The 71728-nt window shown below is 38.3% G+C and overlaps 3 protein-coding genes and 1 long non-coding RNA gene across 5 annotated transcripts in view; all 4 read right to left on the bottom strand.

Annotated features, from left to right (window-relative positions):
* Positions 1 to 28226: 28226 nt before the first annotated feature.
* Positions 28227 to 28440, bottom strand: LOC140004588 (uncharacterized). Its single transcript, XR_011815001.1, has 2 exons — positions 28384 to 28440; positions 28227 to 28302 (listed from the first exon to the last, which is right to left on the bottom strand). It is a non-coding gene; the product is annotated as an uncharacterized lncRNA (long non-coding RNA).
* A 12-nt stretch (positions 28441 to 28452) lies between these two features.
* Positions 28453 to 33637, bottom strand: LOC113689187 (ATP-dependent zinc metalloprotease FTSH 12, chloroplastic-like). The gene is made up of 6 exons (XM_072049911.1): positions 33600 to 33637; positions 30747 to 30812; positions 29707 to 29923; positions 29329 to 29400; positions 28600 to 28727; positions 28453 to 28504 (listed from the first exon to the last, which is right to left on the bottom strand). The coding sequence occupies exons 1-6, from the start codon at positions 33635 to 33637 to the stop codon at positions 28453 to 28455; spliced, it is 573 nt and encodes a 190-aa protein (XP_071906012.1).
* Positions 33638 to 49470: 15833 nt separating this feature from the next.
* On the bottom strand, positions 49471 to 57391 carry LOC140004489 (ATP-dependent zinc metalloprotease FTSH 12, chloroplastic-like). 2 transcript variants are annotated; one of them, XM_072050599.1, is made up of 7 exons: positions 57322 to 57391; positions 56817 to 57040; positions 55823 to 56100; positions 55356 to 55433; positions 55025 to 55267; positions 54803 to 54943; positions 49471 to 49627 (listed from the first exon to the last, which is right to left on the bottom strand). In XM_072050599.1, the coding sequence occupies exons 1-7, from the start codon at positions 57363 to 57365 to the stop codon at positions 49577 to 49579; spliced, it is 1059 nt and encodes a 352-aa protein (XP_071906700.1). In that variant the 5' UTR covers positions 57366 to 57391; the 3' UTR covers positions 49471 to 49576. The 2 variants fall into 2 exon arrangements, with proteins under 2 accessions (XP_071906700.1, XP_071906701.1); XM_072050600.1 differs by lacking the exon at positions 49471 to 49627 and having other exon boundaries at positions 54853 to 54939.
* An 8140-nt stretch (positions 57392 to 65531) lies between these two features.
* The window catches only part of LOC113689191 (ATP-dependent zinc metalloprotease FTSH 12, chloroplastic-like), an 8451-nt gene continuing 2254 nt past the window's right edge, over positions 65532 to 71728 (bottom strand). The window contains exons 5-8 of the mRNA XM_072050597.1: positions 71616 to 71728; positions 71394 to 71534; positions 66051 to 66218; positions 65532 to 65583 (exon numbers count right to left, since the gene is read on the bottom strand). The exon at positions 71616 to 71728 is cut by the window's right edge and continues 130 nt beyond it. Of these exons, the coding sequence (XP_071906698.1) occupies positions 66168 to 66218; positions 71394 to 71534; positions 71616 to 71728 (305 nt within the window). The 3' untranslated portion in view covers positions 65532 to 65583; positions 66051 to 66167. The remainder of the gene's footprint in view (positions 65584 to 66050; positions 66219 to 71393; positions 71535 to 71615) is intronic.

Raw genomic sequence — 71728 nt, 5'->3', positions numbered from 1 at the left:
TTTTGAATAAATCGTCGATTCATTTGACCAATTTACCCTTTTAGGGCGATCTGGCCAATTTTGAAAAAATTCTCAATTTCATTCAATTCATTTGACCAAGTTCCTTTTTTTAGGACGATCCGGTCAATTTTGAATAAAATTCTCAATTTCATTCAATTCATCCGATCAAGTTCCTTTTTTAGGATGATTCGGTCAATTTTGAGTAAGTTTTAAATTTCACTCAATTCATTTGACCCGTTTCCCTTTTTAGGGTAATCCGGTCGATTTTTGAATAAATCATCAATTCATTTGACCAATTTACCCTTTTTAGGGTCATTAGGCCGATTTTTGGATAAATTATTAACTCCATTTCATTCCTTTGGCCAATTCACGCATTTTTAGGGTAACCGAGCCGATTTTGAATAAACCAAGTTTCGTTCAATCAATTTACCCTTTTTAGGGTGATCTGATTAATTTTGGATAAATTAAATTTCATTCAATTCATTTGACCTGTTTCCCTTTTTAGGGTAATCTGGTCGATTTTTAATTTCATTTGACCAATTAGGATTTCAATGTCGAATTTCAAAATGGAAAACCTGGTCGATTTTGAGAAAAACATCCATTGCATCCAGCCATTTGATCAGTTGGAGTTTTGACCCGTGCTTCACTAAGAAAAATTGTCAAAACAAATTCCGGTCTCTTCGATAGGAAGTTCGTCAAAGTCAAACCCGTACATTTTTGCAAATTCTTGTATCGATCAAAAGTGATCAATCCATTCGGATGTTTACCTCATTTTGACAAGTGTCTCTCGTCAATCCAATTGACCAAATTATTTTTCACTCAATGAGTTGATCAGATCCATCAGGTATGGTATAGTGCCTACCTCAGAGGATTGCATTTTCATTCTAGGCCTACCCTTGGTACAAGAAGGGTTCCCCCATAGGACATGCATCTGAATTACTTTAATTGTTGCTAACTCCTGTCTTTTCCTTTTTCCTTTTTCTTTTCTTTTTGACAGCAGTCAATCAAGAAGGGTATCTAATAAGGGTTTTCTTACACTCTCAGGTAGTATATAGCTACCCGAAAAAGCCCCATTATCACCCGATCGCATAACCGAGCTTCAAGAGATAGTGTAAATATGAGTACCCATCCAGAATCATCTGATAGGCCCGCAACTACATCACCGACTGACTTGACAAATCTGGGAGCTCAACTGCGTGAAGTTCTAAACCGATTTAATGAGCTGAGCGTTGGAATGATGGCCCAACGGCGAGTAATCGATCAATTGGTAGCTAGTGGTGCTAGCGGTGAACAACATGAGCCCCTACCTCCTAGCCACTCTGAACCTCAACCCATATTTTTACCTTATATTCAAACCTCTTTTACTTCACAAGTCATAAACCCACCTGAGGAAGTCTTTACTTATCCCACTCATGGCCCACAACCTGCTTATGCACCTTACATCCAAACTAACCCTCCTCATGTCCAAATTCCCCAAAATTATCCGTCAATTACTATGAGCATGCCATTCGAGCCACAGGGACCTTATTATTACTTTACCGCTGAGCCATTCACCCTAGATACCGCTGTTCAAGGGAAAGTTGAAGCCGGGGAGTCATCCGCACCAGTGGATAAGAATTTGGTAAAGCGATTGGATCGGTTTGAGGAGTTCATAAGGAAAAGCCAAGGCTTGAACAAACAAGGAGGGTTTGACTACAACGATCTGTGCCTATTTCCTGATATGCAATTGCCAATGGGTTTCAAAGCACCCAAATTTAGCAAGTACGATGGAACTGGCAATCCCAAAACACACCTTCGGATGTTCGCAAACAAACTTGGAAAACCGATAGATGATGAGAATTTACCTGTACGTTTATTTCCCGAGAGCCTAGAAGGCGACGCGTTGGATTGGTATTCCAATTTGAAGACTGAGGATATGAGATCTTGGATAGATTTGTCAACTGCTTTTATGAGGCAGTACGAATATAATTGCGAGCTTGCTCCAACGAGGGCCACACTTGAGGGGACTAAAAGAAAACCATCTGAGGACCACAAGACGTACGCGAAGAGATGGAGGAAATTGGCCGCCAAGGTGGAGCCTCCTATGATTGAAAACGAGATTGTTCGCACGTTCACCAAAGCTCATGACCCGCCTTACTTTGAGGAAATTTTTCGAATGACCGGGTGTTCCTTTGCTGAAATTGTCAATAAATTGGAAGAATTTGATGAGTTTGTGAAGGCCGGAAAAATTGTTAATGTGTCAACATTGAAGATGCAACTAGAGGCTCTGCAAGGCCAGAATAACAGTGGGAAGAAATCCCAATTTAAAGGAAAAGAAGAGGAAACTGCTTTTGTTGGGGATCAGGGCCCCTCGGCCAGACCTAGATTTCAAACCGCCTTGTTTATTCATCACCCTATCCATACTACCCAAACCCCCGTCCTATCCACCATACTACCATTAACCATTCTCGACTTCGACCAAATTTACTCACACCACCCTTTCAAAATCCTCAACCAAATCTCAAAACTAGACATCGCCCTCCTTTTAACCCAAGACCTATTCCACCCCCTAGCGCAAATTACTACTACCAACAAACCAGTGACACCCAAAATTCAACGTCACACCGAACCTTCACCAATCTAGGTCGGCCTGTTGACCAATTATATGAGCAATTGAAAGCTGCCGGGAAAATTGGCGTTATACCTCATAAGATCTATTCTAAGCGCTTTCCATCTGACTATGACCCTCAAACAGTCTGCACTTATCATTCTGGAGCTCCCGGGGCATTCCACCAACGATTGTCGGGCATTGAAACATAAAATCCAGGATATGATCGAAGTCGGAGAAATAGTGCTAAGGAAAAAGGGTAAACAAGGACCGAGCATAAATACAAATCCCTTTCCCGAACACAAGGACGTCTTTGAGGCATCCAACCTCAATGAAGAAATCTGAAAATCCTGGAAATGGCTGAATTAGTGAGGTTCCTTTTGAAGGGAAGTTTTGATAAATTTGGGGAGTTGTTTTTGTTAAAACAAATGAAAATCGTACATACATGTGTCTTTTGTTTAAATATGTTTTTTGTAAATAGTTTTCAATCAAGTGACTGCTAAAGACACGTTCCATGATATTAAGTCTGGTTTTTCAATAAAATGTACAGTCTTATATATTGTGACTTACACATTCTTTTCAGATGGCCCAGAATAAAACCGTCTGACCCTTTGGATATCACTGTTCAGAAATTTGATGGCAGTGATCTCATAAATACGAATGTGAATTTCAAAAATGAGATGAGTAGGGAAGAGGCATCCGAAAATGTTTCAAAGAAGCCCGAATGGAATAAAAGAAGTCCAAGCCGAATCGGGATCAAGATTAGGAATAAGAAGCAGTCGAACACAGTCCATCGTGGTCAGTATGATCAAGAGGATTGGTCTGTGGTTACCACTAAAGGGTCAAATCATGACCATTCAGACGAGAAGGCAAAGCATTAAGGTGATTTTTATCAGTACAAAATGAAGCCAAAAGGAGAGTTTGCCGCAAATTGTTGAGGTGCTCTTATCGTCAAAAAGGTATCGCCTGGTGGAGCACTTGTTCCCTCAGCCAATCAATTCGGAGATGTGTAAGAAATTTTCATCTGATAAACGAAAGTTTTCTTTTAGAGCTAATGCGAAGATCGGAATGAAAGTCAGGCCCTCTTCTTTTCCCATTAAGACATTATATCCTTAGTTATCCCTTTTGAGCCTTCAGAATAAAATACTTCATTTGGCAACCCCTGAGAATCGCAAACCCCACATCGGGGCAAAGTTGAGTTGAAAAAGAAAGAAAAGTCCCAAGAAATGAAAAGCAATACAGCAACAAAATCAAAAGAAGAAAAAGAACCTCAGTTGAGCATAAACTGGGGCAAATTTGGTGAAAAATTCAAAAGAAAGGCAAAAGGTCGAAAAATCAAAAGAAGAAAGAAAATGAAGGGGAAAAGCCTCCATTGAGCATAAACTGGGGCAAAATTTCAAAAGATGGATGAAAAAGGGAGAAAATGAAAGAACAAAGAATCTCAGTTGAAAATAGACTGGGACAAGTTTTGGTTTAACCCTAAAATAGGGTTAACATGAAAATGGATTCTCAGATCATTTGAACTACTTTTTGAAGTCTGCCTTCAAGCCTTAACCTTTCCTAGCACCTCACCAGACCCCATTACAAAAGCCAAAAAGTCCTGGCTTCCGTTCTTGGCATTACCTCTTTCAAGGAAATTTTCTAAGTCACATGGCAAATGATGTCAATACACCTTCACTCATTTTGTAAGGGAAGGGTTGTCGCACTGATGCCTTTATTTCTTAAAACACATTTTTTGAGTTGATAAAGGTTGTTTGCAAGATTTGTTCATCAGGTAAAAATCCGAAAGGGCACCTTTGAAAAGAAAAGGAAAAGAGAAGAAGAAGAAAAAAAAGAAAAGAAAGAAAAGCAAAAAGAATGAAAAATGAAAGAAAATAAGAAAAAAAGAAGGAAAAAGAAGTGGGAATAGCCTTAGTGAAAACCTAGAAGGGGCTAAGGTAGAGTTTCATGAGAAAAGTGAGATTGGAATTAGAAAGTTGGTGATTTGATTCATTTGGGATTCCTCCTCGCATTATGATTTTTCTATTGCCGATATTGAACTCAGGGCAGATGATATCTAAAGGGTCAAGCGTGGCATTTGTTTGAAGTCGGAGTACTTTGGTTTTTCAAGCGTAATTTGTCAAATTATAGATTCATTTCTTTAAAATTAATTTTCTTTCAATAAATGATTGTTACAAAAAATTTTTGTCACTTTGTTGTGTAAATAGACTATTCTTTCATCAGTTTCATGATCTTATTTATCTCTTTAGTCTCATCGGCTGACAATCCCCCTGATTTATCGAAAATCTCTGGATATCAAGGGCCTTATTAACATTGGAAGTCAATGGCATTTAATCAGATCACAGAGCAAAGTTGAGTTTTCGAAGTATCAAGGAGGAAAACATCAAAGTACTCATGTTTACACATTTCTTGAAGGAGGAATTGATCGAATGGTGGTGGCATTATTTGTTCTTTCTTTTGCAGATTCAACGCGTTTCAAAGGACGAAACTGGGGCAACCTTTTGAATTGAGAAATGTCGCCCAAGAATTTTTATATGACTGAGGGGTTCAGACCAAAGAAGAAGTGAATCAAAGTTTTAAGGAGGAGCAACCATGCCATAATGCAAGTCAAGTGATCAGTTGCACAATAATCGGTGGAGACTGGGGCAAAAATTATTTCTTGAAAAGTTTTCAAAAAAAAAAAAAAATTTTCAAAATCGATCAATCAAAATTTCTTGAAGAAATCAATTTCAAATCTCAAACTTTTAAATTCTTGTTGTCTTTTCTGGCGAAATTTCAGCGTCTGCCGCGCACCCTCCTATTCCCTACTTTCGTGACAATCACGCTCAATTTCTTGACCAATTGAATGGCAGGATTGGGTTTTAACATTCCAAACATCCTGTTGGGCCTGGATTTTGTGCCGCCAACGTTCCAAACATCAAGTTGGGCCTGGATTTCGTGCCGCCAACCTCACAAGGATCACATTGAGCCTGGATTTCGTGCCGCCAACATTCCAAAAATCACGTTGGGCTTGGATTTGGTGCCACCAACATTCCAAAAATCACGTTGGGCTTGGACTTGGTGCCACCAACATTCCAAACATCACATTGGGCCTGGATTTCGTGCCGCCAACATTCCAAATATCAAGTTGGGCCTGGACTTGGTGCCGCCAACATCTCAAACATCACGTTGGGCCTGGATTTTGTGCCGCCAACATTCACAATATCACGTTGGGCCTGGATTTTGTGCCGCCAACATCGCAAAGTTCACGTTGGGCCTGAATTTCGTGCCGCCAACTTCACAAGATCCCGTTGGGCCTGGATTTCGTGCCGCCAAATTCACAAGATCCCGTGGGTCTATCCCAATTTTACATTTCTGTCCGGATCTATCCCGTGGGTCTATCCCAATCTTACATTTCTGTCCGGGTCTATCCTAATTTTAAATTTCTGTCCGGGTCTATCCCAATTTTAAATTTCTGTCCGGATCTATCCCGTGGGTCTATCCCAATTTTAAATTTCTGTTCGGGTCTATCCCGTGGATCTATCCCAATTTTAAATTTCTGTTCGGGTCAGTCCCGATTTTAAATTTTCTGTTTGGGTCAATCCCATTTTAAATTTTGTCAAAGGGGTCAGTCCCCATTTCTAAAGCGTCCATCGTTCGAGACGCTCGTAGCCGAATAACACAGGTAAATATTTGGTGTCTACTTCTTTGTCTCAAGTTTTTTCAAAACTCAGACAAAGAGGGGCAAACTGTAGACACCAAATTTTTGGTGTAATTTCATTTACTGTTTATTTTTAGTTTTTTATTTGTCGTGTTAGTTTTATTCGACTTTTAGTTTTTAGTTTATAGTTTTTAGTTTATTTTTAAGTTATAGCATAGAAAATCACGAAAAAACGAAAAAGGAAAATCACGAAAATGAAAAAAAGGAAAATTATGAAAAATGAAAAATGAAAAAAAAGAAAGGAAAAATCATGAAAAAAGAGGAAAAAAGAAAAATCAAAAAAAAGAAAGAAGGAAAAAAAGGAAAAGGAAAAATAGCAATTTTTTTGTTTTATTTGGTTTTATTTATCTATTTTAGTCATTTCTACTTAATTTATCTTTTATTTTTGTTTGGTTCATTTAGAAAAAAAAAAGGAAAAGAGAAAAAATGATGAAAATGGAAAAAAAAAAAAACACTTTCCAGTCGCGGCAAGCTGCAAGCGCAGTTTGCACAGAAGGGCCTGAGGGGTTTCGGCTGCAAATGGTTGAAGAGGGTAGCTAGGTTCCTAGGTTTTCTAACCTATAAAAAGCCAAGGAAAAGGGCAGCCGCAGAGAGGAGAGAGAGTTAAGGGGGGATTGACGGGGAAAAGAGTAAGAGAACCAAAAAAAAGAAACAGCGAAAGAAAAAAAAGGGAATCATAGAATCAGAGGGAGAAGGAGCCGTGAGTTTACAAGGGAAACAACCAGAAAGTGAAAAGGGAAAGGAGTGGAAACAGAGGGGAAGGGGGGGATAGAAAGCTGAAGGATTGGAGCTGAGAGCAAAAAAGGCGGACGGAAGAATCGTTGGTGGCTGTCGGCTGTTTTCCTGAGAAGCGGCTGTTTTCCTGAGAAGCTGTCGGCGCTCCACCACGCTTTGGTAGCCCAGACCATCGACAAAAGAGCTGTCACTGTAAGCCATTCTCCCCTCTAAACTTTGATTTCAAGTGCTGATTTTTCAACCTTTCCAAGTTTCTGGTCATTTGATCGTGGTCATCATATAGTTTTGTTGCTTGGTAAAATTGGATTTTGAAATGAGGCATATCTAATTCAAGATTGTGTGTTTAAATCAAAAAAAATCTGGGTGGCCTAATGGAGATTAAAAATGCCGTGGCTGGGATTTGCTAAATGCATAAATTTCTTTGCAAACTTTTGCATAGGTTTTTTTTATGTTTGTCTTGTTAGATGTTGAAGTTCTATACTTGTTTGTTTGGTTCAGAATCTGCATGTTCGGTTAGGAAATTTCGATCAAAAATTTGATTGGAAACTTGAGTTAGGAAATAAAATGGCAGCAACAAATATAAGTTGGAGTGGATTTGGAACCTTTTTCTTTCCTCTTGCTCTGTTTCTCTCTTACATAGTATCTTGGCTGTGTATTTTTGGAGTCTAGTGTGAGCTCGGTATTTGAATCTTTCTCCGTGTTAAAGCTTTGTTATTCGCACAAGGTTGCTGGAATTCCTCATGTTCATTGGCTGTCGAGAATTTTTCTTTCTTCTTGTTGTAGGATTGTTTACTGAGTTTGCTCAGATTTTTGCTTGGTTTGTCCGACCATCTTGATGTTAGAATCCACAGGTGTCATGTTACAAGATAGAAAGATTGTATGATAATTGGTTGGTTTATGTTTGAAAAACTGGTTTGAAGTGCCGAAACGTTTGCCCAGAATTTTCCAGCCTTTGCGTGATTTTCTTCTAAGGTTTTTGGTTTGTTCGAATGTTGGAATGGTTGTCATGACGTCTAGATTGGTTTTGGACGTTTGGGTCTAAACATATTTGAGTTGGAACTGAATGTTTGTTGGTCACATAGAAATAGGTAGCTGGATTATTTTGCATGACAGTTTATCAAAAAATTTGCATCAGTTTTTGGTTATGCTTTTACTTGTTCGCTGTCAAATTTTCGGACCTTGTGGCTTAGTTCCGCATTATGATCTTGGTTAACTTTTTATGTTTTAAACAAAGCCTTGGGTCTGAAATTTGCGTTTTGGAAAGGAAAGTCACAACTAGATTTGTTGCCAAAAATCCCACCCTTTACAAAAGCTTCCAAATTGCAGCAATCTTCTTCTATCTTGCATAAAGGATTCATAAGTGTTTGTATAGTTTCCATCCATGTTTTGCTTGTTAGATGTGGAACTTGATTGTTTGGTTGTTTAATCCAAAGTTTGGATAAGTGAAAAGGTTAGCTAAAGTTGTTTAGAATTTGTGTATGAATTAGAAAGGCAGCCAGCAGTTGTTAATGCCAAGAATATGTTCATTGCAGAAAATCTTGTTTCGTACGTATGCATGCATGCCAAAGTTTTCTAACATTGCACTTTGACCCCCCAAGTCTCCCCTTGTTCCACTAGGACCCAATCAATTAAATAATTTCATCAATTTGGTCCTTGATAAATTTTAATTTGTGCAACTTCATTGTTGGCTGAATTAGTGAGGTTCCTTTTGAAGGGAAGTTTTGATAAATTTGGGGAGTTGTTTTTGTTAAAACAAATGAAAATCGTACATACATGTGTCTTTTGTTTAAATATGTTTTTTGTAAATAGTTTTCAATCAAGTGACTGCTAAAGACACGTTCCATTATATTAAGTCTGGTTTTTCAATAAAATGTACAGTCTTATATATTGTGACTTACACATTCTTTTCAGATGGCCCAGAATAAAACCGTCTGACCCTTTGGATATCACTGTTCAGAAATTTGATGGCAGTGATCTCATAAATACGAATGTGAATTTCAAAAATGAGATGAGTAGGGAAGAGGCATCCGAAAATGTTTCAAAGAAGCCCGAATGGAATAAAAGAAGTCCAAGCCGAATCGGGATCAAGATTAGGAATAAGAAGCAGTCGAACACAGTCCATCGTGGTCAGTATGATCAAGAGGATTGGTCTGTGGTTACCACTAAAGGGTCAAATCATGACCATTCAGACGAGAAGGCAAAGCATTAAGGTGATTTTTATCAGTACAAAATGAAGCCAAAAGGAGAGTTTGCCCAAATTGTTGAGGTGCTCTTATCGTCAAAAAGGTATCGCCTGGTGGAGCACTTGTTCCCTCAGCCAATCAATTCGGAGATGTGTAAGAAATTTTCATCTGATAAACGAAAGTTTTCTTTTAGAGTTAATGCGAAGATCGGAATGAAAGTCAGGCCCTCTTCTTTTCCCATTAAGACATTATATCCTTAGTTATCCCTTTTGAGCCTTCAGAATAAAATACTTCATTTGGCAACCCCTGAGAATCGCAAACCCCACATCGGGGCAAAGTTGAGTTGAAAAAGAAAGAAAAGTCCCAAGAAATGAAAAGCAATACAGCAACAAAATCAAAAGAAGAAAAAGAACCTCAGTTGAGCATAAACTGGGGCAAATTTGGTGAAAAATTCAAAAGAAAGGCAGAAGGTCGAAAAATCAAAAGAAGAAAGAAAATGAAGGGGAAAAGCCTCCATTGAGCATAAACTGGGGCAAATTTTCAAAAGATTGATGAAAAAGGGAGAAAATGAAAGAACAAAGAATCTCAGTTGAAAATAGACTGGGACAAGTTTTGGTTTAACCCTAAAATAGGGTTAACATGAAAATGCGATCTCAGATCATTTGAACTACTTTTTGAAGTCTGCCTTCAAGCCTTAACCTTTCCTAGCACCTCACCAGACCCCATTACAAAAGCCAAAAAGTCCTGGCTTCCGTTCTTGGCATTACCTCTTTCAAGGAAATTTTCTAAGTCACATGGCAAATGATGTCAATACACCTTCACTCATTTTGTAAGGGAAGGGTTGTCGCACTGATGCCTTTATTTCTTAAAACACATTTTTTGAGTTGATAAAGGTTGTTTGCAAGATTTGTTCATCAGGTAAAAATCCGAAAGGGCACCTTTGAAAAGAAAAGGAAAAGAGAAGAAGAAAAAAAAAGAAAAGAAAGAAAAGCAAAAAGAATGAAAAATGAAAGAAAATAAGAAAAAAAGAAGGAAAAAGAAGTGGGAATAGCCTTAGTGAAAACCTAGAAGGGCGCTAAGGTAGAGTTTCATGAGAAAAGTGAGATTGGAATTAGAAAGTTGGTGATTTGATTCATTTGGGATTCCTCCTCGCATTATGATTTTTCTATTGCCGATATTGAACTCAGGGCAGATGATATCTAAAGGGACAAGCGTGGCATTTGTTTGAAGTCGGAGTACTTTGGTTTTTCAAGCGTAATTTGTCAAATTATAGATTCATTTCTTTAAAATTAATTTTCTTTCAATAAATGATTGTTACAAAAAATTTTTGTCACTTTGTTGTGTAAATAGACTATTCTTTCATCAGTTTCATGATCTTATTTATCTCTTTAGTCTCATCGGCTGACAATCCCCCTGATTTATCGAAAATCTCTGGATATCAAGGGCCTTATTAACATTGGAAGTCAATGGCATTTAATCAGATCACAGAGCAAAGTTGAGTTTTCGAAGTATCAAGGAGGAAAACATCAAAGTACTCATGTTTACACATTTCTTGAAGGAGGAATTGATCGAATGGTGGTGGCATTATTTGTTCTTTCTTTTGCAGATTCAACGCGTTTCAAAGGACGAAACTGGGGCAACCTTTTGAATTGAGAAATGTCGCCCAAGAATTTTTATATGACTGAGGGGTTCAGACCAAAGAAGAAGTGAATCAAAGTTTTAAGGAGGAGCAACCATGCCATAATGCAAGTCAAGTGATCAGTTGCACAATAATCGGTGGAGACTGGGGCAAAAATTATTTCTTGAAAAGTTTTCAAAAAAAAAAAAAATTTCAAAATCGATCAATCAAAATTAAGTTTAACTTCCTATTTCTTGAAGAAATCAATTTCAAATCTCAAACTTTTAAATTCTTGTTGTCTTTTCTGGCGAAATTTCAGCGTCTGCCGCGCACTCTCCTATTCCCTACTTTCGTGACAATCACGCTCAATTTCTTGACCAATTGAATGGCAGGATTGGGTTTTAACATTCCAAACATCCTGTTGGGCCTGGATTTTGTGCCGCCAACGTTCCAAACATCAAGTTGGGCCTGGATTTCGTGCCGCCAACCTCACAAGGATCACATTGGGCCTGGATTTCGTGCCGCCAACATTCCAAAAATCACGTTGGGCTTGGACTTGGTGCCACCAACATTCCAAAAATCACATTGGGCCTGGATTTCATGCCGCCAACATTCCAAATATCAAGTTGGGCCTGGACTTGGTGCCGCCAACATCTCAAACATCACGTTGGGCCTGGATTTTGTGCCGCCAACATCGCAAAGTTCACGTTGGGCCTGGATTTCGTGTCGCCAACTTCACAAGATCCCGTTGGGCCTGGATTTCGTGCCGCCAACTTCACAAGATCCCGTGGGTCTATCCCAATTTTACATTTCTGTTCGGGTCTATCCCGTGGGTCTATCCCAATCTTACATTTCTGTCCGGGTCTATCCCAATTTTAAATTTCTGTCCGGATCTATCCCGTGGGTCTATCCCAATTTTAAATTTCTGTTCGGGTCTATCCCGTGGATCTATCCCAATTTTAAATTTCTGTTTGGGTCAGTCCCGATTTTAAATTTTCTATTTGGGTCAATCCCATTTTAAATTTTGTCAAAGGGGTCAGTCCCCATTTCTAAAGCGTCCATCGTTCGAGACGCTCGTAGCCGAATAACACAGGTAAATATTTGGTGTCTACTTCTTTGTCTCAAATTTTTTCAAAACTCAGACAAAGAGGGGCAAACTGTAGACACCAAATTTTTGGTGTAATTTCATTTACTGTTTATTTTTAGTTTTTTATTTGTCGTGTTAGTTTTATTCGACTTTTAGTTTTTAGTTTATAGTTTATAGTTTATTTTTAAGTTATAGCATAGAAAATCACGAAAAAACGAAAAAGGAAAATCACGAAAATGAAAAAAAGGAAAATTATGAAAAATGAAAAATGAAAAAAAAGAAAGGAAAAATCATGAAAAAAGAGGAAAAAAGAAAAATCAAAAAAAAGAAAGAAGGGAAAAAAAAGGAAAAGGAAAAATAGCAATTTTTTTGTTTTATTTGGTTTTATTTATCTATTTTAGTCATTTCTACTTAATTTATCTTTTATTTTTGTTTGGTTCATTTAGAAAAAAAAAAAGGAAAAGAGAAAAAATGATGAAAATGGAAAAAAAAAAAAAACACTTTCCAGTCGCGGCAAGCTGCAAGCGCAGTTTGCACAGAAGGGCCTGAGGGGTTTCGGCTGCAAATGGTTGAAGAGGGTAGCTAGGTTTCTAGGTTTTCTAACCTATAAAAAGCCAAGGAAAAGGGCAGCCGCAGAGAGGAGAGAGAGTTAAGGGGGGATTGACGGGGAAAAGAGTAAGAGAACCAAAAAAAAGAAACAGCGAAAGAAAAAAAAGGGAATCATAGAATCAGAGGGAGAAGGAGCCGTGAGTTTACAAGGGAAACAACCAGAAAGTGAAAAGGGAAAGGAGTGGAAACAGAGGGGAAGGGGGGGATAGAAAGCTGAAGGATTGGAGCTGAGAGCAAAAAAGGCGGACGGAAGAATCGTTGGTGGCTGTCGGCTGTTTTCCTGAGAAGCGGCTGTTTTCCTGAGAAGCTGTCGGCGCTCCACCACGCTTTGGTAGCCCAGACCATCGACAAAAGAGCTGTCACTGTAAGCCATTCTCCCCTCTAAACTTTGATTTCAAGTGCTGATTTTTCAACCTTTCCAAGTTTCTGGTCATTTGATCGTGGTCATCATATAGTTTTGTTGCTTGGTAAAATTGGATTTTGAAATGAGGCATATCTAATTCAAGATTGTGTGTTTAAATCAAAAAAAATCTGGGTGGCCTGATGGAGATTAAAAATGCCGTGGCTGGGATTTGCTAAATGCATAAATTTCTTTGCAAACTTTTGCATAGGTTTTTTTATGTTTGTCTTGTTAGATGGTGAAGTTCTATACTTGTTTGTTTGGTTTAGAATCTGCATGTTCGGTTAGGAAATTTCGATCAAAAATTTGATTGGAAACTTGAGTTAGGAAATAAAATGGCAGCAACAAATATAAGTTGGAGTGGATTTGGAACCTTTTTCTTTCCTCTTGCTCTGTTTCTCTCTTACATAGTATCTTGGCTGTGTATTTTTGGAGTCTAGTGTGAGCTCGGTATTTGAATCTTTCTCCGTGTTAAAGCTTTGTTATTCGCACAAGGTTGCTGGAATTCCTCATGTTCATTGGCTGTCGAGAATTTTTCTTTCTTCTTGTTGTAGGATTGTTTACTGAGTTTGCTCAGATTTTTGCTTGGTTTGTCCGACCATCTTGATGTTAGAATCCACAGGTGTCATGTTACAAGATAGAAAGATTGTATGATAATTGGTTGGTTTATGTTTGAAAAACTGGTTTGAAGTGCCGAAACGTTTGCCCAGAATTTTCCAGCCTTTGCGTGATTTTCTTCTAAGGTTTTTGGTTTGTTCGAATGTTGGAATGGTTGTCATGACGTCTAGATTGGTTTTGGACGTTTGGGTCTAAACATATTTGAGTTGGAACTGAATGTTTGTTGGTCACATAGAAATAGGTAGCTGGATTATTTTGCATGACAGTTTATCAAAAAATTTGCATCAGTTTTTGGTTATGCTTTTACTTGTTCGCTGTCAAATTTTCGGACCTTGTGGCTTAGTTCCGCATTATGATCTTGGTTAACTTTTTATGTTTTAAACAAAGCCTTGGGTCTGAAATTTGCGTTTTGGAAAGGAAAGTCACAACTAGATTTGTTGCCAAAAATCGCACCCTTTACAAAAGCTTCCAAATTGCAGCAATCTTCTTCTATCTTGCATAAAGGATTCATAAGTGTTTGTATAGTTTCCATCCATGTTTTGCTTGTTAGATGTGGAACTTGATTGTTTGGTTGTTTAATCCAAAGTTTGGATAAGTGAAAAGGTTAGCTAAAGTTGTTTAGAATTTGTGTATGAATTAGAAAGGCAGCCAACAGTTGTTAATGCCAAGAAGATGTTCATTGCAGAAAATCTTGTTTCGTACGTATGCATGCATGCCAAAGTTTTCTAACATTGCACTTTGACCACCCAAGTCTCCCCTTGGTCCACTAGGACCCAATCAATTAAATAATTTCATCAATTTGGTCCTTGATAAATTTTAATTTGTGCAACTTCATTGTTGGTTTGTTTCAATTAACTACCATGCTTTGTTTCAATTGCGCTTAAGTCATGACTTTAGGGGTTTTATGACCAAATGAGCTCGTGTTTGCCTATTTTCTTTAATTTCCCTAAATAAATTGGTTGTTTGACCTTTTCTTGGCTCTTGGGACCTTTGGAGTGCTTAAATGTTTCGATTGAATTCGAATGGTTGACTAAGGTTTGCAATTGGGTTTTTAGTTGGTAATTGGGTCCTTGGTGGGTCCTTTTCTTGAAACTTATGCATTATTTGATTTCATTTAAATTGCAATTAGGAGAGATTTGGTGACTTTGTTATACTTTACTATTTGAGGTACCTTGACCTTTTTATTATTTTGAAGCCATTTTTCTTTCATTAGGACACCATTCAAAGGGGCGGTATAATTTCTTTTATCCCTTTTGTTTCTCTCCTATGTGACCCAACGTGTTAAGTGAATTGCATGCTTATTTTGCTTTCCTAGCTTTTCCTTGCTTTTCCTTAATTCCTTTTACTTATGTCATTTACTTTTGTTTTCATTAAATTATTCTTTTAACGGGGTATGTGTACACCTCTTGGCTTGTAATAGATAGGGCTTGGAGAGCACTTGATGAAGACCTATTGAAGACGTGTGCCTAGCTAGCAAATGTAATAGTTAGGGCTTTAATTGTCTTATGTGTCTTGCATGCTTAGTTGCTACGTGTTAATTTGCTTTGTTAGGGCCTTGCATCTAGTCGAGCATGCTAAATGTTATGTGCTATGTGTTTATGAGTGTTTGACATGTCTACTCACTTTTCATAGCCATGAATGAATGTGATGGATGAATGTACGTTTCCGCTAGTCCAACGCTAGTCGGAATTCATAGAATGGGCTAGTCCAACGCTAGACCCTTAGGGATTTCCCCTCGTTAGTACATGTTTGCATGTTTCACTTCATTTCATGCATTTTTTAGTTTTATCATTTTGCATGCCCCTCGAACCCCTTTTCCCTCCATTTTAGGATTTTTGCATTTCATGCTAGTTATAGGGTTCATTTGCTTGAGAGTCCCCTTGAATATGGGATATAGACGAGTGTGGCTTTTCCTAAGCCTTAGCACGCTTGTATTCCCTCTATAAAATGGCAAATTGAGTCACGATTTAGGTCTCCCCGTGCCCAATATGCATGCATTCCCTAGGCTCATACACTTTAAATCCACTCTACCATTTTATACCCTCATCACACTTTCATTTTTCCTCCCATTTTACACACGTGCACCTTTATGTTTCTTCACTTGCACACGAACACTTTTATCATCACTTGCACACATGCACTTCATATTATCATTTCACATACCGTAACTTGCCCACTCACGTGCACATTTTCACTTACATATTATCGTCTTTTATTACTTTTTTTAAACTCATGTCCTCACATTGCATACATGCATTCCATTCATTTGCATCCCACTCGCATTATTCGTGACTTCTTCAAAGGATCGTTATTGGGCTTCACAATTAATGTGATTGGCACCACTCAACCTTTGAAGAGAAATTTCCCCCAATACCCCTAGGTCTAGGGTTTGCATTCATGTAGTACATCCAAATGTAATAAATTCTTTGGTTAAAACAAGAAAATCTTTGATTAAATCAACGCAACTAGCCTTGGCTAGGTCGAAGGGGTGCCTTGGATTTTTATCCTTGCCTTCCCCTTCGTCAAATGTGACTCCCGAACCTTTTTCATTGGTTTACGTGGACTAGGAGTCGTTTAAAAGGGGTTTCTTACAACTTTTTCCTAAAAAATTCATTTTTAGGTGACTTGGTACACCTTAACTCATTACCAAGTGGCGACTCCCATTTTTTCAAAAAACCCTTTTTAAACTATAATTTTGGGTCAAATCGTCGCATTTTCAAACCCCCATTTAGACCCATTTTTCTTTTAAATCACAATTCATTTTCCAATCACAAATTGAATCAAAAAACACATTTTTTAAACCATCTTATTTATTCATTTATTCAAAAAATGGGGCGCGACATGCCTCCCAGCAATAGCATCAATCTCATCAACACAAACAAAAGCAGGAGCCTGCATAAAGAAGGAAGATTAAATTTTGTTCTTCCTAGACATAGCACAAAGGCATCAAAGGTTTTTTGGGGGGAAAAATTTTAAACACAAAAAATCCTAAAACAAAACTAATGAAAATCAGAATGTGTTTTTCCAAAAGCTCCAAAGGCAGAGAATTCTTGCCTGATGATCTTTAGTAAATTTCATGTATAAGAACATGATCAACAGAAAAATAATGGGGAACTGTTAAACATAAAGCATGGAAACATCAAACACGCAAAAGGGAAATTTAGGAGACACGGTAGTCTTTGTATCAAGATGTTTCAGAAGCAGAGGGTGGGAGAAAGGAATGAAGAGGAGAGGAGAATGGAGATGGTCTGAATCAAACTTTTGTTCTAACACAAGGAAAAAATAAGCTTAACCACAAGCCTACATCACGATTTACATTATAAGATATCGAATGTGGTTTTCAAACTGGCCAGACTTACATTTCTCCTAGCAATAGAAAACATTTCATTTGTTCTTGCAGCACCACTTTTTTCACTATCTGTAAACTCTGCACCAGAAGCAAAAACGAAAGGCAACCCACTTTCCTTTGCAAGAGTTCAGGCAAAAAGTGTTTTGCCTGTTCCAGGAGGTCCAGAGAGAAGCACACCCTGTAACGCAAATAATATGACACGATGTAAACTAAGAAAAATGGAGAGAAAAAATACTTTTCTTCTATTTCACCTTGGACTACACAATATACAAATATATATATACACAAGTGGATACTATAATCATATGATACTATAATCATACTATTACCTAATTAATATATGATACTATAATCACATGATACCTAATTAATATATGATACTATAATCAAATCTTTCCTAATATTTATATTAGCAAATCTTTCCATAATATCAGATCACATATCTTCAACACTCCCCCTCAAGCTGGTGAATATAGATCTTCCATTCCCAGCTTGACAACACTTTCATGAAACATGTTGCTACACAGTCCCTTTGTCATCACATCTGCAAGTTGAAGTCCTGTCGGAACATATGGAGTACAAATCAGTCCACTTTCTAGCTTCTCTTTAATAAAGTGCCTGTCTATCTCTATGTGCTTCGTCCGATCATGTTGCACTGGGTTGTGAGCTATACTTATAGCAGATTTGTTATCACAATATAGCTTCATCGGTTTGCTCCATTGAATCCTCAAGTCTTCTAGGATAATTTTAACCCACAATAATTCACATACCCCTGCTGCCATAGCCCTGAACTCTGCTTCAGCACTTGACCTTGCTACCACACTTTGTTTCTTGCTTCTCCAGGATATTAAGTTTCCTCCAAGAAATGTACAATATCCTGAAGTTGATCGCCTGTCAACTGGAGACCCTGCAAAGTCTGCATCTGTGTAAACTGCCAGATCAATTTCAGGACCCTTTTTGAATAAAATTCCCTTCCCTGGATGTGCCTTTAAGTAATGAAGCACTCGATAAAACTGCTTGTAGATGAACTGCTCTAGGATCATGCATAAACTGACTAATAACATTGACTGAGTAAACTATATCTGGCCTAGTATGTGCGAGATAAATGAGTTTCCCAACAAGTCTTTGGTACATCTCTCTGTCCACTGCTGTATCTCCATGAGCCTCACTTAATTTGTGATTCTGCTCAATGGGAGTTCCAACTGGTTTGCTTGCTGTCATGCCTGTTTCCTTGAGCAGGTCCATAACATACTTCTGTTGAGAAATAAAAATTCCCTGCCTTGATCGAGCCACTTCAATTCCCAGAAAATACTTCAATTTTCCTAAATCCTTTATTTCAAATTCCTTGGCTAGGCACCACTTCAAAGTTTTCTTCTCTACTTCATCGTTTCCTGTCACTATGATGTCATCTACGTATACAATCAAAACAGTAACTCCCCCCAAGGCTGAATGCTTTATGAACAGGGTATGATCTCCTTGACTTTGCTTGTAACCATTAGCTATCATTACCTTGGCAAATCGTCCAAACCAAGCACGTGGGGATTGTTTCAGCCCATATAATGCCTTTTTTAACCGACAAACCTTGTTCTTGTCAACCCCACTGAATCCCGGTGGAATGCTCATATAAATCTTCTCTTCTAACTCTCCATGAAGAAAAGCATTCTTCACATCGTATTGCTGTAATTCCCAATCAAAATTAACAGCCAAGGATAGCAAAATTCTCACTGTATTCATCTTTGCTACTGGAGCAAATGTTTCCCGATAATCTACTCCATATGTCTGTGTGTATCCTTTCGCGACTAACCTTGTCTTGTAGCGTTCTAGGGACCCATCTGCTTTAAACTTTACTGCATACACCCATTTACAGCCCACTATTTTCTTGTTCTTTGGTAAATCAACTAATTCCCAGGTCCCATTCTTCTCTAATGCATCCATTTCTACTTCCATAGCAAGTCTCCATTCTTTCTTTGATAATGCTTCAGACAATGAGCTAGGAATAGAGACTGTATTTAAGGTGGAAAGGAAGCTTTGATGGCTCGGGGAAAACTTCTCAAAAGACACAAAGTGAGACAATGGATATAGGGGTCTTTTGGTGCATTCTCGGGGTTTTTTCCTTACAGCAATAGGTAGATGTAGGTCCTGGTCAAGGCTAAGAGGCTCAGGACAAGGTGATTTAGAGCTCGAAGAATGGTCGGTCGGTGGTGTAGAATTCAGATTTGATTCACTCATTGTTACCTCATTCCCGGAGCTTGGTTTAGAGGATTGTTCTTGCCTTGTAACCATGATGGGATCTCCTTTCCTTGTATACACTTGGTCAAACCGGAACCAGTCATAGATTTTACGGTCTTCCTTTTTTCCTTCTACCACATCAGATTGAAGAATTGACTCTTGGAATTCAGATTTGGATGACTCAGATGTGGTCAACTCTAAGGAGGAAAATTTTAACTCCTTATCTTCAAGTGTATCTAACTCCCCCTGAAGATAAGGAGTCATGAAATAGGGCTTATTTTCAACAAATATAACATCTGCCGAGACATAGAGTTTTCTAGTAGGTGGATGATAACATTTGTAACCCTTTTGAGTAGATGAGTACCCCACGAAGACACACTTAAGAGCACGAGGATCTAACTTCCCACGGTTATGAACAAAGGAAGTACATCCAAAAACTCGAGGAGTGAGATTAAAGGAAGATCGAATATCGGGGTAAAATTTGGATAGGTTCTCTAGTGGACTTTGAAACCCCAAGACCTTGGAAGGAATTCTATTTATGACATAAGCTGATGTGAGTACAGCTTCTCCCCAATATGTTTTTGGCACACTTTGTTCAAACAGTAAGGCTCTAGTGCACTAAAGAAGATGTCGATTTTTCCGTTCTGCCACTCCATTTTGTTGTGGAGTGGTAATACAGGATGATTCATGTATGATTCCTTCTTTTTGGAAAAACTGACTCAAGGTTTGATTGAAATAATCACGAGCATTATCTGAACGAAAGTGTTTTATCTTGGTGCCAAATTGATTTTGAATCATTGCATGAAAAACAGGGAAAATATAACTCAAATCAGACTTATTTTTGAGTAAATAGATCCAAGAGACTCTTGTGCAGTCATCGATAAATGTGACAAACCACTTAGACCCTAAGATGTTTGGAATAGTTGATGGCCCCCAAATATCACTATGGATTAAAAAGAAAGGAGAAGACGATCGTTTATTATTGATAGGAAATGATGCACGAGTGTGTTTAGCATACTCGCAAATATCACAATGAAAAGACTGAACATCAAATCCCTTGAACAAGGAAGGAAACATTATTTTTAATGCAGAAAAAGACACATGACCTAGACGTCTATGATGTAACCAGATGACATCTTTATTGGAGGGTGAAGACAATGTGGACAGGGCAGATTTACTAAATTCTGGTTGACTTGATGTATCCAAGTAATAGAGTCCATCATGCTCCTTAGCTAGTCCAATCCTCTTCCCCGAGCCCCGGTCCTGAAAGTCACAACAGGATTCATCAAATATAACAGAGCCAGCTAGATCCTTGGCAAGTTTTTTTACAGAAATCAAATTTGTAGATAATCGAGGAACATGAAGAACATTTTTAAGAATCAAATTTGGAGTAACTTGGACATCACCGATACCTGCCACAGTGGTTGTAGTACCATCTGCAACAACAATCTTTCTATTGCTAGGACAGGGATTATAGGTTTTGAATTTATTTGAAATATGAGTCATATGGTCCGTAGCACCAGAGTCAAGAATCCAGACATTCCTAAGCTCATTGCCTAAAACACTAAATGCAAAAGAGACTAGAGCCTTACCTGAAAGTGTCAATGAACACATACCCGGATTCCTTGATTGAGAATTGTTAGTTGCTGGTTTGTCAACTGTCTCCAACATACTTTTACGCTTTTCAATTTCCTCCATACTAAACCCTCCAATCACTTGAGTTGGATCTTGAACCGACATATGAGCCTGCCTTTGCTGGCCACCTTTTTGTCCCCATTCACGAGTGGGTGGTTTCCCATGTAGTTTCCAGCATTGATCTATGGTGTGTCATGGTTTCTTGCAGTATGTGCACCACAACTCCTCGCGATTCTTTTGCCCACTTGTTTGATTGGTCTTGTCCGCAGCAACCTTGTTCAGTACCAACCGCTGAGATTTGGAACTTAAAAGGGCTGAATTTTCTATTGAAGGTAGCTCTAACATAATACCCCTGCGACTTTCTTCTCGACGTACTTGGGATATTGCTTCTGTTAAAGAAGGAAACTCTGGCCTGCCCAGAATTTGAATTCGTACAAGATCGAATTCAGAGTTTAGGCCAGCCAAAAAATCATAAACTCGATCCCTTTCTATGAACTTCTTGATAAACACTGCACATTTGCTACAGTTCAAATCAAGTGCCCTGTAATAATCCAGTTCCTGCCACTGGTTTTGCAGAAAATTGGCATACTCCGTCACTATTTTTGTCCCTTGTTTTGCTCCGGTTGTCTTTGTCTTGATGTCATAGATAAGAGCTGCATCATTAACCTTGGAATATGTCTGATGAAGGGCATCCCAAATTGCCTTTGCTGTAGGAAGAAACATACATGTATCGCTGATTTCAGGAATCATGGAATTCCATAACCAAGACATGATCATTGAATCCTCTTGTTCCCATGCTTCAAACCCCGCCGTTTCACTATCCGGTGCAAGTTGCAAATCAGTCCCACATGTTCTTCCACATGTTACTAAAGCCCAACTATGTTTTAGTGGCTTGCAATTTGGTCCTAAAATAATTGTAATTTGAGCCGTTACTTGGCCCCTTCCTTGCTCCTGAGCCCGTGAATTTCCCAAAATGTGTTAATTAGACTTGAGTGGTCGTTGATATTTGTAATTGGGTGCCTAAATTAATTGCAAATAGGTCCCTGAACTTTATTTTTCTTTAATTTTGACCTCCAAATTTTGTTAATTTGTGCAATCAAGTCCTTTCTTCTCTTGACTTCTTAAATGTGGGTTGTTAACATGATTTAATTGATTCAAATTCATGTTTATTTTATCCTTTGTGATTATTTGTCAAATAAATTGGCGCCTTGACCCTTTTTATTGTTTTGAAGCTAATATCTCATTTACTCGATTTCCATTGCAAGGGAGGTAACTTCTATATTCTTGAGTTATTCTTCCTACGTGCTCCTACGTGTTATGTGAATATACATGCCTACTTTGCTTTCCTAGCCTTTCTTTAATTTCTTTTATTTATGTCATTTACTTTTTGCTTTTTATTTAAGTTATTCTTTATGGGGTATGTGTACACCTCTTGGCTTGTAATAGATAGGGCTGTGGCAAGCAATTTGGTCCATTTTCCCTTTCCCCTTTTGTTTTAGTTAGTGAATGTAATAGGTTCATTAGCTTGGTTGTATGCCTACGTGTTAAGTGTTAATCTGCTTTGTTAGGGCCTTGCATCTAGTCGAGCATGCTAAGTGTTATGTGCTATGTGTTTATAAGTGATTCGCATGTCTACTCGCTTTTTATAGTGTGGATGAATGGAATGGATGAATATGCGTCACCACACTAGTCCAACGCTAGTTGTGGCTTCTTTTATCGTTTCCACTAGTCCAACGCTAGTCGGAATTCATAGAATGGGCTAGTCCAACGCTAGACCCTTAGGGATTTCCCCTCGTTAGCACATATTTGCATGTTCATTACATGTCATGCATTCTTTTTAGTTTTATCATTTTGCATGCCCCTCGAACCCCTTTTCCCTCCATTTTAGGATTTTTGCATTTCATGCTAGCTATAGGGTTCATTTGATTGAGAGTCCCCTTAAATACGGGATATAGACGAGTGTGGCTTTTTCTAAGCCTTAGCACGCTTGTATTCCCTCTATAAAAAGGCAAATTGAGTCACGATCTAGGTCTCCCCGTACCCAATATGCATGAATTCCCTAGGCTCATGCATTTCTAAGTCCACTCTATCATTACACTTTCACTTTTCCTCCCATTTGCACACGTACACCTTTTATCCCTTCACTTGCACACTTTCACTTTTTTTTTGTCTCATTTGCACACATGCACCTTTTTATCCCTTCACTTGCACACAAACACTTGTAAATACATTTGCACACCTCCACTTACATCCTATTATTTTTATTATTTTTCTCACTTCACATATCCTCACATTGCATACATGCATTCCATTCATTTGCATCCCACTCGCATTATTCGTGACCTCTTCAAAAGATCGTTATTGGGCTTCACAATTGATGTGATTGGCACCATTCAACCTTTGAAGAGAAATCCCCCCAATACCCCTAGGTCTAGGGTTTGCATTCATGTAGTGCATCCAAATGTAATAAATTCTTTGGTTAAAACAAGAAAATTTTTGATTAAATCAACGCAACTAGCCTTGGCTAGGTCGAAGGGGTGCCTTGGATTTTTATCCTTGCCTTCCCCTTCGTCAAATGTGACTCCCGAACCTTTTTTCTTTGTTTGCGTGGACTAGGAGTCGTTCAAAAGGGTTTCTTACTTTTTTTTTTCCTTAAAAAAATTCACTTTTTGGGTGACTTGGTACACCCTAACTCTATACCAAGTGGCGACTCCATTTCTCATATAAAAAAACCCTTTTTGAACTATTTTTCTTGGGTCAAATCGTCGCATTTTCAAACCCCCATTTAGACCCATTTTTCTTTTAAATCACGATTCATTTTCCAATCACAAAATCCATTTTTCAAACCATTTTATTTATTTTATTCAAAAAATGGGGCGCGACACCATCAGCTCGAGGGAAAAGAAAAGAGGCAAAAAGCAAAGCAAGAAAAGTAAATGCAAGGAAAATGCAGAAAAATTCGACGCTGAAGTCCCTGGGGAATGACGAGAAAATCCAAACAAAGTCTGAAATCTTTTGAGTTCAAAATAGGGGCAATTTTGGGAAAATGCGATCTTCGGTGCTATGTCCTTAAAAGTTTTATTCTTTAGCTATCGTTTTCAAGCCACATTACAAGCTAATAAAGTCCATCGTTGACTTATTCCTTCATGACAATCCAAAGTGAGTATTATGCTCATAAGAAATCCGTCAATCATTTGTGATCATAAGGGTATAACCAGTTTTCGCGTGTTTAGCTATCGTTCTTACCCATTTGTTGCGAACTTAAAGCTTATATGTTGACTCAATTTTCTTAAGAAATGAAGGTGACAAACTATTTGCTTTCATTAAGATGTGACATTGAATGGGTTACATACAACTGGGGCACAAAAATGAGACAAATTCTGACCTCCCATTTCCTTAGCCAAATCAGAAATAAGATCACTGGATTGCTCCTGAAAAATGAGCCAATAAATTGTGATCCATTACCCAAAGCATTGATCTTTCATAATTTGGCATTATTTTGAGAAATTCATCATGAAATTTCCTGTATGAGTTAAGCAAGACATTCAATTTCCTTCACATTGTATAGGAAACACAGTTTCTTACTTGGAAGGGCATCCAAATCAATTTTTGCAATCAAATGGGCCCACACTGGAGCAAAATTTTTATTTGCAAGATTGCGTAAAATAAACCCACACTGGGGCAAATTTTTTCAGTCACACTACTCTTTCTATGAATAGTAGTTGCAATTTTTTGAAATTCAAGTGCATGTCATAGTGAGCCCCTGTGCAGGTATTTATAGTTGAAATCGACGAAAAAGCATCTGGTGATGTGGGAGGCCGATGCCGAAGAAAGAGAAGAAAGAAGGGAAAAGGGCCCTACACTGGGGGCAAATTATTTTGAAAAAGATTCTCTCGAAAAATCAGAAAAAATTCAAAAAAAATTCAAAAGTCAAAAATCAAGTTCAAATTCTTGTTTCTTGGAAAATCAAATTCAATTTCTTGACCGCTTTTTATCTTCGGCAGGACCGGGTTTTATCCCGCTGACCGTTTACTTTGGCAGGACCGGATTTTATCCCGCTGACCGCTCATTTCGGCAGGACCGAGTTTTATCCCGCTGACCGCTTACTTCGGCAGGACCGGGTTTTATCCCGCTGACCGCTCACTTCGGCAGGACCGGATTTTATCCCGCTGACCGCTTATTTCGGCAGGACCGGGTTTCTGACCGCTTATTTCGGCAGGACCGGGTTTTATCCCGCTGACCGCTTACCTCGGCAGGACCGGGTTTTATCCCGCTGACCGCTTACCTCGGCAGGACCGGGTTTTATCCCGCTAACCGCTTTTTATCTACGTTGGGACTGGGTTTTATCCCGCCAACCTCGGCAGGATCGGGTTCTATTCCGCTGACCGCTTTTATCACGTTGGGACCGGGTTTTATCCCGCCAACCTCGGCTGGATCGGGTTTTATCCCGCTGACCGTCCACACCCCGTCAGACTTAGATGTTATCCCACCGACCAATTCATCACACTGGGGCAAATTTTTAGATAATTTTTCAAACAAGTCTTATACAGTTCTTCATTTTACATTTTCTGTTCGGGTCTATCCCGTGGGTCTATCCCATTTTTCATTTTCTGTTCGAGTCTATCCCATTTTACATTTTCTGTTCGGGTCAGTCCCGTTTTTAATTTTATGTTTGGGTCAGCCCCATTTTAGAATTCTTGTTCGTTGGAATCATTTTTGCAGCCAAATAATGCAGGTAAGTATTTGGTGTCTACTTCTTTGTCTCAAGTTTTTTCAAAACTCAGACAAAGAGGGGCAAACTGTAGACACCAAATTTTAAATAATTTGTATGTTGCATCCATTTCATAATTTTTGTTTTAGATTGTTTGCATTTTTAGTTCATTATTGTGTGTTTTGCACTATTAGTTGTTATGATTCATTTTCGCCCTTTTAGTTGACCTATTTCATTTGCTATTTATTCTTATTTACTTTTAGTTTTAGTTTTTAGTTTTAGCTTTTAAGTTTAAGATTAGCATAGAGTTTTTAGAAAAAGAAAAGGAAAACATCAAAAATATGTTTTAGTCATTTTGTTTTTATTCAATGCTTTCTTGAAGGAAAAATGAAAATGAAAAATCATAAAAAAAAAAAGAGAAAAGAGAAAATTAAAGAAAAAGAGGAAAAAGAAGAAAAATTCAAAAAAAAAATAGGCTTTAGTTGGCTTGGAAAAATGGAAAGAAAGAAAAAGGAAAATTTGTTCACAAAAATATGTTTATTTCTTTTAAATTCAACTTTTTGGCATTTTATTTTATTAAGTTATTTTGAAAAAAGTGAAAAATGAGAAAAATGAAAAAAAATGGAAAATTGCATTTTTTGTTGTTTTTAGTTTATTTTTTATCTAATGTTAATTAAGTTGTTTTCATCATTAATTATTATTGTTTTATTATTATCATTTTTGTTGTTTAATTAATTAATTAGTCAAAAAAAAAAAATACCGCAGCATGCACGCTGCAATAAAATTGCAGCGTGCAAAGGACAGCCACGGAGCATCATCGGATGGCTGGATGGAAAGGGAAGGACAAGCCTTCATCCTCACCATTGGGGTGAGGGTTTAGGAACCTTGGAGTTCCATATAAAAGGGATAAGAAGCAGCAGCCGCAAGGTTTTTTGGGGGGGAGAGAGAAAAAAGAGTGAAACGGCAAAAGAGAAAGGAGAGGTTTTAGAGGAGGGGCGGCGCATAAAAAATCAGAAGGCTGGGTAGAATTGAGAGCAAGAGAGAAAAAGGGGCAGAGCTAGGAAGAAAGAGGGAGGGGTTTCAGGAACAACTAAGAACACTAGCATCGAGAGAGAGCTGAAGTGGGCGACGGCTAAAAAAACCGAGAAAAGAGGAGTAAAGTCTGGACGGCTAACGAAGAGAAGAAACCCCAGAGACCAGAATCTCTAGCTCGTGTTTTCTTCACCGAAGTCTGCAAATTTGTCTCCTTCGATCTCTGGTGGAGTGTGTCCAATATCTTGCGGGTGCCGGCTGCAGTTTCAAATCCAAGGGCAGTGAAGAGGTAATTTTCGTTTTTTTTTTCTCTTTTTCGCTTCAAGATTTGTTCGTGACTGAATGTTTATGGTTGCCTGTTCCCTATTGTTTCCCACACTTTTCCTTCCGTTCATTTTTTTTGGGCCAAAAAGCTGTTCCTTTTTCTATTAAATTTGGTAGTTTGGTTGAGTCTCTCTTCGGTTGCTATGCTGGGTTTGAAGATTGTATGAGACAGAATAATGGGTTTGGTTTGGGTGGCGGAAATTCACGGAAGAAACTCTGCTATAACTTTGCCCAATTCGGCCTCTAACTATGAGATATAAATTCGGGCAGAATGAAGAATCAAGAACCCTAATTTTTCAATTTTTGGTCCAAAACAGAAATTGATTGCAATTGTCCACTTTTTCCACCTCATAGAGTCCTTAAACATCATTTCCAATCATCATACATGACCACATAATCATACTCATATGAAAACAGAAAAATCCCCAAAAATTATAAAATTTCACCAATTCAACCAAAACCAAGAAATAATCCATAAAGTTGCACCTTATACCACCACTAATCATGATTTAAGCATCAATTAAAGAAGGAGGGTGATTCTTCACAACTTACCTTAAGAACAAGAGAGAGAGAGCTATTGGTCACCTTAACTTTCCAAGAAACTCCACCAAACAACTCACTATCACTCCCTTGAGTGTTTCTATGGAACAAAAACAAGTTTAGATGGTTGAATTCTTGGATTTGAGCAAGAGAGAATCAAGAAGTTGAAGAGGTTTTCTTTCTTCCTTTCCTAGAGAGAAATTCAGCCAAGCTTGAAGAAAAATGGAAGATATTTGGTCAATTTTTGGTTTTATTTAGTAATTGGTAAAAGGTTGAATAGTAAGTCAATTGTAGGATTTAATCTCCAAGTGACACATGTCAAGACACTTGTCCCTCTCATTAATGTCATGCCTAACCTTTTTGTCTTTCTCACACCTATGCACTTGGCACCTCTAAATATCTAATAACACCCGATAAATTAAACCCAGTATCCAAAACTTAACCGAACTGGCCGAATTTTTCCGAACTTTTCGCACTAGTGGGTCCCACGTCCGATATACACTTTTAATTTCTCAAAAAACTCACCAATGCTAGAAAAATCATCTAAAACTTATATTTACTCATAAAAATTATCTAGAAAATTTTCCGAATACAGAAAGTGCAGAAAACAAACCATTGAAAATAAGAAAACCTGGAAATATAATAAAACCTAGAAAATGGAAAGATTACGGGTTCTCACAAACTCCAACCCAGATACTTAAAAACTCGCCCATCAGTGAAGCAGCTTCTTATCTGCTTTCAGAAATAGATCTGAAACTATTTACTTACCTTTGTAATCTTCTCCAGATCATCTTGTCCACCATCAGTAATATCATCCCCAAATACAATACGTTCAGCACATCGCCCACCATGAGCAACTACCATTTACATTTTCATGTAGCCAAAGGTTGTATAACCTTGATCAACCATATCTTCTCGAGGATAAAACACAGATATAGCAGTTTCCTTTTCAATAGAACAAGGAACAGTGTTGGAGACAACTCGGGCAAGATTAAGCGCTATAAATGTTCACAACAGGAGCTGTACCTTGCCACCAGGTAGAAGTTGAGAAAATGCATGCCAATCAAAATGAGGGAACAAGTGCATGTGCCAAGACTATCTGTCCAGCTTCATGTACTGCCAGAAGTCTCTTCTTTTCAAAAGACACCTATTACGTGAACGCATTAAACATGTGATGAAAAGAACATCTAGAAGGATCTTAAAATGTTTGCAGCGATACTCTTATTAGTTTGCATGAAAAACATGCTTACATTTTGTTCACATTTCTGCTGCTCTTCCTCCGTGAGAAGCACACCCATACCCTCAAGCAGTTGCTTGTCCAATACATCTACAATGTCTTGTTGGTAGATCTTAGTATGCCCTTTTCTCACCTGTACAAGTAGTGAAAAAGCCTGTTAAGAGTATTTTGTTCATCATCTGTATGTATACAATACAAGTGAAATAGAAGACAACAATCATATCTAGAGCCAAAGGTCATGAAAAGTTCCAACTGTTGAGAAAGCCTCAACATCTTGAAGATCTTTCTGCATGGATTTAATACGTTGAGCTCACAAAAAAGGGAGGGAGGGTTGGGAAGTAAATATTATATCTGAGTTGCATCTTAAGTTCTCATGTTTAACCAAATATGTATCTTGAGATAGACTTTTAAACATCAGCTGCAGTTTAGGAAGGCTGTACATTTTGAAACTCAAGTTATTTAATTTATCCATTACACAAATAATATCAGAGGATTAAGCCTTAATCTCAATAATCAGGATTTAAGAATTCAAATGCAAAAGGATAAGAGATCTGCCAACAAGTAATCCACAAAACATGGTGATAAAAAATTTTTTAATTCTGAAAGCTTTCTCTTGAACAATAAAACATTTCCATGTTCATTATTCCATTCCATCCATTAAAACAGAGGTCACCAGAATATGTATACAGTAGATCAAAAATATAGCTTGTAAAGCACAGAGATGACTAACTTACCGACATTATTCCAGCTTCATTCACTAGGTTTCTAATATCCGCTCCTGAATATCCAACAGTACGAAATACAAGCTGTACAAGTAAAGAGACAAGATTGTCATAAGTAAACCATTCTCCAGACCTTTTAGTCAGAAGCCCCTTTACTCCAAAGCCCCATGGAGGTAAAATATTTAACAGAGAGAGAGGGCGGGAGAGTAAATTCTTAATTAAATAGTAGCAGACAAAAGAAAACAAGACTCTCCTCCCACTGATACATTAAATGGAAGGGGACCACGACCTGCATAGAAAGAGATTGAAAAAAACCCTCCATATGATACCTCGGAGGAGTTGTAAAATCAGTGGAGTGATACAAGAGTTCAGCAATTAGACACATTATACCTTCTCAAAATCAACATCCTCTGCAAGTCGTTTACCAGCACTATGCACACCAAAAATTTGTACACGTTGCTTTGCATCAGGTAATCCAATATATAAACGACGGTCAATACGTCCAGGCCGAACAAATTCTAGGTCCAATTCATCTGGCCTATTAGTAGCACAGATGAATTTGACAACTTGCCTCAATGAGAACCTGTCAACACCTGTTCTTTCTTTCCTGGGAACAACAGACTTCCCTTTGTAAGCGGTAATATTAAACTTGCAATTACTAAACAGCAGCTGCAAATTTCAATATGGACAATTATAAAATTGTGAAATTGACTCTATCCCTACATCCATCTCTCTCTTTCTACTCCCACCCCTTCCTTCTCCTTGCCAATCTTTATTCCATTACAACATGTTCCCATGATTGATAAACATCCAATCAGAAGTACAACAATATGCAATGTGGAAACACTAATTTTAGTGAAGTTATGACAACAATAGTCAGAAACTCTAACTTGAAACTACTAATAAATAGAGAAGCCATAACTAGCTCCACTATTTCTTCCCTAGTGCATGGCAACAATACATCAAAATGCATAAACTTTCACCATCTATTAATCACATGAAAGCAGCATAAATATTATTCAGTTTAGCAAGTCTGTCATTTTAAGTCTTACATCACATACAGTCTTGTAATATGATCTTTGTAACAAAAACAGGAACTCTCTCTTACAGTTGAATCCTGATTGAGCACACAACCCTATAGATTTAAAAAGTTTACCATGCTACTAAACATCCTTCACTAGGAGACCAAGATGGAACAACATGAAACACCACACATATCGAATCATCACTATGAATTTCCCTCACAATCACTTGTATGTGGACAATTCCTCCTGGATTCACAAAAACTGAATCTCAAGCAAACAAAGTGCTGTGGTCAAAATTTTGGGGATTCCAGGAAATAACATGCTAAATCTTAAAAAGATAAACCTGCCATATCAATACTTAGATACGCAGAAGCAATATAGTCGTGGCATAAGGAAGACACTAACTCTCCATCAAGCTGAGCAATAAGAGCTTCAAATGTTGCTCTTCTTCGTGGATCCTTTCGAGCATGCCTTGTCGCGCCCCATTTTTTGAATAAATGAATAAATAAGATGGTTTAAAAAATGTATTTTTTGATTCAATTTGTTCAAAAAATGGGGCGCGACAGTTGGCGACTCCACTGGGGAATTGAGAGTCCGAGCAATCGATTTAGTCAAATTCTTTTCTTCTTTTAAACCTTTTTATTTATCACATTGGATGTTTAGGGTTGCATTTTTCCCTTTTCTAGGATTTTTGCATTTCGTGTATCAACTCACTTCCTCACACGTTCGCCTACGATTGTTTTGATGAATGGATGTTTGTATGTGATTCTGCGCTTTGCATTGCATTTGGGAGGGGATTCTACCTTAGAGCCTTGCGTGGGTTCTCGATCCCTCCCCTCCAAAACGTGCACTATCATACGCGCATACGCTTTATTATTCATCCCTCTTTATTTTCTTTTTAGTGGCTTGTCACGCCACTCCACCCTAGTAGGATTAGGAGACCCACTTGGACGTGTGATCGTGGCACGACGTGTGCGTAGCACGATCCAATGGGTCACTCGATCTTCCGCTTTAAACTTTGGGTTAATAGCCTTCAGTTTTTAGTCGAAGGTTGAGGATTTTTATAGATTCACTCAAACATGCAGTCGTAACATGACGTGTGCGTAGCGGTGTTTGGGGAATCGCTCGAGCCACCGACAAAGGGCCTTGGGAGTGATGACCCTTGGCCACGAGTCTGAAGGCTTGGGGGCCTGAGCTTATTGAGTATAGATGCATTAGCGAACCCCAACCTCATGCATCCATATAGTTTCACCTAGGGTAGAGTCTGCCTTACCCTATTAGGGACACCTTTCACGAGGGGAGGGATCCCACCCTTTTTTTTATTTATGTTTCCTGCTTTTTATATCCTCTAATTGTCCAACGTGTTATGTGATTATGTGTTGAACTAACGTTTCCTTGTTTCTTATCTTTTGCATTCACAAACGTTAGGAAATAAGAGGTCTGGCAAGACCTCCTTTTAGGACCTACCCTTGTAGATAGGCTATTGCACGTTTGAAAATTGTGGTACATTTTGTTCATAAATTAATAATGCCATACCATTTTAGGCCTACCCTGGCAAATAAAGGGTTCCTTAGGTCACGTTTCATTTCGAATTGCATATTTACATCGCTTTAATAAATGGCATCATGCATAACCCTAAAAAGGGAATGCCACTTAGGGGATCCCGTGTTAGGAATAAACCACCTTGTGTCTCGGATACTTAATCCAGTGAGACTTGCACGCTTACATTTTGTACCATCCAAAGGGGTAGTGCACAAGGTAAGGTAGGATTCGATCATTTTCATAGAGTGATTTTTGGAATATGAACGTCTAATAATCACTTTTTGGCCATTTTATCAAACTTGGTAAAAATCCCTTGCGTAAAGGACATTAATTTGAAGAAATTCACAAATAATGCCTCCTATTGAGACAATAAATAAATTGAGGCCAAATCGTGATTTTAGAAGGCTCATAGACTAATTTTTTGAAGCCACCAATGGCCAGACGATTCAATCGATCCATTTTTGTCAATTCAAAATCAATTTTGAATAAACCATTCATTTGACCAATTTACCCTTTTTAGGGTCATCTGGTCAATTTTTGAAAAATCATCCATTCATTTGATCAATTTACCCTTTTTAGGGTCACCTGGTCGATTTGGAATAAATCGTCAATTCATTTGACCAATTTACCCTTTTTAGGGTCATTTGACCAATTTACCCTTTTTAGGGTCATCCGGTCGATTTTGAATAAATCGTCGATTCATTTGACCAATTTACCCTTTTAGGGCGATCTGGCCAATTTTGAAAAAATTCTCAATTTCATTCAATTCATTTGACCAAGTTCCTTTTTTTAGGACGATCCGGTCAATTTTGAATAAAATTCTCAATTTCATTCAATTCATCCGATCAAGTTCCTTTTTTAGGATGATTCGGTCAATTTTGAGTAAGTTTTAAATTTCACTCAATTCATTTGACCCGTTTCCCTTTTTAGGGTAATCCGGTCGATTTTTGAATAAATCATCAATTCATTTGACCAATTTACCCTTTTTAGGGTCATTAGGCCGATTTTTGGATAAATTATTAACTCCATTTCATTCCTTTGGCCAATTCACGCATTTTTAGGGTAACCGAGCCGATTTTGAATAAACCAAGTTTCGTTCAATCAATTTACCCTTTTTAGGGTGATCTGATTAATTTTGGATAAATTAAATTTCATTCAATTCATTTGACCTGTTTCCCTTTTTAGGGTAATCTGGTCGATTTTTAATTTCATTTGACCAATTAGGATTTCAATGTCGAATTTCAAAATGGAAAACCTGGTCGATTTTGAGAAAAACATCCATTGCATCCAGCCATTTGATCAGTTGGAGTTTTGACCCGTGCTTCACTAAGAAAAATTGTCAAAACAAATTCCGGTCTCTTCGATAGGAAGTTCGTCAAAGTCAAACCCGTACATTTTTGCAAATTCTTGTATCGATCAAAAGTGATCAATCCATTCGGATGTTTACCTCATTTTGACAAGTGTCTCTCGTCAATCCAATTGACCAAATTATTTTTCACTCAATGAGTTGATCAGATCCATCAGGTATGGTATAGTGCCTACCTCAGAGGATTGCATTTTCATTCTAGGCCTACCCTTGGTACAAGAAGGGTTCCCCCATAGGACATGCATCTGAATTACTTTAATTGTTGCTAACTCCTGTCTTTTCCTTTTTCCTTTTTCTTTTCTTTTTGACAGCAGTCAATCAAGAAGGGTATCTAATAAGGGTTTTCTTACACTCTCAGGTAGTATATAGCTACCCGAAAAAGCCCCATTATCACCCGATCGCATAACCGAGCTTCAAGAGATAGTGTAAATATGAGTACCCATCCAGAATCATCTGATAGGCCCGCAACTACATCACCGACTGACTTGACAAATCTGGGAGCTCAACTGCGTGAAGTTCTAAACCGATTTAATGAGCTGAGCGTTGGAATGATGGCCCAACGGCGAGTAATCGATCAATTGGTAGCTAGTGGTGCTAGCGGTGAACAACATGAGCCCCTACCTCCTAGCCACTCTGAACCTCAACCCATATTTTTACCTTATATTCAAACCTCTTTTACTTCACAAGTCATAAACCCACCTGAGGAAGTCTTTACTTATCCCACTCATGGCCCACAACCTGCTTATGCACCTTACATCCAAACTAACCCTCCTCATGTCCAAATTCCCCAAAATTATCCGTCAATTACTATGAGCATGCCATTCGAGCCACAGGGACCTTATTATTACTTTACCGCTGAGCCATTCACCCTAGATACCGCTGTTCAAGGGAAAGTTGAAGCCGGGGAGTCATCCGCACCAGTGGATAAGAATTTGGTAAAGCGATTGGATCGGTTTGAGGAGTTCATAAGGAAAAGCCAAGGCTTGAACAAACAAGGAGGGTTTGACTACAACGATCTGTGCCTATTTCCTGATATGCAATTGCCAATGGGTTTCAAAGCACCCAAATTTAGCAAGTACGATGGAACTGGCAATCCCAAAACACACCTTCGGATGTTCGCAAACAAACTTGGAAAACCGATAGATGATGAGAATTTACCTGTACGTTTATTTCCCGAGAGCCTAGAAGGCGACGCGTTGGATTGGTATTCCAATTTGAAGACTGAGGATATGAGATCTTGGATAGATTTGTCAACTGCTTTTATGAGGCAGTACGAATATAATTGCGAGCTTGCTCCAACGAGGGCCACACTTGAGGGGACTAAAAGAAAACCATCTGAGGACCACAAGACGTACGCGAAGAGATGGAGGAAATTGGCCGCCAAGGTGGAGCCTCCTATGATTGAAAACGAGATTGTTCGCACGTTCACCAAAGCTCATGACCCGCCTTACTTTGAGGAAATTTTTCGAATGACCGGGTGTTCCTTTGCTGAAATTGTCAATAAATTGGAAGAATTTGATGAGTTTGTGAAGGCCGGAAAAATTGTTAATGTGTCAACATTGAAGATGCAACTAGAGGCTCTGCAAGGCCAGAATAACAGTGGGAAGAAATCCCAATTTAAAGGAAAAGAAGAGGAAACTGCTTTTGTTGGGGATCAGGGCCCCTCGGCCAGACCTAGATTTCAAACCGCCTTGTTTATTCATCACCCTATCCATACTACCCAAACCCCCGTCCTATCCACCATACTACCATTAACCATTCTCGACTTCGACCAAATTTACTCACACCACCCTTTCAAAATCCTCAACCAAATCTCAAAACTAGACATCGCCCTCCTTTTAACCCAAGACCTATTCCACCCCCTAGCGCAAATTACTACTACCAACAAACCAGTGACACCCAAAATTCAACGTCACACCGAACCTTCACCAATCTAGGTCGGCCTGTTGACCAATTATATGAGCAATTGAAAGCTGCCGGGAAAATTGGCGTTATACCTCATAAGATCTATTCTAAGCGCTTTCCATCTGACTATGACCCTCAAACAGTCTGCACTTATCATTCTGGAGCTCCCGGGGCATTCCACCAACGATTGTCGGGCATTGAAACATAAAATCCAGGATATGATCGAAGTCGGAGAAATAGTGCTAAGGAAAAAGGGTAAACAAGGACCGAGCATAAATACAAATCCCTTTCCCGAACACAAGGACGTCTTTGAGGCATCCAACCTCAATGAAGAAATCTGAAAATCCTGGAAATGGCTGAATTAGTGAGGTTCCTTTTGAAGGGAAGTTTTGATAAATTTGGGGAGTTGTTTTTGTTAAAACAAATGAAAATCGTACATACATGTGTCTTTTGTTTAAATATGTTTTTTGTAAATAGTTTTCAATCAAGTGACTGCTAAAGACACGTTCCATGATATTAAGTCTGGTTTTTCAATAAAATGTACAGTCTTATATATTGTGACTTACACATTCTTTTCAGATGGCCCAGAATAAAACCGTCTGACCCTTTGGATATCACTGTTCAGAAATTTGATGGCAGTGATCTCATAAATACGAATGTGAATTTCAAAAATGAGATGAGTAGGGAAGAGGCATCCGAAAATGTTTCAAAGAAGCCCGAATGGAATAAAAGAAGTCCAAGCCGAATCGGGATCAAGATTAGGAATAAGAAGCAGTCGAACACAGTCCATCGTGGTCAGTATGATCAAGAGGATTGGTCTGTGGTTACCACTAAAGGGTCAAATCATGACCATTCAGACGAGAAGGCAAAGCATTAAGGTGATTTTTATCAGTACAAAATGAAGCCAAAAGGAGAGTTTGCCGCAAATTGTTGAGGTGCTCTTATCGTCAAAAAGGTATCGCCTGGTGGAGCACTTGTTCCCTCAGCCAATCAATTCGGAGATGTGTAAGAAATTTTCATCTGATAAACGAAAGTTTTCTTTTAGAGCTAATGCGAAGATCGGAATGAAAGTCAGGCCCTCTTCTTTTCCCATTAAGACATTATATCCTTAGTTATCCCTTTTGAGCCTTCAGAATAAAATACTTCATTTGGCAACCCCTGAGAATCGCAAACCCCACATCGGGGCAAAGTTGAGTTGAAAAAGAAAGAAAAGTCCCAAGAAATGAAAAGCAATACAGCAACAAAATCAAAAGAAGAAAAAGAACCTCAGTTGAGCATAAACTGGGGCAAATTTGGTGAAAAATTCAAAAGAAAGGCAAAAGGTCGAAAAATCAAAAGAAGAAAGAAAATGAAGGGGAAAAGCCTCCATTGAGCATAAACTGGGGCAAAATTTCAAAAGATGGATGAAAAAGGGAGAAAATGAAAGAACAAAGAATCTCAGTTGAAAATAGACTGGGACAAGTTTTGGTTTAACCCTAAAATAGGGTTAACATGAAAATGGATTCTCAGATCATTTGAACTACTTTTTGAAGTCTGCCTTCAAGCCTTAACCTTTCCTAGCACCTCACCAGACCCCATTACAAAAGCCAAAAAGTCCTGGCTTCCGTTCTTGGCATTACCTCTTTCAAGGAAATTTTCTAAGTCACATGGCAAATGATGTCAATACACCTTCACTCATTTTGTAAGGGAAGGGTTGTCGCACTGATGCCTTTATTTCTTAAAACACATTTTTTGAGTTGATAAAGGTTGTTTGCAAGATTTGTTCATCAGGTAAAAATCCGAAAGGGCACCTTTGAAAAGAAAAGGAAAAGAGAAGAAGAAGAAAAAAAAGAAAAGAAAGAAAAGCAAAAAGAATGAAAAATGAAAGAAAATAAGAAAAAAAGAAGGAAAAAGAAGTGGGAATAGCCTTAGTGAAAACCTAGAAGGGGCTAAGGTAGAGTTTCATGAGAAAAGTGAGATTGGAATTAGAAAGTTGGTGATTTGATTCATTTGGGATTCCTCCTCGCATTATGATTTTTCTATTGCCGATATTGAACTCAGGGCAGATGATATCTAAAGGGTCAAGCGTGGCATTTGTTTGAAGTCGGAGTACTTTGGTTTTTCAAGCGTAATTTGTCAAATTATAGATTCATTTCTTTAAAATTAATTTTCTTTCAATAAATGATTGTTACAAAAAATTTTTGTCACTTTGTTGTGTAAATAGACTATTCTTTCATCAGTTTCATGATCTTATTTATCTCTTTAGTCTCATCGGCTGACAATCCCCCTGATTTATCGAAAATCTCTGGATATCAAGGGCCTTATTAACATTGGAAGTCAATGGCATTTAATCAGATCACAGAGCAAAGTTGAGTTTTCGAAGTATCAAGGAGGAAAACATCAAAGTACTCATGTTTACACATTTCTTGAAGGAGGAATTGATCGAATGGTGGTGGCATTATTTGTTCTTTCTTTTGCAGATTCAACGCGTTTCAAAGGACGAAACTGGGGCAACCTTTTGAATTGAGAAATGTCGCCCAAGAATTTTTATATGACTGAGGGGTTCAGACCAAAGAAGAAGTGAATCAAAGTTTTAAGGAGGAGCAACCATGCCATAATGCAAGTCAAGTGATCAGTTGCACAATAATCGGTGGAGACTGGGGCAAAAATTATTTCTTGAAAAGTTTTCAAAAAAAAAAAAAAATTTTCAAAATCGATCAATCAAAATTTCTTGAAGAAATCAATTTCAAATCTCAAACTTTTAAATTCTTGTTGTCTTTTCTGGCGAAATTTCAGCGTCTGCCGCGCACCCTCCTATTCCCTACTTTCGTGACAATCACGCTCAATTTCTTGACCAATTGAATGGCAGGATTGGGTTTTAACATTCCAAACATCCTGTTGGGCCTGGATTTTGTGCCGCCAACGTTCCAAACATCAAGTTGGGCCTGGATTTCGTGCCGCCAACCTCACAAGGATCACATTGAGCCTGGATTTCGTGCCGCCAACATTCCAAAAATCACGTTGGGCTTGGATTTGGTGCCACCAACATTCCAAAAATCACGTTGGGCTTGGACTTGGTGCCACCAACATTCCAAACATCACATTGGGCCTGGATTTCGTGCCGCCAACATTCCAAATATCAAGTTGGGCCTGGACTTGGTGCCGCCAACATCTCAAACATCACGTTGGGCCTGGATTTTGTGCCGCCAACATTCACAATATCACGTTGGGCCTGGATTTTGTGCCGCCAACATCGCAAAGTTCACGTTGGGCCTGAATTTCGTGCCGCCAACTTCACAAGATCCCGTTGGGCCTGGATTTCGTGCCGCCAAATTCACAAGATCCCGTGGGTCTATCCCAATTTTACATTTCTGTCCGGATCTATCCCGTGGGTCTATCCCAATCTTACATTTCTGTCCGGGTCTATCCTAATTTTAAATTTCTGTCCGGGTCTATCCCAATTTTAAATTTCTGTCCGGATCTATCCCGTGGGTCTATCCCAATTTTAAATTTCTGTTCGGGTCTATCCCGTGGATCTATCCCAATTTTAAATTTCTGTTCGGGTCAGTCCCGATTTTAAATTTTCTGTTTGGGTCAATCCCATTTTAAATTTTGTCAAAGGGGTCAGTCCCCATTTCTAAAGCGTCCATCGTTCGAGACGCTCGTAGCCGAATAACACAGGTAAATATTTGGTGTCTACTTCTTTGTCTCAAGTTTTTTCAAAACTCAGACAAAGAGGGGCAAACTGTAGACACCAAATTTTTGGTGTAATTTCATTTACTGTTTATTTTTAGTTTTTTATTTGTCGTGTTAGTTTTATTCGACTTTTAGTTTTTAGTTTATAGTTTTTAGTTTATTTTTAAGTTATAGCATAGAAAATCACGAAAAAACGAAAAAGGAAAATCACGAAAATGAAAAAAAGGAAAATTATGAAAAATGAAAAATGAAAAAAAAGAAAGGAAAAATCATGAAAAAAGAGGAAAAAAGAAAAATCAAAAAAAAGAAAGAAGGAAAAAAAGGAAAAGGAAAAATAGCAATTTTTTTGTTTTATTTGGTTTTATTTATCTATTTTAGTCATTTCTACTTAATTTATCTTTTATTTTTGTTTGGTTCATTTAGAAAAAAAAAAGGAAAAGAGAAAAAATGATGAAAATGGAAAAAAAAAAAAACACTTTCCAGTCGCGGCAAGCTGCAAGCGCAGTTTGCACAGAAGGGCCTGAGGGGTTTCGGCTGCAAATGGTTGAAGAGGGTAGCTAGGTTCCTAGGTTTTCTAACCTATAAAAAGCCAAGGAAAAGGGCAGCCGCAGAGAGGAGAGAGAGTTAAGGGGGGATTGACGGGGAAAAGAGTAAGAGAACCAAAAAAAAGAAACAGCGAAAGAAAAAAAAGGGAATCATAGAATCAGAGGGAGAAGGAGCCGTGAGTTTACAAGGGAAACAACCAGAAAGTGAAAAGGGAAAGGAGTGGAAACAGAGGGGAAGGGGGGGATAGAAAGCTGAAGGATTGGAGCTGAGAGCAAAAAAGGCGGACGGAAGAATCGTTGGTGGCTGTCGGCTGTTTTCCTGAGAAGCGGCTGTTTTCCTGAGAAGCTGTCGGCGCTCCACCACGCTTTGGTAGCCCAGACCATCGACAAAAGAGCTGTCACTGTAAGCCATTCTCCCCTCTAAACTTTGATTTCAAGTGCTGATTTTTCAACCTTTCCAAGTTTCTGGTCATTTGATCGTGGTCATCATATAGTTTTGTTGCTTGGTAAAATTGGATTTTGAAATGAGGCATATCTAATTCAAGATTGTGTGTTTAAATCAAAAAAAATCTGGGTGGCCTAATGGAGATTAAAAATGCCGTGGCTGGGATTTGCTAAATGCATAAATTTCTTTGCAAACTTTTGCATAGGTTTTTTTTATGTTTGTCTTGTTAGATGTTGAAGTTCTATACTTGTTTGTTTGGTTCAGAATCTGCATGTTCGGTTAGGAAATTTCGATCAAAAATTTGATTGGAAACTTGAGTTAGGAAATAAAATGGCAGCAACAAATATAAGTTGGAGTGGATTTGGAACCTTTTTCTTTCCTCTTGCTCTGTTTCTCTCTTACATAGTATCTTGGCTGTGTATTTTTGGAGTCTAGTGTGAGCTCGGTATTTGAATCTTTCTCCGTGTTAAAGCTTTGTTATTCGCACAAGGTTGCTGGAATTCCTCATGTTCATTGGCTGTCGAGAATTTTTCTTTCTTCTTGTTGTAGGATTGTTTACTGAGTTTGCTCAGATTTTTGCTTGGTTTGTCCGACCATCTTGATGTTAGAATCCACAGGTGTCATGTTACAAGATAGAAAGATTGTATGATAATTGGTTGGTTTATGTTTGAAAAACTGGTTTGAAGTGCCGAAACGTTTGCCCAGAATTTTCCAGCCTTTGCGTGATTTTCTTCTAAGGTTTTTGGTTTGTTCGAATGTTGGAATGGTTGTCATGACGTCTAGATTGGTTTTGGACGTTTGGGTCTAAACATATTTGAGTTGGAACTGAATGTTTGTTGGTCACATAGAAATAGGTAGCTGGATTATTTTGCATGACAGTTTATCAAAAAATTTGCATCAGTTTTTGGTTATGCTTTTACTTGTTCGCTGTCAAATTTTCGGACCTTGTGGCTTAGTTCCGCATTATGATCTTGGTTAACTTTTTATGTTTTAAACAAAGCCTTGGGTCTGAAATTTGCGTTTTGGAAAGGAAAGTCACAACTAGATTTGTTGCCAAAAATCCCACCCTTTACAAAAGCTTCCAAATTGCAGCAATCTTCTTCTATCTTGCATAAAGGATTCATAAGTGTTTGTATAGTTTCCATCCATGTTTTGCTTGTTAGATGTGGAACTTGATTGTTTGGTTGTTTAATCCAAAGTTTGGATAAGTGAAAAGGTTAGCTAAAGTTGTTTAGAATTTGTGTATGAATTAGAAAGGCAGCCAGCAGTTGTTAATGCCAAGAATATGTTCATTGCAGAAAATCTTGTTTCGTACGTATGCATGCATGCCAAAGTTTTCTAACATTGCACTTTGACCCCCCAAGTCTCCCCTTGTTCCACTAGGACCCAATCAATTAAATAATTTCATCAATTTGGTCCTTGATAAATTTTAATTTGTGCAACTTCATTGTTGGCTGAATTAGTGAGGTTCCTTTTGAAGGGAAGTTTTGATAAATTTGGGGAGTTGTTTTTGTTAAAACAAATGAAAATCGTACATACATGTGTCTTTTGTTTAAATATGTTTTTTGTAAATAGTTTTCAATCAAGTGACTGCTAAAGACACGTTCCATTATATTAAGTCTGGTTTTTCAATAAAATGTACAGTCTTATATATTGTGACTTACACATTCTTTTCAGATGGCCCAGAATAAAACCGTCTGACCCTTTGGATATCACTGTTCAGAAATTTGATGGCAGTGATCTCATAAATACGAATGTGAATTTCAAAAATGAGATGAGTAGGGAAGAGGCATCCGAAAATGTTTCAAAGAAGCCCGAATGGAATAAAAGAAGTCCAAGCCGAATCGGGATCAAGATTAGGAATAAGAAGCAGTCGAACACAGTCCATCGTGGTCAGTATGATCAAGAGGATTGGTCTGTGGTTACCACTAAAGGGTCAAATCATGACCATTCAGACGAGAAGGCAAAGCATTAAGGTGATTTTTATCAGTACAAAATGAAGCCAAAAGGAGAGTTTGCCCAAATTGTTGAGGTGCTCTTATCGTCAAAAAGGTATCGCCTGGTGGAGCACTTGTTCCCTCAGCCAATCAATTCGGAGATGTGTAAGAAATTTTCATCTGATAAACGAAAGTTTTCTTTTAGAGTTAATGCGAAGATCGGAATGAAAGTCAGGCCCTCTTCTTTTCCCATTAAGACATTATATCCTTAGTTATCCCTTTTGAGCCTTCAGAATAAAATACTTCATTTGGCAACCCCTGAGAATCGCAAACCCCACATCGGGGCAAAGTTGAGTTGAAAAAGAAAGAAAAGTCCCAAGAAATGAAAAGCAATACAGCAACAAAATCAAAAGAAGAAAAAGAACCTCAGTTGAGCATAAACTGGGGCAAATTTGGTGAAAAATTCAAAAGAAAGGCAGAAGGTCGAAAAATCAAAAGAAGAAAGAAAATGAAGGGGAAAAGCCTCCATTGAGCATAAACTGGGGCAAATTTTCAAAAGATTGATGAAAAAGGGAGAAAATGAAAGAACAAAGAATCTCAGTTGAAAATAGACTGGGACAAGTTTTGGTTTAACCCTAAAATAGGGTTAACATGAAAATGCGATCTCAGATCATTTGAACTACTTTTTGAAGTCTGCCTTCAAGCCTTAACCTTTCCTAGCACCTCACCAGACCCCATTACAAAAGCCAAAAAGTCCTGGCTTCCGTTCTTGGCATTACCTCTTTCAAGGAAATTTTCTAAGTCACATGGCAAATGATGTCAATACACCTTCACTCATTTTGTAAGGGAAGGGTTGTCGCACTGATGCCTTTATTTCTTAAAACACATTTTTTGAGTTGATAAAGGTTGTTTGCAAGATTTGTTCATCAGGTAAAAATCCGAAAGGGCACCTTTGAAAAGAAAAGGAAAAGAGAAGAAGAAAAAAAAAGAAAAGAAAGAAAAGCAAAAAGAATGAAAAATGAAAGAAAATAAGAAAAAAAGAAGGAAAAAGAAGTGGGAATAGCCTTAGTGAAAACCTAGAAGGGCGCTAAGGTAGAGTTTCATGAGAAAAGTGAGATTGGAATTAGAAAGTTGGTGATTTGATTCATTTGGGATTCCTCCTCGCATTATGATTTTTCTATTGCCGATATTGAACTCAGGGCAGATGATATCTAAAGGGACAAGCGTGGCATTTGTTTGAAGTCGGAGTACTTTGGTTTTTCAAGCGTAATTTGTCAAATTATAGATTCATTTCTTTAAAATTAATTTTCTTTCAATAAATGATTGTTACAAAAAATTTTTGTCACTTTGTTGTGTAAATAGACTATTCTTTCATCAGTTTCATGATCTTATTTATCTCTTTAGTCTCATCGGCTGACAATCCCCCTGATTTATCGAAAATCTCTGGATATCAAGGGCCTTATTAACATTGGAAGTCAATGGCATTTAATCAGATCACAGAGCAAAGTTGAGTTTTCGAAGTATCAAGGAGGAAAACATCAAAGTACTCATGTTTACACATTTCTTGAAGGAGGAATTGATCGAATGGTGGTGGCATTATTTGTTCTTTCTTTTGCAGATTCAACGCGTTTCAAAGGACGAAACTGGGGCAACCTTTTGAATTGAGAAATGTCGCCCAAGAATTTTTATATGACTGAGGGGTTCAGACCAAAGAAGAAGTGAATCAAAGTTTTAAGGAGGAGCAACCATGCCATAATGCAAGTCAAGTGATCAGTTGCACAATAATCGGTGGAGACTGGGGCAAAAATTATTTCTTGAAAAGTTTTCAAAAAAAAAAAAAATTTCAAAATCGATCAATCAAAATTAAGTTTAACTTCCTATTTCTTGAAGAAATCAATTTCAAATCTCAAACTTTTAAATTCTTGTTGTCTTTTCTGGCGAAATTTCAGCGTCTGCCGCGCACTCTCCTATTCCCTACTTTCGTGACAATCACGCTCAATTTCTTGACCAATTGAATGGCAGGATTGGGTTTTAACATTCCAAACATCCTGTTGGGCCTGGATTTTGTGCCGCCAACGTTCCAAACATCAAGTTGGGCCTGGATTTCGTGCCGCCAACCTCACAAGGATCACATTGGGCCTGGATTTCGTGCCGCCAACATTCCAAAAATCACGTTGGGCTTGGACTTGGTGCCACCAACATTCCAAAAATCACATTGGGCCTGGATTTCATGCCGCCAACATTCCAAATATCAAGTTGGGCCTGGACTTGGTGCCGCCAACATCTCAAACATCACGTTGGGCCTGGATTTTGTGCCGCCAACATCGCAAAGTTCACGTTGGGCCTGGATTTCGTGTCGCCAACTTCACAAGATCCCGTTGGGCCTGGATTTCGTGCCGCCAACTTCACAAGATCCCGTGGGTCTATCCCAATTTTACATTTCTGTTCGGGTCTATCCCGTGGGTCTATCCCAATCTTACATTTCTGTCCGGGTCTATCCCAATTTTAAATTTCTGTCCGGATCTATCCCGTGGGTCTATCCCAATTTTAAATTTCTGTTCGGGTCTATCCCGTGGATCTATCCCAATTTTAAATTTCTGTTTGGGTCAGTCCCGATTTTAAATTTTCTATTTGGGTCAATCCCATTTTAAATTTTGTCAAAGGGGTCAGTCCCCATTTCTAAAGCGTCCATCGTTCGAGACGCTCGTAGCCGAATAACACAGGTAAATATTTGGTGTCTACTTCTTTGTCTCAAATTTTTTCAAAACTCAGACAAAGAGGGGCAAACTGTAGACACCAAATTTTTGGTGTAATTTCATTTACTGTTTATTTTTAGTTTTTTATTTGTCGTGTTAGTTTTATTCGACTTTTAGTTTTTAGTTTATAGTTTATAGTTTATTTTTAAGTTATAGCATAGAAAATCACGAAAAAACGAAAAAGGAAAATCACGAAAATGAAAAAAAGGAAAATTATGAAAAATGAAAAATGAAAAAAAAGAAAGGAAAAATCATGAAAAAAGAGGAAAAAAGAAAAATCAAAAAAAAGAAAGAAGGGAAAAAAAAGGAAAAGGAAAAATAGCAATTTTTTTGTTTTATTTGGTTTTATTTATCTATTTTAGTCATTTCTACTTAATTTATCTTTTATTTTTGTTTGGTTCATTTAGAAAAAAAAAAAGGAAAAGAGAAAAAATGATGAAAATGGAAAAAAAAAAAAAACACTTTCCAGTCGCGGCAAGCTGCAAGCGCAGTTTGCACAGAAGGGCCTGAGGGGTTTCGGCTGCAAATGGTTGAAGAGGGTAGCTAGGTTTCTAGGTTTTCTAACCTATAAAAAGCCAAGGAAAAGGGCAGCCGCAGAGAGGAGAGAGAGTTAAGGGGGGATTGACGGGGAAAAGAGTAAGAGAACCAAAAAAAAGAAACAGCGAAAGAAAAAAAAGGGAATCATAGAATCAGAGGGAGAAGGAGCCGTGAGTTTACAAGGGAAACAACCAGAAAGTGAAAAGGGAAAGGAGTGGAAACAGAGGGGAAGGGGGGGATAGAAAGCTGAAGGATTGGAGCTGAGAGCAAAAAAGGCGGACGGAAGAATCGTTGGTGGCTGTCGGCTGTTTTCCTGAGAAGCGGCTGTTTTCCTGAGAAGCTGTCGGCGCTCCACCACGCTTTGGTAGCCCAGACCATCGACAAAAGAGCTGTCACTGTAAGCCATTCTCCCCTCTAAACTTTGATTTCAAGTGCTGATTTTTCAACCTTTCCAAGTTTCTGGTCATTTGATCGTGGTCATCATATAGTTTTGTTGCTTGGTAAAATTGGATTTTGAAATGAGGCATATCTAATTCAAGATTGTGTGTTTAAATCAAAAAAAATCTGGGTGGCCTGATGGAGATTAAAAATGCCGTGGCTGGGATTTGCTAAATGCATAAATTTCTTTGCAAACTTTTGCATAGGTTTTTTTATGTTTGTCTTGTTAGATGGTGAAGTTCTATACTTGTTTGTTTGGTTTAGAATCTGCATGTTCGGTTAGGAAATTTCGATCAAAAATTTGATTGGAAACTTGAGTTAGGAAATAAAATGGCAGCAACAAATATAAGTTGGAGTGGATTTGGAACCTTTTTCTTTCCTCTTGCTCTGTTTCTCTCTTACATAGTATCTTGGCTGTGTATTTTTGGAGTCTAGTGTGAGCTCGGTATTTGAATCTTTCTCCGTGTTAAAGCTTTGTTATTCGCACAAGGTTGCTGGAATTCCTCATGTTCATTGGCTGTCGAGAATTTTTCTTTCTTCTTGTTGTAGGATTGTTTACTGAGTTTGCTCAGATTTTTGCTTGGTTTGTCCGACCATCTTGATGTTAGAATCCACAGGTGTCATGTTACAAGATAGAAAGATTGTATGATAATTGGTTGGTTTATGTTTGAAAAACTGGTTTGAAGTGCCGAAACGTTTGCCCAGAATTTTCCAGCCTTTGCGTGATTTTCTTCTAAGGTTTTTGGTTTGTTCGAATGTTGGAATGGTTGTCATGACGTCTAGATTGGTTTTGGACGTTTGGGTCTAAACATATTTGAGTTGGAACTGAATGTTTGTTGGTCACATAGAAATAGGTAGCTGGATTATTTTGCATGACAGTTTATCAAAAAATTTGCATCAGTTTTTGGTTATGCTTTTACTTGTTCGCTGTCAAATTTTCGGACCTTGTGGCTTAGTTCCGCATTATGATCTTGGTTAACTTTTTATGTTTTAAACAAAGCCTTGGGTCTGAAATTTGCGTTTTGGAAAGGAAAGTCACAACTAGATTTGTTGCCAAAAATCGCACCCTTTACAAAAGCTTCCAAATTGCAGCAATCTTCTTCTATCTTGCATAAAGGATTCATAAGTGTTTGTATAGTTTCCATCCATGTTTTGCTTGTTAGATGTGGAACTTGATTGTTTGGTTGTTTAATCCAAAGTTTGGATAAGTGAAAAGGTTAGCTAAAGTTGTTTAGAATTTGTGTATGAATTAGAAAGGCAGCCAACAGTTGTTAATGCCAAGAAGATGTTCATTGCAGAAAATCTTGTTTCGTACGTATGCATGCATGCCAAAGTTTTCTAACATTGCACTTTGACCACCCAAGTCTCCCCTTGGTCCACTAGGACCCAATCAATTAAATAATTTCATCAATTTGGTCCTTGATAAATTTTAATTTGTGCAACTTCATTGTTGGTTTGTTTCAATTAACTACCATGCTTTGTTTCAATTGCGCTTAAGTCATGACTTTAGGGGTTTTATGACCAAATGAGCTCGTGTTTGCCTATTTTCTTTAATTTCCCTAAATAAATTGGTTGTTTGACCTTTTCTTGGCTCTTGGGACCTTTGGAGTGCTTAAATGTTTCGATTGAATTCGAATGGTTGACTAAGGTTTGCAATTGGGTTTTTAGTTGGTAATTGGGTCCTTGGTGGGTCCTTTTCTTGAAACTTATGCATTATTTGATTTCATTTAAATTGCAATTAGGAGAGATTTGGTGACTTTGTTATACTTTACTATTTGAGGTACCTTGACCTTTTTATTATTTTGAAGCCATTTTTCTTTCATTAGGACACCATTCAAAGGGGCGGTATAATTTCTTTTATCCCTTTTGTTTCTCTCCTATGTGACCCAACGTGTTAAGTGAATTGCATGCTTATTTTGCTTTCCTAGCTTTTCCTTGCTTTTCCTTAATTCCTTTTACTTATGTCATTTACTTTTGTTTTCATTAAATTATTCTTTTAACGGGGTATGTGTACACCTCTTGGCTTGTAATAGATAGGGCTTGGAGAGCACTTGATGAAGACCTATTGAAGACGTGTGCCTAGCTAGCAAATGTAATAGTTAGGGCTTTAATTGTCTTATGTGTCTTGCATGCTTAGTTGCTACGTGTTAATTTGCTTTGTTAGGGCCTTGCATCTAGTCGAGCATGCTAAATGTTATGTGCTATGTGTTTATGAGTGTTTGACATGTCTACTCACTTTTCATAGCCATGAATGAATGTGATGGATGAATGTACGTTTCCGCTAGTCCAACGCTAGTCGGAATTCATAGAATGGGCTAGTCCAACGCTAGACCCTTAGGGATTTCCCCTCGTTAGTACATGTTTGCATGTTTCACTTCATTTCATGCATTTTTTAGTTTTATCATTTTGCATGCCCCTCGAACCCCTTTTCCCTCCATTTTAGGATTTTTGCATTTCATGCTAGTTATAGGGTTCATTTGCTTGAGAGTCCCCTTGAATATGGGATATAGACGAGTGTGGCTTTTCCTAAGCCTTAGCACGCTTGTATTCCCTCTATAAAATGGCAAATTGAGTCACGATTTAGGTCTCCCCGTGCCCAATATGCATGCATTCCCTAGGCTCATACACTTTAAATCCACTCTACCATTTTATACCCTCATCACACTTTCATTTTTCCTCCCATTTTACACACGTGCACCTTTATGTTTCTTCACTTGCACACGAACACTTTTATCATCACTTGCACACATGCACTTCATATTATCATTTCACATACCGTAACTTGCCCACTCACGTGCACATTTTCACTTACATATTATCGTCTTTTATTACTTTTTTTAAACTCATGTCCTCACATTGCATACATGCATTCCATTCATTTGCATCCCACTCGCATTATTCGTGACTTCTTCAAAGGATCGTTATTGGGCTTCACAATTAATGTGATTGGCACCACTCAACCTTTGAAGAGAAATTTCCCCCAATACCCCTAGGTCTAGGGTTTGCATTCATGTAGTACATCCAAATGTAATAAATTCTTTGGTTAAAACAAGAAAATCTTTGATTAAATCAACGCAACTAGCCTTGGCTAGGTCGAAGGGGTGCCTTGGATTTTTATCCTTGCCTTCCCCTTCGTCAAATGTGACTCCCGAACCTTTTTCATTGGTTTACGTGGACTAGGAGTCGTTTAAAAGGGGTTTCTTACAACTTTTTCCTAAAAAATTCATTTTTAGGTGACTTGGTACACCTTAACTCATTACCAAGTGGCGACTCCCATTTTTTCAAAAAACCCTTTTTAAACTATAATTTTGGGTCAAATCGTCGCATTTTCAAACCCCCATTTAGACCCATTTTTCTTTTAAATCACAATTCATTTTCCAATCACAAATTGAATCAAAAAACACATTTTTTAAACCATCTTATTTATTCATTTATTCAAAAAATGGGGCGCGACATGCCTCCCAGCAATAGCATCAATCTCATCAACACAAACAAAAGCAGGAGCCTGCATAAAGAAGGAAGATTAAATTTTGTTCTTCCTAGACATAGCACAAAGGCATCAAAGGTTTTTTGGGGGGAAAAATTTTAAACACAAAAAATCCTAAAACAAAACTAATGAAAATCAGAATGTGTTTTTCCAAAAGCTCCAAAGGCAGAGAATTCTTGCCTGATGATCTTTAGTAAATTTCATGTATAAGAACATGATCAACAGAAAAATAATGGGGAACTGTTAAACATAAAGCATGGAAACATCAAACACGCAAAAGGGAAATTTAGGAGACACGGTAGTCTTTGTATCAAGATGTTTCAGAAGCAGAGGGTGGGAGAAAGGAATGAAGAGGAGAGGAGAATGGAGATGGTCTGAATCAAACTTTTGTTCTAACACAAGGAAAAAATAAGCTTAACCACAAGCCTACATCACGATTTACATTATAAGATATCGAATGTGGTTTTCAAACTGGCCAGACTTACATTTCTCCTAGCAATAGAAAACATTTCATTTGTTCTTGCAGCACCACTTTTTTCACTATCTGTAAACTCTGCACCAGAAGCAAAAACGAAAGGCAACCCACTTTCCTTTGCAAGAGTTCAGGCAAAAAGTGTTTTGCCTGTTCCAGGAGGTCCAGAGAGAAGCACACCCTGTAACGCAAATAATATGACACGATGTAAACTAAGAAAAATGGAGAGAAAAAATACTTTTCTTCTATTTCACCTTGGACTACACAATATACAAATATATATATACACAAGTGGATACTATAATCATATGATACTATAATCATACTATTACCTAATTAATATATGATACTATAATCACATGATACCTAATTAATATATGATACTATAATCAAATCTTTCCTAATATTTATATTAGCAAATCTTTCCATAATATCAGATCACATATCTTCAACACTCCCCCTCAAGCTGGTGAATATAGATCTTCCATTCCCAGCTTGACAACACTTTCATGAAACATGTTGCTACACAGTCCCTTTGTCATCACATCTGCAAGTTGAAGTCCTGTCGGAACATATGGAGTACAAATCAGTCCACTTTCTAGCTTCTCTTTAATAAAGTGCCTGTCTATCTCTATGTGCTTCGTCCGATCATGTTGCACTGGGTTGTGAGCTATACTTATAGCAGATTTGTTATCACAATATAGCTTCATCGGTTTGCTCCATTGAATCCTCAAGTCTTCTAGGATAATTTTAACCCACAATAATTCACATACCCCTGCTGCCATAGCCCTGAACTCTGCTTCAGCACTTGACCTTGCTACCACACTTTGTTTCTTGCTTCTCCAGGATATTAAGTTTCCTCCAAGAAATGTACAATATCCTGAAGTTGATCGCCTGTCAACTGGAGACCCTGCAAAGTCTGCATCTGTGTAAACTGCCAGATCAATTTCAGGACCCTTTTTGAATAAAATTCCCTTCCCTGGATGTGCCTTTAAGTAATGAAGCACTCGATAAAACTGCTTGTAGATGAACTGCTCTAGGATCATGCATAAACTGACTAATAACATTGACTGAGTAAACTATATCTGGCCTAGTATGTGCGAGATAAATGAGTTTCCCAACAAGTCTTTGGTACATCTCTCTGTCCACTGCTGTATCTCCATGAGCCTCACTTAATTTGTGATTCTGCTCAATGGGAGTTCCAACTGGTTTGCTTGCTGTCATGCCTGTTTCCTTGAGCAGGTCCATAACATACTTCTGTTGAGAAATAAAAATTCCCTGCCTTGATCGAGCCACTTCAATTCCCAGAAAATACTTCAATTTTCCTAAATCCTTTATTTCAAATTCCTTGGCTAGGCACCACTTCAAAGTTTTCTTCTCTACTTCATCGTTTCCTGTCACTATGATGTCATCTACGTATACAATCAAAACAGTAACTCCCCCCAAGGCTGAATGCTTTATGAACAGGGTATGATCTCCTTGACTTTGCTTGTAACCATTAGCTATCATTACCTTGGCAAATCGTCCAAACCAAGCACGTGGGGATTGTTTCAGCCCATATAATGCCTTTTTTAACCGACAAACCTTGTTCTTGTCAACCCCACTGAATCCCGGTGGAATGCTCATATAAATCTTCTCTTCTAACTCTCCATGAAGAAAAGCATTCTTCACATCGTATTGCTGTAATTCCCAATCAAAATTAACAGCCAAGGATAGCAAAATTCTCACTGTATTCATCTTTGCTACTGGAGCAAATGTTTCCCGATAATCTACTCCATATGTCTGTGTGTATCCTTTCGCGACTAACCTTGTCTTGTAGCGTTCTAGGGACCCATCTGCTTTAAACTTTACTGCATACACCCATTTACAGCCCACTATTTTCTTGTTCTTTGGTAAATCAACTAATTCCCAGGTCCCATTCTTCTCTAATGCATCCATTTCTACTTCCATAGCAAGTCTCCATTCTTTCTTTGATAATGCTTCAGACAATGAGCTAGGAATAGAGACTGTATTTAAGGTGGAAAGGAAGCTTTGATGGCTCGGGGAAAACTTCTCAAAAGACACAAAGTGAGACAATGGATATAGGGGTCTTTTGGTGCATTCTCGGGGTTTTTTCCTTACAGCAATAGGTAGATGTAGGTCCTGGTCAAGGCTAAGAGGCTCAGGACAAGGTGATTTAGAGCTCGAAGAATGGTCGGTCGGTGGTGTAGAATTCAGATTTGATTCACTCATTGTTACCTCATTCCCGGAGCTTGGTTTAGAGGATTGTTCTTGCCTTGTAACCATGATGGGATCTCCTTTCCTTGTATACACTTGGTCAAACCGGAACCAGTCATAGATTTTACGGTCTTCCTTTTTTCCTTCTACCACATCAGATTGAAGAATTGACTCTTGGAATTCAGATTTGGATGACTCAGATGTGGTCAACTCTAAGGAGGAAAATTTTAACTCCTTATCTTCAAGTGTATCTAACTCCCCCTGAAGATAAGGAGTCATGAAATAGGGCTTATTTTCAACAAATATAACATCTGCCGAGACATAGAGTTTTCTAGTAGGTGGATGATAACATTTGTAACCCTTTTGAGTAGATGAGTACCCCACGAAGACACACTTAAGAGCACGAGGATCTAACTTCCCACGGTTATGAACAAAGGAAGTACATCCAAAAACTCGAGGAGTGAGATTAAAGGAAGATCGAATATCGGGGTAAAATTTGGATAGGTTCTCTAGTGGACTTTGAAACCCCAAGACCTTGGAAGGAATTCTATTTATGACATAAGCTGATGTGAGTACAGCTTCTCCCCAATATGTTTTTGGCACACTTTGTTCAAACAGTAAGGCTCTAGTGCACTAAAGAAGATGTCGATTTTTCCGTTCTGCCACTCCATTTTGTTGTGGAGTGGTAATACAGGATGATTCATGTATGATTCCTTCTTTTTGGAAAAACTGACTCAAGGTTTGATTGAAATAATCACGAGCATTATCTGAACGAAAGTGTTTTATCTTGGTGCCAAATTGATTTTGAATCATTGCATGAAAAACAGGGAAAATATAACTCAAATCAGACTTATTTTTGAGTAAATAGATCCAAGAGACTCTTGTGCAGTCATCGATAAATGTGACAAACCACTTAGACCCTAAGATGTTTGGAATAGTTGATGGCCCCCAAATATCACTATGGATTAAAAAGAAAGGAGAAGACGATCGTTTATTATTGATAGGAAATGATGCACGAGTGTGTTTAGCATACTCGCAAATATCACAATGAAAAGACTGAACATCAAATCCCTTGAACAAGGAAGGAAACATTATTTTTAATGCAGAAAAAGACACATGACCTAGACGTCTATGATGTAACCAGATGACATCTTTATTGGAGGGTGAAGACAATGTGGACAGGGCAGATTTACTAAATTCTGGTTGACTTGATGTATCCAAGTAATAGAGTCCATCATGCTCCTTAGCTAGTCCAATCCTCTTCCCCGAGCCCCGGTCCTGAAAGTCACAACAGGATTCATCAAATATAACAGAGCCAGCTAGATCCTTGGCAAGTTTTTTTACAGAAATCAAATTTGTAGATAATCGAGGAACATGAAGAACATTTTTAAGAATCAAATTTGGAGTAACTTGGACATCACCGATACCTGCCACAGTGGTTGTAGTACCATCTGCAACAACAATCTTTCTATTGCTAGGACAGGGATTATAGGTTTTGAATTTATTTGAAATATGAGTCATATGGTCCGTAGCACCAGAGTCAAGAATCCAGACATTCCTAAGCTCATTGCCTAAAACACTAAATGCAAAAGAGACTAGAGCCTTACCTGAAAGTGTCAATGAACACATACCCGGATTCCTTGATTGAGAATTGTTAGTTGCTGGTTTGTCAACTGTCTCCAACATACTTTTACGCTTTTCAATTTCCTCCATACTAAACCCTCCAATCACTTGAGTTGGATCTTGAACCGACATATGAGCCTGCCTTTGCTGGCCACCTTTTTGTCCCCATTCACGAGTGGGTGGTTTCCCATGTAGTTTCCAGCATTGATCTATGGTGTGTCATGGTTTCTTGCAGTATGTGCACCACAACTCCTCGCGATTCTTTTGCCCACTTGTTTGATTGGTCTTGTCCGCAGCAACCTTGTTCAGTACCAACCGCTGAGATTTGGAACTTAAAAGGGCTGAATTTTCTATTGAAGGTAGCTCTAACATAATACCCCTGCGACTTTCTTCTCGACGTACTTGGGATATTGCTTCTGTTAAAGAAGGAAACTCTGGCCTGCCCAGAATTTGAATTCGTACAAGATCGAATTCAGAGTTTAGGCCAGCCAAAAAATCATAAACTCGATCCCTTTCTATGAACTTCTTGATAAACACTGCACATTTGCTACAGTTCAAATCAAGTGCCCTGTAATAATCCAGTTCCTGCCACTGGTTTTGCAGAAAATTGGCATACTCCGTCACTATTTTTGTCCCTTGTTTTGCTCCGGTTGTCTTTGTCTTGATGTCATAGATAAGAGCTGCATCATTAACCTTGGAATATGTCTGATGAAGGGCATCCCAAATTGCCTTTGCTGTAGGAAGAAACATACATGTATCGCTGATTTCAGGAATCATGGAATTCCATAACCAAGACATGATCATTGAATCCTCTTGTTCCCATGCTTCAAACCCCGCCGTTTCACTATCCGGTGCTATTTCCAATAGATGACTCAACTTTCCTTTTCCTTTCAGGAATGTTCGAACCAATTGAGACCACTTCAAATAATTTTTTCCATTTAGTCTATATGCTGCCTGGATGTTTTGAAGCTCTGTTGTGTTCCGTGTACTTTGTTCTGCTTCCATAGTTGAAGACAATTGCCACGTTGAGGATGTAGCATCCGCCATGATTGAATAGGAGGGGGGAAAAAATGTATAGTAACAGGAACAGCAATGAAGGCTGGAGAGAATAAGAAAGGAACCAGCAATTAAGGCTGGAATTGACAAGAAGCAAAGGTGGTATTTTTCCCAGAACCCTAGACGGGCTCTGATACCATGTAAACTAAGAAAAATGGAGAGAAAAAATACTTTTCTTCTATTTCACCTTGGACTACACAATATACAAATATATATATACACAAGTGGATACTATAATCATAAGATACTATAATCATACTATTACCTAATTAATATATGATACTATAATCATATGATACCTAATTAATATATGATACTATAATCAAATCTTTCCTAATATTTATATTAGCAAATCTTTCCATAATATCAGATCACATATCTTCAACACACGAAAAAATTACAACTCTTTAATTCTTGGCATATTTTATCCACTGTTTAGTTATCAACATAGGAAGCTCACCCGCACAAACTTCACTTCTTTTTCATAATAATGCATGGGATTTCCCATGTATATCAGCAACTCATCTAGTAGATCCCAGACATCTCCTCCCAGTACTACTTCTTTGTACATAGACTTTGTTTCCCCAACTTCCCCTACTGGCTGAGAAAGTGGCAGAATAAGAGATCAAAAATAAACTCAAGTCGACGACGGAACTACAAATTTAGAGAAAATAAAATTTACCAAAATGAAATTTTCAGCATAAGCCATGTCGAAGAGTTGATTGTACTTCTTATAAAGGAAACATCTTGAAGTGATGTGAAGAAGCATCAGAGATTCTCTTATGAACCACAATATCAGTATGCCAGGTAGCAAAGCAAAGACAACTTTAAGAAAGTAATGAATCTGCCGCTTTTGGAGGAGATCAACTTCAGCTCCAGAACTTGATATCATCTCAAACAAATAAGGATCAAGTGGAATATCTATCTGAGAAAGTACAATGCATAAATATGCAATTTCAAATGAAAAAGAATACAATTTCAACTGAACCATAACCAAGAGCTGCAAAGCTCACAATATACTCCATTGGGAACCCTTCTTTCATTGTCACATACAACCTTTTCAGGTCTTCTGCGAAAACAATAGCAGCGACCTGCAAAAATCAAACACAAATCATAGTCTGATTTCTACAGTTGACTCCAACAATTTATTGCACCTAGCATCAAAAAAGGGATATCAAAGAAATCTAACATCTCACACTCCCACTGGAGTTCATCAATGAAATCTAACATCTCACACTCCCACTAATGGAAGCCAACCAGTCAAGAAAGCGTTGCACGGTTCAAGTTTTATGCATACACAAGCATGACATAAATCACATTGCTCCATCTGCATCATTTTTTTACCAAGTATCTTTTCATGTATGTGAACTTTACAAGTTCTCTCCCTCATTAGTGCAGAAATGCGTGAGGAAAGATTCGCCAATTTCCTAAATGGCAAGACGAAGACAGACATAGAAGGATGAACTACTAGAATCATTACCTCAGAAGAATCAAGTTTCTGAAGAAAATACATGTAAGGAAGTTTAGGGCGGTAGCGCCACCATCTTTTAGAAATCCACAGCGCTCGGTTTCCGTGGTTGTTCTTGACCTTTTCAAGAACATCTTTGCGCAGGCTATTCTCAACTTCTTTCATATCGAACTCAACTACATATCTGGCATTCAATGAATCTAATTGTTCAGCTAACTTATCCTTCTGAAGGATTTCATTCCATGCTTGAAGCCTTTCACGCCAAGTTCCTCGACTCTCCTGATTTTCTCCTGCAAAAGAAGGTTGTTAAAAAAGCTATTTAACCACATTAACAGGCCATCACGCAGATCGTGGGGCACTTAAGGCGGCAGCTGGCACCTAACAGCATCTTGACCCCCATCAAATTTCCACTTTGTACTACTCACAAAAAAAAAAAATCAGATTCATGCCAAATCCAAGTTTGCTGCTCCAATTTTTACCAAAGTAATGCTGATTTTGTTTAGTCCTTCAGGTATGTAAAAGAGACATAACAAACCAAACAACAGCATTTCCACACTTGTTTCTTCTTGCATCTTCACTGGTCAGTTGAAGTCCATTATTTTTACTTACAACATAATCACATGTATACAACTGGTCAAAGAAAATAGTTAAAGCCGGGAATTCCACCAGGACATAATGGAAACATTGTACAAAAAATATTTGCTGATAAAACATTCCATCCTTATGTTTTCTATAAACTAACTCTACATAGGACGTTAAATTACCAAATCAGCTAAAATTTAATTAACTTAAAACATAGAAAACAACTCAATATCCAGTCCCAGGTCCTTAATAAAAACAATTAAAAAAAAAAGCATGCATCAAGCCAAAAATTAATGTACCCAGGAACCTTGTTAAATGCAGATTTAAAAACATTAATCTTTTTCCCTTTTCTTATTTTCACGGGTGTCTGTAAAAGGAGCATGCCCACTAACTTGAGGGAAGAAAAACAGACTTGCAAACTCACCCAAAATTGTTAAATCTTCTTCCAAAACCTTCTTCTCTTCTTTGTTCAATTTCACATCTTGGTCTATAATTTCTTTTACACTCTCCCAGGGATGATCATCATCATCATATGCATCTTCCCCAACAAAAGAACTATCATGAACAAGCGTTCCATCAGGTCCTTCAATAAACTTTTTGAGTTTTAGGCCCTTTGGAGTTGTCTTCCTCCACAAACCCTTTTTGAACCTGCATTAAAGAAGAAACATCTGAGATAACGAGTGCAATCAAAAGGCACTTTAAAAAATAAAAGAAAAAAATCATGGCGGCAGGTATTGAGACAGTCAAATGACAAACATTATCAAGGAAGTCATAAGTATGTCATCAGGTAACATTGGAACATGTATATAAAAGTAAATATGCAGAAGATTCGTGTCATAGTAACTGTTCAAGTCATGTGCTCCTCGGTGAGAGCTGAAATCGTACTCTTCCAAACTAAAATCAGGTGAGATAGGAAAAGTAGCACACACTTTCTGACATTTGTGGGAGTAGGCTCAGGAATGAGAGTCTCCATATATGCCTTAGCCAGCTCTCTTCTTTGTCGATAAGAGGTGCTTGAATTGCCTTGTAAATTCCTCAAGAAGAAACCACCATAACAAGTGCATAAAGAATTAGAACACCAAGTCACTTGGCTTCCCAATTCTTTACGTCCTGAAAACCCAAACAAGAAAACAAGCACATTACCTTAGTTGAGATTCACACTGAGAGGGGCCATCAATCAAGAACTTTTAAAAAAACCCAAAAGAAAAAAAAATGATGCTAATAATTCAATGGTGCCAAGTATGCAGAGCAACAGAATCAACCCATGCATTTATTATTATTATTTCACAACTCCGAAAAAAAATTGAATTGCATAAACGGAAATACACAGAGTTGTGTGTATTGTTTAAAATTACCTTCCAGCGATCCAATTATTCCAGTTGACGAAATCGGGAAGTAAGTGGGACCTAAACCTTTCCAGCGCCGAGTGGGGCAACTGGACGGAGCGACGAAGTGGAGCAGCGAGCTGAGCCAGTGTAGCAATAGCGTCATGTTGAAAATCAATACCGGTTTGTTGTTTGAAATTTGTAAAGAAGCGGCGAGAAAGATGGAGCCAAAAGAAGCTAGCAGCAGCATCGGAAGCGGATTGGTCGAGAGGGTTATCATTACTAGTAGAATCAGAAGAAGAAGAGGAAGCTAAAATGGGGGTCCTTTGGGATTTTTTATGGCAGGAGAGCTTAGACATGTAAGTGAAGCAAGAAAATGGAGAAAAAGGGAGGCTCACGAGGAGAAGAAAGAAGTTTGAAAGAGTAGAGGAAGGAGGAGGAGTGTTAGGACTGAGGAGGAGGTGGTGTTTGGCAGTTATAGTTGGTGGCGTTGAAGTGGAGGACAACTGAAATGGGTGACCGCCGGCCGCATAATTCAATGTGCTTATCTCCATGGTTGGTTAAGTACATTAACCCTGATGATGCATAAGAAAGTGCGTCAGAAAGCAGCAGCAACAGAAGATGGCAGTAGTAGTCTAGTCAAAGCGCTAGAAAGAAAGAAAGAAAGCAGGTGCACCACCGGCAAAAATGGTTTTGAGACTTCGGCCTCTCTCTTCATTCTCAGTTTTTCCTCTCTCTCTATCTTTGAATGCTAGCCGGAAATTGGAAAAGCACCCTCCGAAGTCCGGGTGACAAATGCGGGTCTGGGCGATAGTTTTAGGCAATCAATCATGGGGTCACTCAAATTATCACGCGTCCAGGCCCAACACAAAAGTAATCCCAAAAAGGCCCAATGTAAAAAAATACATTTACCCCGCATACTGCTGACCCGTTCTCATTTGGATATCATACAATCTATTTATATCTATATAAATTTGACAAGAAATTTTCAACAAAAAATTTCCACATATCTTTCCACTCCCAATTCCATTTTTCTAGTATTTCACATTTAATTTAATTTATAAAATATATTCCTTTTGTGACGGCCCCACTTCTCCCAAGGGCGAACGCAAGGGTATCGGCGGGCCGCCTGCCTAGCTCGCGCCAGGACTCAAAACTTAAAGTTCGAAAGAGCACTAAATACAATATATACAATCCCAAAAGAGTTATAATTACATTCTCCAAAAGTATCGAGTCAAACCACCAAAACAAAAACAAACATCCTAACTGTTCAACTATTACAAGCCAAACTAACTATACTAGTATACGAGCCAAAAGTCCCCGCATCGGCCCCTGCTAAGGAAAACAAAAGGAATGGGGTAAGCTATATGCTTAGTAAGTAAACAGGGGCGAAAGCATAAATTTCACGTAACAGTTACACAATAAGAGTAAAGCAAAAGCAGAAAAGTAACATCACATAATAAGGATACAGGTGGCTCCAAAGCCAACTCATGTGCCATGCGTGATCTCCTGCCGACACTCCGTCGACTGCAAATAATAGTCCGTAGAACTTCACTTGTACACCCACCGACACCTTATCACCCTCACTGGCCAGTCACCTCACAAACTTGCCCGGGCGAACGAAATCACAAACTTGAGCTTGAGTCACAAGCTCGGGTCACAAACTTGGTCACCTTCTCGGTGAACCGGATTTACAAAATTGGTTCATAACATGAACCTACAAACTTGGTGACCTCAGACTAAGTTGGACTGCCTTCGACCAAGCCCTAACCGGCTCGAATAGTCCAACCAGGTCAAGAGTTCGCCCCAAACTCACAAACTTCACAAAATTATTCAAAATCACAAACTTTGCAAACTTCACAAACTTTATTCGAAAGTCGCCCCGAGCCACAAGCTCAAGGGTTTTGGTTCCAAAAGGTTCATATACCTACGCCAAGTACAATTATACATTCAAATTAGGGTTTAGGTCGAGTGCGATAAAGTACACCCTCGCCTAAGTGCCCTTTTCACATATCTCAAACACATAGCGAAGAAAACACACCAAACTGGCCTGAATACTTACCCAGAAACTGAAATAGCAAAAGTACGAAGTCGGATCGAAATGAACAGCTAGTAGTGGGCCCCACCAGTTCCGCCCAGCTCACCACCGTCTGAAATAGAAGATTGTGTCACATAATATCGCAAACGACTACTATCGTGCCTAAACAAGCAAAACGGCAAAAACGGCACGCGCGCACGTAAATATGACGAACGGAAACGGAGACGGCCGTTAGCGGAAACGGCAGATTTGACACTCGTTTCTAGTTTACTCATAAGTTGAGCTACGAACATCGGATTAAGGCGTATGAGACGCCATATCGAAGCTTAAAGGATGAACAACAACTGTTATGAAGACATCCAGAACTGAAACTGGAGGCTTTAGTCCCAAATGAACCAAACACAATCACTTACGAAATCTGGCCAATGCACAAATGGTCAGTTTTGAGCGCAAACTGTTTTCTATGCTACACATGGTCAAAAGAGCTGAAAATTGGCAGTTAGATAGATCATTCCAAATGGAACAACTTTCATGAAGGTCGGCAATCCAAATTCGGAACGGAAATTGGTCATCAGGACCAAAACAGATTTCTGGTCATTTTCACGGGCAGGCCTTGTTTGCTCGGCTATATCTCAGGTTTTATAAATCCGATTCATGAAATTCCAAGGGCGTTAGAAAGCTCTGATATAGGGCTATAAGTTTGGTGTTTTGGTCAGAAGCCCAAACAGCTTGTAACTCAGTCAAATGTGAAGCCAAAGTTCCAGCCATAAACTTTCCAAAAACGTACTAGAATCACAAACCGTATTTGACCTCAATATGCGGTAATGGCAAACATTCCAAATATCAAGTTGGGCCTGGACTTGGTGCCGCCAACATCTCAAACATCACGTTGGGCCTGGATTTTGTGCCGCCAACATCGCAAAGTTCACGTTGGGCCTGGATTTCGTGTCGCCAACTTCACAAGATCCCGTTGGGCCTGGATTTCGTGCCGCCAACTTCACAAGATCCCGTGGGTCTATCCCAATTTTACATTTCTGTTCGGGTCTATCCCGTGGGTCTATCCCAATCTTACATTTCTGTCCGGGTCTATCCCAATTTTAAATTTCTGTCCGGATCTATCCCGTGGGTCTATCCCAATTTTAAATTTCTGTTCGGGTCTATCCCGTGGATCTATCCCAATTTTAAATTTCTGTTTGGGTCAGTCCCGATTTTAAATTTTCTATTTGGGTCAATCCCATTTTAAATTTTGTCAAAGGGGTCAGTCCCCATTTCTAAAGCGTCCATCGTTCGAGACGCTCGTAGCCGAATAACACAGGTAAATATTTGGTGTCTACTTCTTTGTCTCAAATTTTTTCAAAACTCAGACAAAGAGGGGCAAACTGTAGACACCAAATTTTTGGTGTAATTTCATTTACTGTTTATTTTTAGTTTTTTATTTGTCGTGTTAGTTTTATTCGACTTTTAGTTTTTAGTTTATAGTTTATAGTTTATTTTTAAGTTATAGCATAGAAAATCACGAAAAAACGAAAAAGGAAAATCACGAAAATGAAAAAAAGGAAAATTATGAAAAATGAAAAATGAAAAAAAAGAAAGGAAAAATCATGAAAAAAGAGGAAAAAAGAAAAATCAAAAAAAAGAAAGAAGGGAAAAAAAAGGAAAAGGAAAAATAGCAATTTTTTTGTTTTATTTGGTTTTATTTATCTATTTTAGTCATTTCTACTTAATTTATCTTTTATTTTTGTTTGGTTCATTTAGAAAAAAAAAAAGGAAAAGAGAAAAAATGATGAAAATGGAAAAAAAAAAAAAACACTTTCCAGTCGCGGCAAGCTGCAAGCGCAGTTTGCACAGAAGGGCCTGAGGGGTTTCGGCTGCAAATGGTTGAAGAGGGTAGCTAGGTTTCTAGGTTTTCTAACCTATAAAAAGCCAAGGAAAAGGGCAGCCGCAGAGAGGAGAGAGAGTTAAGGGGGGATTGACGGGGAAAAGAGTAAGAGAACCAAAAAAAAGAAACAGCGAAAGAAAAAAAAGGGAATCATAGAATCAGAGGGAGAAGGAGCCGTGAGTTTACAAGGGAAACAACCAGAAAGTGAAAAGGGAAAGGAGTGGAAACAGAGGGGAAGGGGGGGATAGAAAGCTGAAGGATTGGAGCTGAGAGCAAAAAAGGCGGACGGAAGAATCGTTGGTGGCTGTCGGCTGTTTTCCTGAGAAGCGGCTGTTTTCCTGAGAAGCTGTCGGCGCTCCACCACGCTTTGGTAGCCCAGACCATCGACAAAAGAGCTGTCACTGTAAGCCATTCTCCCCTCTAAACTTTGATTTCAAGTGCTGATTTTTCAACCTTTCCAAGTTTCTGGTCATTTGATCGTGGTCATCATATAGTTTTGTTGCTTGGTAAAATTGGATTTTGAAATGAGGCATATCTAATTCAAGATTGTGTGTTTAAATCAAAAAAAATCTGGGTGGCCTGATGGAGATTAAAAATGCCGTGGCTGGGATTTGCTAAATGCATAAATTTCTTTGCAAACTTTTGCATAGGTTTTTTTATGTTTGTCTTGTTAGATGGTGAAGTTCTATACTTGTTTGTTTGGTTTAGAATCTGCATGTTCGGTTAGGAAATTTCGATCAAAAATTTGATTGGAAACTTGAGTTAGGAAATAAAATGGCAGCAACAAATATAAGTTGGAGTGGATTTGGAACCTTTTTCTTTCCTCTTGCTCTGTTTCTCTCTTACATAGTATCTTGGCTGTGTATTTTTGGAGTCTAGTGTGAGCTCGGTATTTGAATCTTTCTCCGTGTTAAAGCTTTGTTATTCGCACAAGGTTGCTGGAATTCCTCATGTTCATTGGCTGTCGAGAATTTTTCTTTCTTCTTGTTGTAGGATTGTTTACTGAGTTTGCTCAGATTTTTGCTTGGTTTGTCCGACCATCTTGATGTTAGAATCCACAGGTGTCATGTTACAAGATAGAAAGATTGTATGATAATTGGTTGGTTTATGTTTGAAAAACTGGTTTGAAGTGCCGAAACGTTTGCCCAGAATTTTCCAGCCTTTGCGTGATTTTCTTCTAAGGTTTTTGGTTTGTTCGAATGTTGGAATGGTTGTCATGACGTCTAGATTGGTTTTGGACGTTTGGGTCTAAACATATTTGAGTTGGAACTGAATGTTTGTTGGTCACATAGAAATAGGTAGCTGGATTATTTTGCATGACAGTTTATCAAAAAATTTGCATCAGTTTTTGGTTATGCTTTTACTTGTTCGCTGTCAAATTTTCGGACCTTGTGGCTTAGTTCCGCATTATGATCTTGGTTAACTTTTTATGTTTTAAACAAAGCCTTGGGTCTGAAATTTGCGTTTTGGAAAGGAAAGTCACAACTAGATTTGTTGCCAAAAATCGCACCCTTTACAAAAGCTTCCAAATTGCAGCAATCTTCTTCTATCTTGCATAAAGGATTCATAAGTGTTTGTATAGTTTCCATCCATGTTTTGCTTGTTAGATGTGGAACTTGATTGTTTGGTTGTTTAATCCAAAGTTTGGATAAGTGAAAAGGTTAGCTAAAGTTGTTTAGAATTTGTGTATGAATTAGAAAGGCAGCCAACAGTTGTTAATGCCAAGAAGATGTTCATTGCAGAAAATCTTGTTTCGTACGTATGCATGCATGCCAAAGTTTTCTAACATTGCACTTTGACCACCCAAGTCTCCCCTTGGTCCACTAGGACCCAATCAATTAAATAATTTCATCAATTTGGTCCTTGATAAATTTTAATTTGTGCAACTTCATTGTTGGTTTGTTTCAATTAACTACCATGCTTTGTTTCAATTGCGCTTAAGTCATGACTTTAGGGGTTTTATGACCAAATGAGCTCGTGTTTGCCTATTTTCTTTAATTTCCCTAAATAAATTGGTTGTTTGACCTTTTCTTGGCTCTTGGGACCTTTGGAGTGCTTAAATGTTTCGATTGAATTCGAATGGTTGACTAAGGTTTGCAATTGGGTTTTTAGTTGGTAATTGGGTCCTTGGTGGGTCCTTTTCTTGAAACTTATGCATTATTTGATTTCATTTAAATTGCAATTAGGAGAGATTTGGTGACTTTGTTATACTTTACTATTTGAGGTACCTTGACCTTTTTATTATTTTGAAGCCATTTTTCTTTCATTAGGACACCATTCAAAGGGGCGGTATAATTTCTTTTATCCCTTTTGTTTCTCTCCTATGTGACCCAACGTGTTAAGTGAATTGCATGCTTATTTTGCTTTCCTAGCTTTTCCTTGCTTTTCCTTAATTCCTTTTACTTATGTCATTTACTTTTGTTTTCATTAAATTATTCTTTTAACGGGGTATGTGTACACCTCTTGGCTTGTAATAGATAGGGCTTGGAGAGCACTTGATGAAGACCTATTGAAGACGTGTGCCTAGCTAGCAAATGTAATAGTTAGGGCTTTAATTGTCTTATGTGTCTTGCATGCTTAGTTGCTACGTGTTAATTTGCTTTGTTAGGGCCTTGCATCTAGTCGAGCATGCTAAATGTTATGTGCTATGTGTTTATGAGTGTTTGACATGTCTACTCACTTTTCATAGCCATGAATGAATGTGATGGATGAATGTACGTTTCCGCTAGTCCAACGCTAGTCGGAATTCATAGAATGGGCTAGTCCAACGCTAGACCCTTAGGGATTTCCCCTCGTTAGTACATGTTTGCATGTTTCACTTCATTTCATGCATTTTTTAGTTTTATCATTTTGCATGCCCCTCGAACCCCTTTTCCCTCCATTTTAGGATTTTTGCATTTCATGCTAGTTATAGGGTTCATTTGCTTGAGAGTCCCCTTGAATATGGGATATAGACGAGTGTGGCTTTTCCTAAGCCTTAGCACGCTTGTATTCCCTCTATAAAATGGCAAATTGAGTCACGATTTAGGTCTCCCCGTGCCCAATATGCATGCATTCCCTAGGCTCATACACTTTAAATCCACTCTACCATTTTATACCCTCATCACACTTTCATTTTTCCTCCCATTTTACACACGTGCACCTTTATGTTTCTTCACTTGCACACGAACACTTTTATCATCACTTGCACACATGCACTTCATATTATCATTTCACATACCGTAACTTGCCCACTCACGTGCACATTTTCACTTACATATTATCGTCTTTTATTACTTTTTTTAAACTCATGTCCTCACATTGCATACATGCATTCCATTCATTTGCATCCCACTCGCATTATTCGTGACTTCTTCAAAGGATCGTTATTGGGCTTCACAATTAATGTGATTGGCACCACTCAACCTTTGAAGAGAAATTTCCCCCAATACCCCTAGGTCTAGGGTTTGCATTCATGTAGTACATCCAAATGTAATAAATTCTTTGGTTAAAACAAGAAAATCTTTGATTAAATCAACGCAACTAGCCTTGGCTAGGTCGAAGGGGTGCCTTGGATTTTTATCCTTGCCTTCCCCTTCGTCAAATGTGACTCCCGAACCTTTTTCATTGGTTTACGTGGACTAGGAGTCGTTTAAAAGGGGTTTCTTACAACTTTTTCCTAAAAAATTCATTTTTAGGTGACTTGGTACACCTTAACTCATTACCAAGTGGCGACTCCCATTTTTTCAAAAAACCCTTTTTAAACTATAATTTTGGGTCAAATCGTCGCATTTTCAAACCCCCATTTAGACCCATTTTTCTTTTAAATCACAATTCATTTTCCAATCACAAATTGAATCAAAAAACACATTTTTTAAACCATCTTATTTATTCATTTATTCAAAAAATGGGGCGCGACATGCCTCCCAGCAATAGCATCAATCTCATCAACACAAACAAAAGCAGGAGCCTGCATAAAGAAGGAAGATTAAATTTTGTTCTTCCTAGACATAGCACAAAGGCATCAAAGGTTTTTTGGGGGGAAAAATTTTAAACACAAAAAATCCTAAAACAAAACTAATGAAAATCAGAATGTGTTTTTCCAAAAGCTCCAAAGGCAGAGAATTCTTGCCTGATGATCTTTAGTAAATTTCATGTATAAGAACATGATCAACAGAAAAATAATGGGGAACTGTTAAACATAAAGCATGGAAACATCAAACACGCAAAAGGGAAATTTAGGAGACACGGTAGTCTTTGTATCAAGATGTTTCAGAAGCAGAGGGTGGGAGAAAGGAATGAAGAGGAGAGGAGAATGGAGATGGTCTGAATCAAACTTTTGTTCTAACACAAGGAAAAAATAAGCTTAACCACAAGCCTACATCACGATTTACATTATAAGATATCGAATGTGGTTTTCAAACTGGCCAGACTTACATTTCTCCTAGCAATAGAAAACATTTCATTTGTTCTTGCAGCACCACTTTTTTCACTATCTGTAAACTCTGCACCAGAAGCAAAAACGAAAGGCAACCCACTTTCCTTTGCAAGAGTTCAGGCAAAAAGTGTTTTGCCTGTTCCAGGAGGTCCAGAGAGAAGCACACCCTGTAACGCAAATAATATGACACGATGTAAACTAAGAAAAATGGAGAGAAAAAATACTTTTCTTCTATTTCACCTTGGACTACACAATATACAAATATATATATACACAAGTGGATACTATAATCATATGATACTATAATCATACTATTACCTAATTAATATATGATACTATAATCACATGATACCTAATTAATATATGATACTATAATCAAATCTTTCCTAATATTTATATTAGCAAATCTTTCCATAATATCAGATCACATATCTTCAACACTCCCCCTCAAGCTGGTGAATATAGATCTTCCATTCCCAGCTTGACAACACTTTCATGAAACATGTTGCTACACAGTCCCTTTGTCATCACATCTGCAAGTTGAAGTCCTGTCGGAACATATGGAGTACAAATCAGTCCACTTTCTAGCTTCTCTTTAATAAAGTGCCTGTCTATCTCTATGTGCTTCGTCCGATCATGTTGCACTGGGTTGTGAGCTATACTTATAGCAGATTTGTTATCACAATATAGCTTCATCGGTTTGCTCCATTGAATCCTCAAGTCTTCTAGGATAATTTTAACCCACAATAATTCACATACCCCTGCTGCCATAGCCCTGAACTCTGCTTCAGCACTTGACCTTGCTACCACACTTTGTTTCTTGCTTCTCCAGGATATTAAGTTTCCTCCAAGAAATGTACAATATCCTGAAGTTGATCGCCTGTCAACTGGAGACCCTGCAAAGTCTGCATCTGTGTAAACTGCCAGATCAATTTCAGGACCCTTTTTGAATAAAATTCCCTTCCCTGGATGTGCCTTTAAGTAATGAAGCACTCGATAAAACTGCTTGTAGATGAACTGCTCTAGGATCATGCATAAACTGACTAATAACATTGACTGAGTAAACTATATCTGGCCTAGTATGTGCGAGATAAATGAGTTTCCCAACAAGTCTTTGGTACATCTCTCTGTCCACTGCTGTATCTCCATGAGCCTCACTTAATTTGTGATTCTGCTCAATGGGAGTTCCAACTGGTTTGCTTGCTGTCATGCCTGTTTCCTTGAGCAGGTCCATAACATACTTCTGTTGAGAAATAAAAATTCCCTGCCTTGATCGAGCCACTTCAATTCCCAGAAAATACTTCAATTTTCCTAAATCCTTTATTTCAAATTCCTTGGCTAGGCACCACTTCAAAGTTTTCTTCTCTACTTCATCGTTTCCTGTCACTATGATGTCATCTACGTATACAATCAAAACAGTAACTCCCCCCAAGGCTGAATGCTTTATGAACAGGGTATGATCTCCTTGACTTTGCTTGTAACCATTAGCTATCATTACCTTGGCAAATCGTCCAAACCAAGCACGTGGGGATTGTTTCAGCCCATATAATGCCTTTTTTAACCGACAAACCTTGTTCTTGTCAACCCCACTGAATCCCGGTGGAATGCTCATATAAATCTTCTCTTCTAACTCTCCATGAAGAAAAGCATTCTTCACATCGTATTGCTGTAATTCCCAATCAAAATTAACAGCCAAGGATAGCAAAATTCTCACTGTATTCATCTTTGCTACTGGAGCAAATGTTTCCCGATAATCTACTCCATATGTCTGTGTGTATCCTTTCGCGACTAACCTTGTCTTGTAGCGTTCTAGGGACCCATCTGCTTTAAACTTTACTGCATACACCCATTTACAGCCCACTATTTTCTTGTTCTTTGGTAAATCAACTAATTCCCAGGTCCCATTCTTCTCTAATGCATCCATTTCTACTTCCATAGCAAGTCTCCATTCTTTCTTTGATAATGCTTCAGACAATGAGCTAGGAATAGAGACTGTATTTAAGGTGGAAAGGAAGCTTTGATGGCTCGGGGAAAACTTCTCAAAAGACACAAAGTGAGACAATGGATATAGGGGTCTTTTGGTGCATTCTCGGGGTTTTTTCCTTACAGCAATAGGTAGATGTAGGTCCTGGTCAAGGCTAAGAGGCTCAGGACAAGGTGATTTAGAGCTCGAAGAATGGTCGGTCGGTGGTGTAGAATTCAGATTTGATTCACTCATTGTTACCTCATTCCCGGAGCTTGGTTTAGAGGATTGTTCTTGCCTTGTAACCATGATGGGATCTCCTTTCCTTGTATACACTTGGTCAAACCGGAACCAGTCATAGATTTTACGGTCTTCCTTTTTTCCTTCTACCACATCAGATTGAAGAATTGACTCTTGGAATTCAGATTTGGATGACTCAGATGTGGTCAACTCTAAGGAGGAAAATTTTAACTCCTTATCTTCAAGTGTATCTAACTCCCCCTGAAGATAAGGAGTCATGAAATAGGGCTTATTTTCAACAAATATAACATCTGCCGAGACATAGAGTTTTCTAGTAGGTGGATGATAACATTTGTAACCCTTTTGAGTAGATGAGTACCCCACGAAGACACACTTAAGAGCACGAGGATCTAACTTCCCACGGTTATGAACAAAGGAAGTACATCCAAAAACTCGAGGAGTGAGATTAAAGGAAGATCGAATATCGGGGTAAAATTTGGATAGGTTCTCTAGTGGACTTTGAAACCCCAAGACCTTGGAAGGAATTCTATTTATGACATAAGCTGATGTGAGTACAGCTTCTCCCCAATATGTTTTTGGCACACTTTGTTCAAACAGTAAGGCTCTAGTGCACTAAAGAAGATGTCGATTTTTCCGTTCTGCCACTCCATTTTGTTGTGGAGTGGTAATACAGGATGATTCATGTATGATTCCTTCTTTTTGGAAAAACTGACTCAAGGTTTGATTGAAATAATCACGAGCATTATCTGAACGAAAGTGTTTTATCTTGGTGCCAAATTGATTTTGAATCATTGCATGAAAAACAGGGAAAATATAACTCAAATCAGACTTATTTTTGAGTAAATAGATCCAAGAGACTCTTGTGCAGTCATCGATAAATGTGACAAACCACTTAGACCCTAAGATGTTTGGAATAGTTGATGGCCCCCAAATATCACTATGGATTAAAAAGAAAGGAGAAGACGATCGTTTATTATTGATAGGAAATGATGCACGAGTGTGTTTAGCATACTCGCAAATATCACAATGAAAAGACTGAACATCAAATCCCTTGAACAAGGAAGGAAACATTATTTTTAATGCAGAAAAAGACACATGACCTAGACGTCTATGATGTAACCAGATGACATCTTTATTGGAGGGTGAAGACAATGTGGACAGGGCAGATTTACTAAATTCTGGTTGACTTGATGTATCCAAGTAATAGAGTCCATCATGCTCCTTAGCTAGTCCAATCCTCTTCCCCGAGCCCCGGTCCTGAAAGTCACAACAGGATTCATCAAATATAACAGAGCCAGCTAGATCCTTGGCAAGTTTTTTTACAGAAATCAAATTTGTAGATAATCGAGGAACATGAAGAACATTTTTAAGAATCAAATTTGGAGTAACTTGGACATCACCGATACCTGCCACAGTGGTTGTAGTACCATCTGCAACAACAATCTTTCTATTGCTAGGACAGGGATTATAGGTTTTGAATTTATTTGAAATATGAGTCATATGGTCCGTAGCACCAGAGTCAAGAATCCAGACATTCCTAAGCTCATTGCCTAAAACACTAAATGCAAAAGAGACTAGAGCCTTACCTGAAAGTGTCAATGAACACATACCCGGATTCCTTGATTGAGAATTGTTAGTTGCTGGTTTGTCAACTGTCTCCAACATACTTTTACGCTTTTCAATTTCCTCCATACTAAACCCTCCAATCACTTGAGTTGGATCTTGAACCGACATATGAGCCTGCCTTTGCTGGCCACCTTTTTGTCCCCATTCACGAGTGGGTGGTTTCCCATGTAGTTTCCAGCATTGATCTATGGTGTGTCATGGTTTCTTGCAGTATGTGCACCACAACTCCTCGCGATTCTTTTGCCCACTTGTTTGATTGGTCTTGTCCGCAGCAACCTTGTTCAGTACCAACCGCTGAGATTTGGAACTTAAAAGGGCTGAATTTTCTATTGAAGGTAGCTCTAACATAATACCCCTGCGACTTTCTTCTCGACGTACTTGGGATATTGCTTCTGTTAAAGAAGGAAACTCTGGCCTGCCCAGAATTTGAATTCGTACAAGATCGAATTCAGAGTTTAGGCCAGCCAAAAAATCATAAACTCGATCCCTTTCTATGAACTTCTTGATAAACACTGCACATTTGCTACAGTTCAAATCAAGTGCCCTGTAATAATCCAGTTCCTGCCACTGGTTTTGCAGAAAATTGGCATACTCCGTCACTATTTTTGTCCCTTGTTTTGCTCCGGTTGTCTTTGTCTTGATGTCATAGATAAGAGCTGCATCATTAACCTTGGAATATGTCTGATGAAGGGCATCCCAAATTGCCTTTGCTGTAGGAAGAAACATACATGTATCGCTGATTTCAGGAATCATGGAATTCCATAACCAAGACATGATCATTGAATCCTCTTGTTCCCATGCTTCAAACCCCGCCGTTTCACTATCCGGTGCTATTTCCAATAGATGACTCAACTTTCCTTTTCCTTTCAGGAATGTTCGAACCAATTGAGACCACTTCAAATAATTTTTTCCATTTAGTCTATATGCTGCCTGGATGTTTTGAAGCTCTGTTGTGTTCCGTGTACTTTGTTCTGCTTCCATAGTTGAAGACAATTGCCACGTTGAGGATGTAGCATCCGCCATGATTGAATAGGAGGGGGGAAAAAATGTATAGTAACAGGAACAGCAATGAAGGCTGGAGAGAATAAGAAAGGAACCAGCAATTAAGGCTGGAATTGACAAGAAGCAAAGGTGGTATTTTTCCCAGAACCCTAGACGGGCTCTGATACCATGTAAACTAAGAAAAATGGAGAGAAAAAATACTTTTCTTCTATTTCACCTTGGACTACACAATATACAAATATATATATACACAAGTGGATACTATAATCATAAGATACTATAATCATACTATTACCTAATTAATATATGATACTATAATCATATGATACCTAATTAATATATGATACTATAATCAAATCTTTCCTAATATTTATATTAGCAAATCTTTCCATAATATCAGATCACATATCTTCAACACACGAAAAAATTACAACTCTTTAATTCTTGGCATATTTTATCCACTGTTTAGTTATCAACATAGGAAGCTCACCCGCACAAACTTCACTTCTTTTTCATAATAATGCATGGGATTTCCCATGTATATCAGCAACTCATCTAGTAGATCCCAGACATCTCCTCCCAGTACTACTTCTTTGTACATAGACTTTGTTTCCCCAACTTCCCCTACTGGCTGAGAAAGTGGCAGAATAAGAGATCAAAAATAAACTCAAGTCGACGACGGAACTACAAATTTAGAGAAAATAAAATTTACCAAAATGAAATTTTCAGCATAAGCCATGTCGAAGAGTTGATTGTACTTCTTATAAAGGAAACATCTTGAAGTGATGTGAAGAAGCATCAGAGATTCTCTTATGAACCACAATA

This window comes from Coffea arabica, chromosome 5c (genome assembly GCF_036785885.1).
Source record: "Coffea arabica cultivar ET-39 chromosome 5c, Coffea Arabica ET-39 HiFi, whole genome shotgun sequence".
Taxonomy (NCBI): domain Eukaryota; kingdom Viridiplantae; phylum Streptophyta; class Magnoliopsida; order Gentianales; family Rubiaceae; genus Coffea; species Coffea arabica.
The sequence above is the reverse complement of the archived record's forward strand: the minus strand, read 5'-3'. Positions and strand labels throughout refer to the sequence as shown.

Excerpts from the sequence above, each read along its gene's own strand:
- LOC113689187 (XM_072049911.1), bottom strand. The coding sequence starts at position 33,637 with ATGGGGCTTTTTCGGGTAGCTATATACTACCTGAGAGT. Across the intron at positions 28,728-29,328 it reads ATGAAGCTGGAATAATGTCG|GTGAGAAAAGGGCATACTAA; the intron begins GTAAGTTAGTCA and ends CTACTTGTACAG. Across the intron at positions 28,505-28,599 it reads TGTGAACAAAATGTAAGCAT|GTGTCTTTTGAAAAGAAGAG; the intron begins GTTTTTCATGCA and ends TTCACGTAATAG.
- LOC140004489 (XM_072050599.1), bottom strand. The coding sequence starts at position 57,365 with ATGGAGACTCTCATTCCTGAGCCTACTCCCACAAATGTCAGAAA. Across the intron at positions 57,041-57,321 it reads ACTCCCACAAATGTCAGAAA|GTTCAAAAAGGGTTTGTGGA; the intron begins GTGTGTGCTACT and ends TCTTTAATGCAG. Across the intron at positions 55,434-55,822 it reads AGAAACTTGATTCTTCTGAG|GTCGCTGCTATTGTTTTCGC; the intron begins GTAATGATTCTA and ends TGATTTTTGCAG.